We start from the raw sequence: 72,089 nt of genomic DNA on the forward strand, positions 1-72,089 counted from the left end.
GATGCTGCCTGGCATGCTGCATTCACCAGCAACTTTGATGGATATAGCGGAGTGCTAGCTTCTGATACTTAACCTGATGAGGAAAGTCTTCATGGAGACCAAGACAGAATGAAGACCCTAGCTGCCTTCAATGGTTGGCACACCATTGTTGCTGCAGAGCAGCCTTCAATGGGGCTGCCTGAGTTTTCTTCCAATTTTGTTGGCAATATCAGATTAGCTACTTAGCCTCTCACCTCTGATTCCTGCTCAGGAAACTGAGGCCATGGATAACCAAACTGACATTCAAAGGGAGACATACCCATAGAAAAATGGTGCAGAATGTTATGTGTAATCTCTGTCCAGAGCAGATGATCATTTCAAGTGGGTGGGTTATCCAAAACAAGGCTCCTCAACATCTTCTCCAGGTGCTGTTTAGTACCCTCCATCTGCCCATTGGACCTGCAGTGAAATCCTAATGAGAAGCTGGCTGTAGCTCTGATGAGCTGACAGAAGGCTTTACAGAACCAGGAAGTAGGCTGGGGGCCCTTGGTCAGAAACAACGTCCCAGAGAAAGCCTTGCACTCTAAACACATGCTGTAGGATAAGGTTAGCCATCTCCCAAGCTGAGGGAATCTAGAGTAGGACACATAGTGGCAGGCCTTGGAGAACCCGTCTACCACCACCATAATCACGATGTTACCTTGTGATAGTGGCAGACTGGTAATAAAGTCCATGGAGATCTGGCACCAGGGATAGGAATGAATGTGCAGTGGGTGTAGCAGCTCTTGTGGTCATGATCTGGGTTTCTTGTTCTTGGCACAGGTGTAACAGGCTGCCATGTGTGATTTAGCATCCCTATCCATGCACACCCACGAGAACCACCTCTTCATGAACTCCACCATTTGATCAGTCCCTGGATGTTCTATGATGTGAAGTGTGCCTTCACTGTAACACAATTGAATAGACAGAGTTAGGACAAAAAGGTGACCCACTGGGCCCTTCCCCGGGTCTGCCTCCTGCTGTTGCGCTCTCCCAGTGATGGTCTTAACCTCTTCTTGGACCGATACCGCCAGCTTGGACCTCAACAGGATACGTTCTGGGCCAGCTTCTGGGTCTTGTTGTTCAATCTGCCTGGAGATGGCATCTGGCTTCCGATTCTTCAAATCTGTATGGTAGGTGATGATAAAGTTAAAATGGTTTAACAAGATAGATCACTGAGACTGGCACAAATTTAACTGCTCCGCCTCTTGAATATAGGTCAAGCTCTTGTGGTCAGTCCAGACTACAAATGGATGTTTGGCTCCCGCCAGCCAATGTCTCCAATCCTCCAGGGCCATTTTGACTGCCAACAGCTCTCTATTCCCTATGTCACAATTCCTCTCTGTGCGAGAGAACTACCAGGTGAAGAAAGCACAGGGATGGTCAGGTGCAGGGTCTTATCAAAGAACAGCTCCAACCTCAATGTCTGAGGCATCTTCTGCAATGAGGAATGGCAGCTCTTGGTCAGGGACAACAAAGACAGGAACCATTGTGAACCAACACTTCGATGCTAGAAAAGCTAGCTTGACTTCTACTGTCCAGTGAAATAGACCGAATGTTGCCTTAGTCAGGAGCAGTAACCGGTGCTGTGATGGAACTGAAGTCATGGAGGAAATTCCAGTAAAAATCAGTGAATCCCAGAAAATGCTGAAACTACTTGTTCATGGTGGGTTACGGCCAATCCTTAATGGCTTGAGTCTTGCTAAGATCTATCTGAAGATTCCCTTTAGAAGCAGCAAACCCAAGAAAGGAGATTGTGGAAATGTGGGACACACTCTCCTCCAGTTTAATGAAGGGTTGTTTCCGGAGTAAATATTGAAGGATCTGTTGAACATGTTGGATAAATTTGTGGCAGGTGTTTGAGAAAATGAATATATCATCCAGAGCGCTTTAGCATATCTATGAGCACTTCATTAATAAGGGCTAGGAAGACTGACGGGGTGTAGAGTAAACTGAACGGCATCATAAGCTACTTCTATTGGACACTGAGGGTTTTAAAAGTAGTTTTCCAATCACCCCCTCCCAAATGTGGACCAAGTTCTATGTTCTTCAGAGGTCAAGTTTAGTAAAAATGATTACCCCTTGCAGCAACTCGAAAGCTATGGTCATCAGTGACAAAGGGCACCAATTCTTCACGGTGATCTCGAGGCCTCAAGAAGCTATACCCGTTTGAAGCCAACCATTCTTTTTTGTCACGAAGAAGAAGCCTGCACCAGCAAGGGATGTGGAAGGGCAGATGGATGGAAGTGCATGAGAGCTGTGAGATGGCAGACCCTTCCAGGGCCTAGAGGTCTTCCATCCAGAGCTGTGACTGTGACCGGTTGGTTAAGATGGGCAGGGGAACTCAAAGTTGTCTTGCTAACCAGAGGTCCATGAAATTGCATGCTGCACCAAAATCCGCAAAGACTCCGGGAGATGTAGTAGAGGGCATGACTCCGACATAGCAGACCTGGGAGGAACAGTGGAGCTTGTCATGACCTCCCTTCTTGGACTGGTCTGGATGTTTTCCCGACAACTCCGGACAGGCGGAACAAAAATGCCCCAGCTCACCACAGTTGAGGCAGTAATTTCTATTCATTCTCTGGTCCTGCTCAGCTGGAGAAAGTCCGATTCTGGCCCGTCACATCGACTCCTTTGGAGGAAGTTGAGGAGTGTGAACCTCCATGGGTGATGAGGCTGGAGTGGCTCGGAGGCTGGCACCTCTCGAGGACATACTGCGGCACTCTCTTTTTCCTTCCAGCAGATGATTGTCGACAGTTATGGAGGTATCAATGAGAGTCTCTAGATTTTCCACTGGGTCTCAACTTTAATTTCACCCCAAAGTCTATGATGGAACATGGCTCTAATCAAAATCAATATGAAGTTCAATATCACCAGCATACACACACAAAATGCTGGTGGAACACCGCAGGCCAGACAGCATCCATAGGAAGAATCACAGTCGGCGTTTTGGGCCGAGACCCTTCGTCGGGATACCAGCATGCGCTATTTTTTTACTTATCAGTGGCTGATGCTTCCATTGAATCTTCAATTCTAGGAATTCAGTCCAACCCAAACTCCGACATCTCTCTGTTGCAATGTGGAAGACAGATATAAGCTGCATTGATCTGATACCCGACTCATTCTTGAGCTAAACAGCAGACCAGTGATATTTTGAAGGATCATCAAGATGTATTTCACAAGATTGACAAGTGATCCTGGCATTTTTTTTTCCAAAAAGAAGCATCTTGCATGTTTAATTTGAATGTTTTATTCCCAGCTGAATCTGTGTTCAGGGAACCTTTCTTGGTTTATAGTGTTCCAATTATTTATTTTTTTTTAAATATTTTGAACCTTGAGTAAATCATTTAAAAGTCGTCAAATAGAATTGGTAGAGGCAAGAGGTTAGTGGATGAACAACAGATAAATTATGGCATAAATGCTAATCTTCAGGGAATGTTTAATTGCTTTAAATCTACAACACCTCATTTCTCCTGCTCATGTATCCATTTACAGCTTAATAAACCTGCTTTGCAAATTATAAACCATTGTATATACTAGTGAATTATTAATCCTACTCTCTACCTAAAATTGAGGCAATCAGTGTATTTTACAAAATATAACTGGTAAGCTGAAATGATAAATAAAGGCAATCGTTTGATCCCTTAATTACAGAGAGCATGATATTGCACAAATTAAAGATTATTTAGTTCTCTGGTTCATTCTAAGTGATGGTGCTGAACCTGAATTAAACAGACCCCGGAAATGAATTTAAAAATGTGATCCACTCAGCATTAATATTTTGATTTCAATTACTTTGAATGGAATTAAACAAGAGATCTCCTTGAACAAAGACTATAATGTAGTTTATCCAGCCTGTCCCTTGTTAGAGAATGCAACAGTAAAATCATGAATTACAGTATTGCTGCTTTACCTTATATTAATTAAGGTGAAAAGTGAAACTCATCCTATGTTGGTCCATAAATATACCTAGACTCAAGCCCACTCAGCTTCTCATTTTTGATATATGGAACAGTTCTTGTTTTAACTTGATTCATGGTCTCTCTCTCTCAATTACTGTTTTCTATTATATTCATGATTGTATTGATTCTATTGTACAGAACACACTTGCAGCCAATTTTCTCCCTGTTCTCACTTTCATATTCTCCATATATGACTCTTCCTTTCCATTTCATAGCAGTTCTATCTCCATCTAAGGGGATGCGTGAGTCACGATGTTCATTATAAGACATTGACTCCCACAGCTATCTCGCCTACTCATCTCCCCATTTCCCTTACTTGGTGGATATCATTCCATTCTCCCAGATTGTCTGTCTCAGTCATATCTGATTATGAAACTTTCCATAGCAGTGCATTTCTTCCTTGTTTCTTTACATTTGCTTCCCTTCTTACATAATACACGAGGCTTTCAACCTCGTCTCACACATCTCTTCTCTTACCCTCTCTCTTTCCAGCCAGGAAGAATACGATGTTATCTCTTTTACTCTTTGCACAGATGCTGGTTGGCATGATGAGGTTTTCCAGCACTTTCTGGTTTTCTAGTGTGTAGAGTTTTTTTTGATATTCAATGATATTCAACCCTCAATTTCCACTCCATGAACCTTGAATGGATCATTCTCCCATGTGATTCCATCACCAGGCACAACTTCTGCTTCCCTTCCCTTTCAGTATTCCAAAGGTCTATTCTCTCTATAATTCCCTGGTATACCCTTTCATATTAATTATCTGATCCCTTCTCAGATTACTTTCCCTTGTATTTGCAGCAGATATAATGACAATCCTTTGGCCTCTTTGAAATTGTCATCCAAGGAACAAAATGTAATTCCAGATACTAAGTAGCAATTCATTCTCACTATTTTTCCAATGAATCTTACTGCATTTGATCCTCACAATGTGGTCGTTGCTGCATTAGGTTTGGTGACCACTTTGGAGAACCCCTCCATTGCCTGCGTGGGTAACATGCTTGCTTGACGTCCTTGGGACTTAATAATGAATTTAACAATTTGAGGTAAACACCCTATTATTTTCTCCACAGATTTGACTGTTGATCTCTAATTAGGTTGAGTGTGTGGAAAAGTGGCACACTTAGGAGGACTGCTGCTTCACAGCACCAATGACAAGGGCTCAGTCCCATCTGTGTGGAGTTTGCAAGTTCTCCAGTTTATGCTGATTTGATCCAGATCTATATCCTAGGTGGTAAGTTAATTGACCACTGTGAAATGTTCCTAGTACAGTCAAGTGATAGAATGTAAGTGGAGTTGAGGTGACCATGAGGAAAATAAAATGTGATCCACTGAGGATTAGTGTAACTATGTGTTTAATGGTCTTCTACAAATGAGTAGTGGGAAGTGAATTGAATGGCTACATTACGGCCTGGTATGGAAACACCAAAGTCTTTGAATGGAGAATCCTACAAAAGATAATGGATTCAACCAACTAAGATGAAGCGGTTATGTTGTTCGGATGAAAGACGAACGTCTGCCAAAACAAATCTTCTAATCCCAGTTTAAAGAAGGCAAACGTAAAAGAGGCAGACAACAGAAGAGATTCAAAGATGTCTTAAAAGCCAACATGAAGAAATGTAACATCGACATCAACAATTGGGAAACCAATACCAAGGACAGGAAACTCTGGCAAGTCATCATCAGAGAAGAAACAGCAACTTTCAAAGCCAACAGATGTGCAGAATTAGAAGAGAAGTGAAGAAAATGGAAAGAGAGGCAGCAACAACCAAAGCCTGATCTCCCATCTGGAGCTACCTGTCCTGAATGTGCAAGAACTTTCAAAGCCAAGATTGGACTCATAAGCCACTTCAGAGGCCATAAATAGATCAACAGAATGAAGACCATCATCCTCGACCTCGAGGGATAGCCACGGCGATGACAAATGGATTCAGCCCAGTACATCGTGGGTAAAGCCCTCCCAACCATTGAGCACATCTACATGAAAGCAGAATCTATCATCAAAGACCCTCACCATCCAGGCCATGCTCTTTTCTCGCTGCTGCCATCAGGTGGAAGGTACAAGTGCCTCAGGACTCGTATGACCAGGCTGAAGAACATTTACTACCCGTCAGCCATGAGGCTTTTGAACAAAAGAGGATGACTGCACTCATCCATTGAGATGTTCCCACAATCACTTTAAGGGCTCTTTATCTTGTTATTTCATGCTCTTGTTACTTATTGTGATTTATTTATATTTGCATTTGCAGTTTGTTGTCTTCTATGCTCTTGTTCTTTCATTGATTTTGTTTATAGTTACTATTTTGTAGATTTGCTGAGCATACCCACAGGAAAAAGAATCTTAGGGTTGTATGTGGTGACACATATGTACTCCGGTAATAAATTTTACTTTGACATTTGAACTTCAATGGTCCATAAAACGATAAAACATAGGAGCAGATTAGGCCATGCAGATCATTGGTTAATGGCAACTTAGTGGACAGATGTGTCAGTTTCAGTATTGATTGACTGTGACTTTAATTATGATTTCTATACTCAGTGGCCACTTCATTAGGTACATCTGCACACCTGCTTGTTGCAAATATCTGATCAGCCAACCATGTGGCAGCACCTCAGTGCAAAAAAGCATGCAGATATGGTCAACAGGTTCAGTTGTTGGTTAGATCAAACATCAGAATGGGGGAAGAAATGTGATTCAAGTGACGTTGCCAGATGGGGTGGTTTGAATACCTAAAAACTGCTGATTTTTGAGATTTTCATGCACAACAGTCTCTAGTATTTACAGTGAAAGGTAAAAAACAAATCATGTCTATAATTTCACACTATGCGATGACAACATATATTAATTAGACACAAACCAGCTCATTTTGTACCTAAGCAAAAAATAAATGGCGGTCAACTAAATAGTGCACTGACAGTATGCATGCAAGCAGTGAAGAATAACTTGGTAAGTCAGAATCGGAACTGAGTATTCTATATGGACTGAGATGCATTAACCCCTATGGCATCTTAAGGATGAACAACCTAACCACCTAATAACTTTGAATAGCAATAAATTTCTTAGGAGTCAAAAGAAACAAAAATAATAAAAGAGAATGAATAATCTCAATTCTACTCATAACAAGTGGATGAAAGCAAAAGGTAATTTATAGAAACTTGATAGATTATTTGCCAATTCATAAAATTAATATCAGCTAATTCTTTGGTATTTGATAAAAATTTGAAATTACATTCAAAACAAATTTATTCAGAAAATTGTTAACATAAAAAATAAAAGGTAGAATGAAGGATCAGAGAGAAACAAAAATGAGATGAATTTGTGGTCTTTTTCAGCACTGTTCTCAGATATGACTGAGCTAATAGCTATTCCCTTCAGAGGCCTGAATCACTTATGAACTGAAGACTGTGTTATTGACTCTTTACTAAAATGAGTTATCATAGCTCAAGGCAAACAATTACCCTATTTAGCAGTAATCATGCACCTAGAACTTACATGTTATTACTACTATGGCTCTCATCAATTGGAAAATTAACAGTATCAAATAAAAGACCACTTTGCAAAACCCAAATCTACAGATTTAAATTATTTACAGATTTATGATTCACAGAGGGGAAATCATTGGCAGATATCACACAACACTATCGTTAGGTCACGAAACAAAATACAAGGACAATTTCTTAAGTGAGTCTTACTGTCCCATAAAGCTATAAGACATGGGACCAGAATTAGGCCATTTGGCCCTTGGAGTCTGCTGCACCATTCTATCATGGCTGATTTATTATCCCTCTCTGCCCCGTTCTTCTGCATTCACCCTGTAATCTCCAAAGCACTTACTAATTAAGAACCTATCAAACTTCACTTTAAATGTATGCAAATACCTGGTTCATCCCATAAAGTTTGAGAGTTCAGTCTTCTGTTGCAATGAGTCAACACCTATGAGGAGGTACCCTGCACCTTAACACCATATCAACAAATTTAAAAGGCAACCTACACAGCCTTTAACCTACGCAGTTAGGCAGCACAGTGCTGCTGCTATTAGAGGTGCCGCCTCCCAGCTCCTGCAACCTGGGCTCCATCCTGACCTCCAGTAATGTCTGTGGGAACTCCACATGCTCTTCCTCTGTCCTGTATAGGTGTTGTCCAGTTGCTCTATTTGCAACCAGCATCTCAAAGTCATTTGTGTTGGTAGCTTTATTGGTGATATAAGTTACCCCAGGTATGTTAGATGCACGGTAGAATTTTTCTATTTAGCGGGGTGGGCAGAATATATAAGAATGTGGTGAAAATAAAAGTTGAATTAGTGTTAATGTGTGGCTGATGGTCAGTTCAGACGTGAAAAACTAAGGGACCAGTATTTTTCCTACATGCCTTACCTCTATCATCCAGTAGCACTTACATCACTGTGATTAAATGCTTTGAAAGGTTGGTGATGAAACATAACAACTCCTGCCTTAGAAGTGACATGGATCCACTCCAATTTGCCTTCTGGTGGATCAAGTCCACAGCAGATACCATTTCATTGGCTCTTCACTCAACCCTGGAACATTTGGACAGCAAATATGCATATATCAGGATGCTCTTTATCAACTACAGCTCAGTACTCAATACTATCTTCCGCTCAAAATAATCAATCAGCTTCAAGACCTTGGCCTCTATACCTCCCTGTACAATTGGATCTTTGATTTCCTCACTTACTGAGGATTGGCAGTTTGGATAGACAAAAAAAACATGTCTGCCTCAATCTGCATAAGCACAGATGCACCACAAGGCTGTGTGCTTAGCTCCCTGCTCTACTTGCTTTGTACTTGTGATGTTAAGGCTAAGCACAGCTCGAATGCCATATCTAAGTTTGCTGATGATACCACTGTTGTAGGCCGAATCAAAGACAGTGATGACTCAGCATACAGGAGGGAGACTTCAGGAGGAGGAAACCAGAGGTCCATGAGCCAGTCCTCATCAAGGGATCTGAGGTTGTGATGGTCAGCAAATTTAAATTCCTCAGCGTTATCATTTCACAGGATCTGTCCTGGGCCCAGCATGTAAGTGCCATTACTATGAAAGCGTGACAGCACTTCTACCTCCTTAGAAGTTCGCGAAGATTTGGCATGACATCTAAAACTTAGACAAACCTCTTTAGATGTGTGGTGGAAAGTATATTGACTGGTTGCATCATGGCCAGGTATGGAAACACCAATGCCTTTGAATGGAAAATCCTATAAAAAGTAATGGATACAGCCAAATCCATCATGGTTAAAGCCCTCCCCACCATCAAGCAAATCTACATAGAGAGCTGTTGCAGGAAAGAAGCAATTGTCAACAGTGACCCCCAACTCTCAACTCTGCTCTGTTCTCACCACTGCTATGAGGAAGGAGGGCCCACAACACCAGGTTTAGAAATAGTTATTACTCTTCAACGACCAGGCTCTTGAACCAAAGGCATTAACTTCAGTTGCCCCATCACTGAACTGTTCCCACAATCTATGAACTCACTTTCAAGCTTCTTCATTTCAAGTTCTTTATATTTATTGTGTAATGCTCTGGTAAAGATTTTACTGCTAATGTTGTAGAGTATTTCATGTAATGGTTTTGTGCAGAAGCACTGTGTTTTGCTGTAGTGTTTGGGTTACCGTTAAAGATAAGGGTGCTTAAGAATGTTGTGTCATCTGATCAGGATGATGTAACTGGGAAAAGGTTCTAGAGAATGCTGGGAGAAAGGTTTTGTGATGGACACTGAGGTGGATTGAGTTTCTTTTCAGTGGAAGGTGGAGAGGAAAGAAGCTCGAGAGAACCGGCTGTAAGATTCAATCCGGTGGGAATACATGATTCAGTGGAGCCCAAGAAGGCGATTTCTACCAGGGATCAGTGAAAAGGAGTTGGTGCTGTGAGTACATTAGATACAATGGCTTTTGGGAGGTTTGAGCTCCAACCTGTGCACATTTGACTGTTCTATTATGATGGGCCTTTTTGTTTTTTCCTTTTCTTTAATAATTGTTTGGTTAAGCTAACATTCATAAATATCCTTTCTTTATAATTGAATGCATTGTATGATCTATTGTTTCTTGTTTCTTACTGCACAGGAGCGGTAAGTTACACAGTATTCATACAGATCAGGGTTCGAGTGGACGAGACTTCCGAACCTCATGGGTTTGGCAGGACCCAAGTCATATCTATCTTAGATGTATGGAGTCTGTGAATGGTGGTTTTCTCACCGCTGATTCTGGTGACAGTTAATGAGGGGCTAATAAGCCACATTTCCAGAGACGCCTGGTAAAAAGGGGTTTCAATTGCTTATTTATTTATTTATTACTATTATAAAACATTTTTTATCATCTCAAGTTGGTAAAACCTGAGGAACAGGCATAGCCAAGCATGCTCATTTGATTGTTCTTATTATTAATACTATTATTTATTTTGTATTTGCACAATTTGTTGTCTTTTGCACTTTAGTTACTTGTCCATCCTGTTGGGTGTAGTCTTGGGTGTGGAACATACAGTAACATTGTAGGTAAACATTGATAGGGAAACGAACATTCAACAAAACTTAACCAAGAAGTTTCAAGGATGTTAAAAGGCCATAGGTAAGAACTTTTGCTTTTATTTAGCATTATAAAGTCATTTAGAGATACAATATTGAAACCAGCCCTTCAGCCAACAGAATTTGTGGTGACCATCAACATCGATTTACTCAAATCTTGCACTAATCCTGTTTTATTCACATCAATTCCTTCCTGATTCTAGCACTCCACTACACATTAGGGACAATTAACCAACCAACCAGCATGTCTTCCGATTGTGGGCGGAGGAAATCCACATATTCACAGGGAGAACGTGCAAACGCCGCAAAGCAGCAGTAGAGTTTAAAAATTACAGCCAAGATTCTGGTGCAGTAAGACAGTACCACTGCGCTATCTACTTCTTTATGATAGAAGTATTTCTACTTTCATAATTGCTTCCTAAATTACTGGAGGTATGCCCTCCTCTGGCACCTTTGAATTTGTAATTTTAAGGAATAATTTTAAATGGCCAATACTTGATACACAATGGAAAAACTGTCAGCATCTTTGGAGAACAATACAGAATTAGGTTAACAACTTATTGATCCAAAATGCCAAACCTATTTCCCTTTTTACAATGATGCTGCCTAACCCACTGAATGTTTTCTGGTATTTTCTATTTTATTTCAGTTTTCTAGCATTGTCAGGTTTTTTTTTGCTTTGAACCTGTTTACATAGCTTTTGTTCCTCAGTTTTGTTGACTTCAGATTGGACATAAAGGTGAATTGCAGGTGGCTGATCCAATATCACCAAGTCTGCCCCACTTCTCTGTCAAAGGTACTTCAAGTGAGTTTGATTTTCTTTCTTCCCAAGGAGATCACTTTGACAACTGGACTTTTAAAATGGTTGCATTAAAAGCCTGGTAATAACTAACAGAATATAATATTTCAAGACAACTCTGTTCATTTGAGAGTCATATATATTGATCATTCTCAGCTGGTATTACTTTTGCTCCTAGCAGAAAAAAAGGTAGTGGATTCCACTCCAGAAAGCTTAGCACAACAATCCTTCCTGACACTCCAGGACAATATTGCAGTTAGAATGCTGCCTCACAACAGAAAAACTAAACCAAGAGCCTTTGAGCTCTCTCTCTGTGGATATAAAATGTGTTGCAGCATTACTTTGTAGTGCTGGGAAATGATTCTCTGTATCCAGGCCAGTATTCAATCCTCAATCAAAATTTCCAAAGTAAGTTGTCTAATTAGTAACACACTTCTGCTGAGCATATTGCTTTGTACAAGTTGACTACCAAGTTTCCATATTAGTCAAAATTGGTTGTGAAACACATTATATATGCTAAGGAAACATGAAAGCTGCTATACAAAATGCAAGTCTTCTATTTCTCTTTCTTCATGTTCCTTAAACTGCACTTTCATTTTCAAACAAAATCTCACATCCTATCCATTTCAACTACCTCTAATTTTATTAGTTTAAAATTATTCATATCCCTGAAGATTTATGATTTGTTTTGGCCTGAGGGAGGGTAATGTTTAAAAAAATATTAATTAATTATTGCAGCTGACACAGGGAGAGTCATCACTCATTTTTTGATTGTGATCCATCTTGGCAAGCATTTACTACAGACATTACATGAAAATCAGATCAGACTGATCTTAATACCAAAAAAGGTAATGAAATTTCATCAGACCCACTCCCTGTTCATTTGCTTAAGTAATGGTGGGTGTCTGAGAATTGCTTATCTTTTAATCTTGTGACCTTAATTCCCAAATTTATCATTATGTGTGACTTAATTATTAGCTTATATTACTTTATATTTTAATAAACTGGACACCCATACTAAATACCTTAACTATTGAAAATCCCCCTTTTCATTCCACTTTATGTATAAAGTTTCTTTATCTAAGTCAAAATAGTTTCAGCTAAGATTAACAGAGGAAAGGTTTAGGGAACCTGGAATGTAAGGTTTACCAACTGACAGTATTTTTAAGCTCTTGCTGCTTGTTCAGCCATGAACATTCTATCTCTCACAGCACTGGATTATAGTTGTTATCTGGGTCCCAGGAATAGATTCATCCTTTCACACCATACTAATCAACTAGCCTGCTGGGTCAATCATCCATTGTTCTCAGGAGAATTACAGACCTGCTGGCTTTATGCAACAGGCATTGCCTTTACGTGCTGCAGGTCCACTTGGAGTACTGCAGATTTGTCACCCTCATATAAGATTTTAACTTTTCTCATAGGTCATATATTGTCTAAAACATTAAGAAAGGTCTGCATAGTTAGTACTGTTGTTCCACCACACCAGTGACCTGATTTTCATACTAATCTTGGGCATTGTCATTTTACAGTTTGCATGTTCTTTCTGTGACCACACAAAATTCTTCAGGGCACTGTAGTTTCCTCCCCTATCCTGTAAACCATGCAGCTCAGTAAATTAATTGCGTGTTTTGAATTGCTCCTATTGTATAGATGCGTGATGGGTATAATCAAAATGTGGGGAGATTAAAATGGGCTGGAGTAAAATAAATATTTGATGATCAGTACATAGTAAACTGAAGAGTTGTTTCTGTTCTATACAGTTCTATTAAATGGTTAATTGCTTTATTGAAATGCAATAATCACAATGTGACAGCTAATCAGAACAGACATTTAACCAAGGATGTCCAACTTTATTTCCTAATTTCAAATTGGGCAGAAAATTGGCTGTGCTAAACCATTATTCTTTGTGGCTGTCTACAGTTATTTCTCCTCAGTTGCTTTCCAGAGTTGATTAAGAACCAGCTCTAAGGGGCTGGTGAATATCCATCTCTCAAAAGGTGATGATCCTCTGTAAATCTTTGTCCCAATGTGCTGTAGAGAGTCAGTATCTGAGTTGATGCAGAATGGATTCACAGGAGACTGCAGATGCTGGCATCTGCAGCAATAAACCTACTGCTGGAAGAACTCAACTGGTCATCCAGTACCTGCGAAAGGAAAGGAATGAAGAGTAGCCTACAACCTATGGTATAGTCATTGATTTTTCCAGTTCGCAACATTCTCACAGTTCCACTCTTACAAAGATTACAAGGTTCTCTCTCCCTCTGGTCACCTCTTCCCCCGCTCCACCTCATCCTTACCTGGATCTGTTATCCTCTCCCACGTACTTCCAGCTGCATATCACCCACATTCCAATCCATTTGGGTTTTTTCCCCCTTGATCTACCTTCCTATTGACCGCCTGCACTTAGTTTCATCTGCTCAACATCTTCAACTTATCTGGTACCACATCCCATTCCAAAATTTATTTTCCCCTTCCCTTCCCAAGTTGGATCTTTGCTCCTCATTGCTCCCATTGTTTTTCCTTATCTGTTTCCGTTCATCATCAATCAATGTCTCTAAAGTCACTCCCCTTCCTCCACCCTGTCATTTGCTTTTCATCCTCACTCCAGTCCACCTATCACCTACCAAACCCTATCTCACTGCTCCTGTTCACTTCTATTTATTGGCATTTCCACTCTGCATTCTCATTCTTAATGCAGGATCTCGACCCAAAATAAATGGACCATACCTTTGCCTCCACAAATACAGCTTCATCTCCACCCTGCATCCACACACGGGGGCAGAGGTGGACTTCACAGTGGACGATTAACCCATCTACTCCATTTGTTTTTTTTATTTTTGGGATGTGGAAGGAAACTAGAATGCCCAAGGGAAACACACAGGGTCACAGGGAGAACGTGCAAAATTCCGCAGATCCACTGATTTCCTCCAACATTTTGATTTGAGGTCATTTAGAATAAATATTAATAGATTTCCAAACGTTAAATGAATTGGCAGATGTGGGATCCTGATGGAAACTGACACTATGATGAAAGATACTTCATGACCTTGATGAATTTTGGAGTCAACTTGATTGATCTAATTTTAATTTTGTTTCTTATGTAGGTATTCTTATCTTGCTACCTAACTGTCCAATAACGTGTATCTCAGGTTGACATCTTCCAGTCTAGACAGTCAGTCATCATTAGTTTATCATTTGGAAGTGTATTTTGTTGGATTTTTCTGGACAGATCCACAAAAATGTAAACCTTCCTCAACTTATGAGGCTCAGTTTTGACCACAAGAAGCAATGTTACTGGACCCTGTCTTTTACTATCCAACAATCCTTTTTGAAGGACCCTGCCTGCATTCCTGGGTCATAAAGCTAGTCTTCCTATAGTTTTGTGAATTTAAAAAAAGCAGACGAACTGTGAATCGACATGCAGAGCATACATCAGTACACCAATTCCATTCCCCTTCTACAATTTGCAAAAATAGGTTTCAATAGGTACATTTAATGTCAGAGAAATGTATACAATATACATCCTGAAATTCTTTTTCTTCGCAAACATCCACGAAAACAGAGGGTGCCCCACAGGATGAATGAGAGTTAAATGTTAGAACCCCAAAGCTCCCCCCCCATGCATAAGCAGCAGCAAAGCAATGACTCCCCCTCCCCCACCAGCAAAAAAGCATCTGCACCCTCCACCGAGTATTCAAGCGTGCAGCAAAGCATTAATAAAGACACAGACTTGCAGTACCTCAAAGACTACTCATTCACCCAGTGTTCGACATACCACAGGCTCTCTCTCTCTCTCCTTAATAAGAGAAAAAGGGGTGTCCCCATTTTACAGTGAGAGGGGAGACATAACAAAACAACTTGCTGATTTAAGGTGTTAAAAGTCCGTTGCATCAATTTTTGCAATCTCTGTGCCCAAAGAACTTGGGTCTCTGGGCACACAGCCAGCAGCCAGCTCGCTGCTTTCGATCCTCCATGTGCTCCTATGACACATCAGGTGGCGGCACCAGCCTTGAATCAGCCCGTCTCTAGAGCCACATAAATCTGGCACCCTGAAAGTGCCCTAGTCTTCCAGGCCACGTCCTTGGTATATCAAAAAGCGTCCGGTTGTGAGGCCCTGAGAGCAGGTCCCATCTCCGCATAGAACTGAAGTCAGCGTGTAACTCCAGGTCAGGGTCTTAAAAAGAACCCTGAAAAAGACAAAAAAAGAGATATTAAAGATAGAAATAGAGCTGTTTCCGAAGATGCTAGCAAAGGAGTCGCTGCTGGGTGACATCATCCTAAGCTCCGCCCCTCCATTACCTGGAAAATAATTTGTTAAGCTAAATTTCATAAATTAGAAAACTTGGTGAAATGCATTATGGGAATCTTCAAAGTTCAAAATTCAAAGTAAATTTTATTACGAAGTACAAACACATCACCATATACAACCCTGAGATTCATTTTTTGCTGGGCATACTAAATAAATCTATAGAATAATAATGATAACAGAATAAATGAAAGTCCACCCAACTTGGGTATTCATCTGAATGCAGAAGACAACAAACTGTGCAAATAGAAAAAGAAATAAATAAATTCACAATAAGTATTGATAACATGAGATGAAGTGTCCTTGAATGTAAGCCCATTGGTTGTGGGAACACTTCAATGATAGGGCAAATGAAGATGAGTGACATTATCCCCTTTGGTTCAAGAGGCTAATGGTTTCTTTTTGATGGCAGCAGCAAGAAGACAACATATCCTGGGTGGTGGTGGTGGTCCCTGATGATGGATGCAGCTTTCCTGCAATAGCGTTTCATGAGATGTTCTCAATGGTTGGGAGAGCTTCAGTCATGATGGACAGGGCTGCATCCACTACTTTTAGTAGAATTTTCCATTCAAGGATTTTAGTGTTCCTATACTAAGCTGTGATGTACCCAATCAATATAACCTCCACTAAACATCTATAGAAGTTTGTCAAAGTTTTAGCTGTCATGACGAATATCCACAAACTCCCACGAAAGTAGAGGCCCTGCAGTGGTTTCCTCATAATGGCACACTGACGTGTTGGACACAGGATAGATGCTCGGAAATAATAACACCAAGGAACTTGAATTTGCTTACCCTCTCCACTTCCGATCCTCCAATGAGTTCTGGCTCATGAAACTCTGGTTTCCTTCTTATGAAGTCAATAATCAGCTCCTTGGACTTGCTGACATTGAATAAGAGGTTGTTGTTACGACACCACTGAGCCAGATTTTCAAATCCCTCCTATATGCTGATTCATCACCACCTTTGATTCAGCCAACAGCAGTGGTATCATCAACAAATTTGAATATGACACTGGAGCTGTGCTTAGTCACACAGTAGTCTCAAAAAATTTAACCTTCTTAGTTTAATTTATCAAAATTATTTATTTATACCTTCACTAAGTGATCCTACCTTTTTTCTTTGGAGGAATAAAGGAGTCTATTCCTTCATGGATCTGTTCCAAGAAGGCCAATTGATGTCTTTTGAGAAATTAGTAACTAAATACTCTCTCTCGTACTCACATTTCTTGCAATATCTTCAGGTCAGACATTTCTTACAAGAATATTTAAGTAATTTTCCATATATGCAGGATTCTGACCAGTATTTTAAAAACGGGTCCTTTAGTGAAAGGTTTAATTATGAAAATTTATAATTTACGATTACAACAGTACAATTATCCTTCACTTAAGCAAGATTGGGAAAGAGAGCTTAACATGAGCTTGATAACAGAGTAAACACAAGGAATACTGCAGATGCTGGAAATTCAAGCAACACACATCAAAGTTGCTGGTAAACGCAACAGGCCACCAGCAGAACGATGCTGCCTGGCCTGCTGTGTTCACCAGCAACTTTGATGTGTGTTGCTTGATAACAGAGGATTGGTTGCGGATTTTGAAGTTGGTTAAGTCTTCTTCGATTTGTGCCAGTCACTCTTTAATTCAATTTAAAATTGTACATCGTTACTATTTGACAAAGGAGAGACTGTCTAAAATATTTCCTAATGTTGATAGTCAGTGTGGTAGATGTAAAACCAAGATAGGTACACTGACACATATGTTTTGGTCGTGTTCTGTATTGAAACAGTTTTGGAAATCTATTTTCTCTACAATTTCTAAAGCTTTAAAAATTAATTTACAACCTAATAAATTGACAGTTTTGTTCGGTATAATCCCTCAATATATTCATTGTATTTCTATATCAGATCAACATGTAATTGCATTTGTTACATTATTGGCCAGAAGGGCTATTTTATGAAAATGGAAAGATGCCTCTGCTCCCACTTTGATAGGATGGTTCTCTCAGGTGATGTTATGTCTTAGTTTGGAGAAAATCAGAAGTCGAACTTTTGATCCTTGATTTGACTTTGAGAAAAGGTGGGGTTCTTTTGCCTGCTGCTATCATCTGATTTGAGTTAATTAAGATGATTTCCTTCTGATTCTTGTTTAAATGGATTTGAGTTGGCGGATTGATGTTTTCTTTTATGGAAGCTTGTATGGCGTATAGCTCCGGGGTTGTGCTCCCAATGGTTTTTTCCTTTTTTTTGTTAGCAGGGTTTTTTTTTGTTTTAGTTAGTAGAGGTTCTTTTTTCCTTCTTTCTTTTTTCCAAAAGAATAGTTTTAACACTTTATTTTTTCTTATTATTATTGATATATTGTACAGCTTTGTTAATCAGTTATTTGGTAATTTAATTTCTCATTGTACATATTGACATGTTGACTTGATTACTTTAGTGTATTTTTTGTTGATCTTCAATAATGATTAATAAAAAAGATTTTAAAATGAAAAAAAATGAAGTGTAAAGCGGGTAGAACAGGAAGCTAAGCACACAGTCTTGTGGTGCACCTGTGCTGATGGAGATTGTGGAGGACATACTGTTACCAAGCGGAACAGACTGTGGTCTGTAAGTGAGGAAATGAAGGATCTAATTGTACAGGGAGGTATAGAACCTAAGGTCTTGAAGCTTATTAGTTATTTTGAGGGGGAGATAGTATTGAATGGTGAGCTGTAGTTGATAAAGAGCATCCGTATATTTACAGTTTTGCTGTCCAAATGTTCCAAGGTTGAATGGAGAGCCAACAAAACGTCATCTGCTGTGGACTTGTTTCTCCAGTAGGCAAATTGGAGCGGATCCAAGTCACTTCTAAGGCAGGAGTTGAATGAAGAGCCAATGAGATGGTATCTGCTGTAGACTTGTTGCTCCAGCAGGCACGTTGGCACATTGGAGTTGCTTCTCAGACAAAATTTGTTATGCTTCATCACTAATCTCTTAAAACACTTCAATACTGTGGATGTAAGTGCTGCTGGATGATAGTCATTCAAGCAGATTTTCACACTCTTCTGAGTACAACATATTCCTATGCTCAGAGAACAGTGTGCTATTCACTAGTAGAATATATCTTCATAAGTTGAAGCCATGTACCAAAAAGAGGCAATGGCATTACGACAAAAATTGTCAATCAAACAGATTTAAATTGAGGGGTACTTGAATTTCAATTCAAATACTTGATCAACATAAAAGCCAGGAAAGATTTGATTAAATTTTCATCAGGAGTCCTGATGAAGGGTCTTAGCCCTAAATGTCAACTACACTCTTTTCCATAGATGCTATCTGGCCTGCTGAGTTCCTCCAGCATTTGTGTATGTTGCTTGGATTTCCAGCATCAACTAATTTTCTCTTGTTCTTAAATTTGCTTTAAGTACTTTTTGCAGCTCCCCCACATTTTAAAGGAAATATCCTTTACTGACTTTGATGACTAACCCATTCCTAATCTAGCTATCAATAAGGAAGCATGGCCTTGTTTCAACTGTTTTGGATTTCTTTTGTGAAGAAAAATGAGGGCAATACAACAACACTAATGTTTGCAGCTGTCTTTGTAAATATCATCACTCTGATTTTAATTTTGCTTGTACTTACACTTGTTTTTTTAGATTTTGACATTAATGTCAAAGACAGCAGTTGTTACTTAATATAATTTACTCTTGATGGTGAGCTATCGTCCCATTTGTTAAAGTAATCTTCAAATGCCTTTAGGAGTCAGTTGCAGGAGAAAATCTCAGCGATAGTGAATGAACATATTTCCCAGGAAATAAGTTGAGAAGAAGCTTCAGATTGTGGTATTCCTATACCCTTGCTGCCCCTGAAGCTTTTGGAGGAAGAGAGGGTGGTTTTGTTTCCGTAGACCAGTCAAGAATTTGCAATCTTTCACAACATCTTTCACAACTAGATGTGGCAAGACTGGGGGGCTTTGATCTGATCTGTGGATTGCAACATTAGCTCTTCATATTTCATGCTGTTTTTGCTGTTCAACTGTGTAGCAGTTTCTCTTGCTTGGAAGCTCTTTTGTAGCTGAGTGTGATGTTGCTCCCAACATGCCCACCTCTCTTGCAACTGCTGATGATCACCTGCTTGATAGTGATAACAGACTGATTAAAGAACAGCTTTATTTCTCACATGTACAATACCGTGCAAAAGTCATAAATACGCATGTATATAAATATAACTAGGGTGCCTAAGACTTTTGCATAGTACTGTAGTAATGTTATGTATTGCACTGTACTGCTGCTGGAAAATAAATAATTTCATGACATGTGAATGATGATAAACCTGATTCTGATATGGGGCTTTATTCTTTATATAGGACTCAGAATAGAAAGAAGCAGGGATAGGGTGCGGGAAGCACCAAAGAAACATTCAGTAATGATGACAAATACAGTATTGTACGTAAGTCTTAGGCACCCCAGCTATACACTGTATATGTAGCTTAGACTTTTGCAGAGTACTGTACATTGAAACCTACAGTGAAAATGCATCATCTTGCATTGACGGCCAGCAGAGTCTAAGGATGTGCTGGGGAAGCCCGGAAGTGTTGCTATGCTTTCAGCACCAATGTGGCATGCCCACAACTTACTAAACCTAATGGGGGAGGAAATATAGCACCCAGAGGAAACCCACGTCGTCATGGAGAGCATATATAAACTCCTCACAGACAACAGCACAATTGAACACAGTGTTTGTACATTGATATCTGAGATGGTTTACGTTTTTACATCCCTTAATAAAGATGCTTTAGCATTAAAGATACCAAGGAAGCATCTAGTACTTGTTTGTTATGTGTCATTTCAATATGATCATCAATATGGTCAGTTTTCCATGACCATGATTGTTTATTTATTTATTAAGATACCGTGTGAAATAGGCTCCTCTGACCTTTTGAGCAAGACTGCCTAGCAACCCCCAATTTAACCCTAGCCTAATCAAAGGATAACTTGTAATGACCAATTAACATACCAACCGGTATGTCTTTGGACTGTGGGAGGAAACTGAAGCACCTGGAAGAAACCTATGTGGTCACGGGGTGAACACACAAACATCTTACAGGCAGCAGAGCGAATTGAACTTGGGTCACTGGTACTGTAAAATATCGTGCTAACTACTGAGCTATTTTTACTACAAAACTGGTTCTATGCTTCAGCAGAACTGGAAATAGTTACAGACAAAAGTACTGCATTTAATATTTCGGTAATATTTGAGTAAGTTTCTGTTTGTTTACATTATGAATTATGAGTTATACATAAGAAATATGTGAATGGAATATGTCATTAAGCCACCACATTTTAAGTGTGTACCTCACCAAAGTAAGAAGGAAGTAAACACATTACTTCCAGCTCCGTAGTTTTATGTTTTGGAATTACAAAACGTATCATTGGTGACAAGGTAATTTTAAAACGAGGGAGGGAGGGAGAGAGAGGGAGAGAGAGGGAGAGAGAGAGAGAGAGAGAGGGGGGGAGGGGAAGAGGAAATGGTTGGCTACATTTGGAAAGATAGGTGTGTTTGATCTACAACAGATAGCTGGATGATGTATACTGAATGAATTGAGCAGCGTTTTAAAGCAAATGAAATAGCCAATGAAAAGTGTGTGGCAGTGGTACCAAATGCAATAGGTGGAACAGCACAGAGTTTGTATAGAAGTTTAACTGCTCCAACAAACCAGTCAAACTGAGCATTGCTGATATCATAAAAGTAATGCAAGAACAATTGATGATTGCAGAACATTTTAAGTTTCATAAGTGGAGTCAAAAGGCAGGAGAGCTCATTTCAGCTTATGTGGTTGAATTGAGGAGACTATCTGAGCATTGTCAGTTCAGCAATGATACGCTGAGAGATCATTTAGTTTGTGGAAACTTACAAGAAAACATTCAAAAATGACCTTCAACTGAAGCACAACCTACATTTTAAAGAGCAGTTAAAATCACTGTATCAATAGAAATCACAGCCAGAGTAAAATACTATTAAATAAAAATGCCATACCCAAGTGTTACCATATTCATCCAGCTCCTCATACAATCTGTGATAAAGTAGCCAGTGAGCTAGATCACATGGAGGGTGAAGGGATTTTCTCCAAGGTTGAGTGGTGGCCATGGGCAATGCCAGTGGTTTTAGCAGCCAAGAAGGATGGGTCTGTCAGGATCTGTGGTGACTCTAAGGTTAACATTAACCTTGTACTGAAAGTAGATCAATATCCTCTGCCCAGGATAGAGGATATCTTTGCAAACCTTTTGGAGGGAAACAATTCAGCAAGTGGACTTAGCTGAGGCCTACCTGCAGATAGAGATGGAAGACGAGTCCAAAATGTTTCTCACGATAAACACTCACAATGGGCTTTATCTCCACAAAAAGCTTACTTTAGGTGTAGAAGCTGGACTAGGTGCTGCAAGGCTGCCCAGGCACTTAGTGTTACCTGGATGACATCATTGTTACAGGTGAGGATGAGAAGGAACATCTCCAAAATATCAAGCCATTGTTAAAAAGATTAGATTATGTGCCAAGAGCACAATGTAATAAACATGAACTTTTTAAACCAAACATTACTTATTGTAGTCACACCATTGAGACACAAGATTTACACCGTTTGCTGAGAACAGTGGTGCATAACTCCAGGCCAAAGGATGTGTCACAGTTGTGGTTCTCTTTAGGATTTGTAAATTATTATAACGGGTTCTTGCTAAACATGACAACTGTGTTCCGTCCCTTGAATTCATTACTACAGATCGGGAAGAAATGACGATGAACAAAGCAGTGTAAGGCGGCTTTCAAAAAGACAAAGGAATTGGTAACATCAGACGCTGTACTTACACATCGTGATCCACATTGTCCTGTAATCTTTGCCTGTAATACTTCTTCTTATGGTATAGTTGCGGTCATATCACATGTTATGAGTGATGGAAGTGAATGCCCCGTAGCCTTTGCATCAATTGCCTTTATTTCTGCGGAGAAGAGTTACGCACAGATTGACAGATTGATTGGATTTGGTTTGCGGTGAGAAACTTTTCAATCAGTACCTGTATGGGAGATAGTTTACCCTTATTACTAACTATCAATCACTTGTGTCCATTTTCAATCCACAGAAGGATGTTCCGCTAACAGCAACAGCATAAATGCAGGGGAGGGCTCTGTTACTTGGATGACTTAATCATAATATCGAATTCAAAAAGACAACCAATCATGGAAATGCTGATGTATTGTCCCATTTATTCTTGGAAAATAATATATCAGAAGAACTTGCAAGAGTTTACTCTCCTCTTGACGTACTCTCCCTAATGCAAATCAAATCCCCTTTTACATCAAAAATGATGGAAAGGGAAACTAGAAAAGGCCGCATACTGTCTCAGGTCTACATGGTAACCCAAAATAGTTGGAATGTGCAGAAGAAATTCTAGTTCCCTATTTTTTATCAATAGGGGATGAACTTGCCCTTGATGGGGTTTGCCTTATGTAGGGATTCAGCGCTGTTTTACCATCCAAGCTGAGAGCTACTTGATAGTTAGGTAGTCATGGCCAAAATAAAGGCGTTGGCCCAAGGCTTTTTCTGGTGGCTTAGGCTAGGTCAGTAGCTCGAGCAGTTTGCCCTGTTAGAGGACTCGTGGATTTTGCTGGTCCACTCATGGGCATAAGTTTCTTAGTGGTCAAGGATGCAGCTACATAGTGGCCAGAGGTATTCCCAATAATCCCCACTACAGTCTTACATACTGTGGATGTGTTGATAAGCCTCTTCTGAAGGACTGGTGTCCCAGCACACTTAATCAGTGACAGTGGACCACAGGTTGTTGCAGAACAGTTTCAGTCATTCCTGAAAATGAATGGAGTAAGACACATTTCATCCGCACAATTGGTTGGTGGAAAGATTTGTCCAGAGTCAAAAGAAAGCACTGTGAGCAATGACAGCAGAACACAATACCCTGACGCTGATTCAGAAACTCTCCAATTTCCTCCTGCATATTGCAATGTAACATACCCTACAACCAACAACTCAGCAGCTATGCTGTTCCTGGGTTGACCCTTGCACTCACACTTGGATCTGCTCAAACCCAGTCTCAGAAGGAGCACGCAGGGCAAACAGCTGAGACAAATTGACGACTCCTCAGTCAAGAAGGTTTGATGTTTTACTCTTGGCCAAGCAGTCCTGGTGAGGGACTACAGAGGTGATCAAAAGTGGGTACTTGAAAAGATTAAGGGCAGAACTGGACCATTCTCCTATATAGAGGAGATTGCATGTGATGTCATCTGGAGATGACACACTGATCAGTTGAGGAGAGCAGAGTGAATTGTTAGAGAAGAAAGATGTCTAAAGCTGTCAGAATTACTTCCTGCAGTCCCAGAGTCAACTCCTATAACCACCATGGAGGAGGCCCCAGAAACTGAGATTGTTTCAATTCTACAAGACTCTCCTGCCAAGTAGATGTTGAACCCTTGTCAGAAAATACGTTATTCCATAGACTAAGAAATTCTCCACAGTGATTAAGTCTTTAGGCCTGAATGGGACAATGCTGTGGATGCCTATATGACAATATATATATATATATAGATGACTAGAGAGCAATACATTACATATTTGAGTTGAAATGCCTTCTCTATTGTGCGCTGAGAATGGGTTCAGAGGTAGTGGTATGTTCCTTGTGTGAGACATGGGAACTCTGGACACTTCCATTCTCCCTGATAACTACCTCTGCACAAAATGTGTCAAGCTATCGCTCCCTAGAGCCCATGCTCAGGAACTAGAGCTGCACCTCAATGACCTTTGGCTCATACGGGAGAATGAGGAGGTGATAGATAGGAGCTACAGGGAGGTAGTCACTCCTAAGTTTCAGAAGGCAGTTAGCTGGGTGACTGCCAGGAAACGGAAAGGGAATAGGCAGCCAGAGCAGAGTACCCCTATGATTGATGCCCTCAATAATAATTATACTGCTTTGGACACTGTTGTTGGGGGGGGGGGGCGGTGTTAGGAAATTACCCACCAAGGGGATGCCGCTGTGACTGGTTCTCTGGCTCAGGAGGGAAGCAATGAGAAGAGGAGAGCATTAGTGATAGGGAATTCCATAATTAAAGGAGCAGAAAGCAGTGGATGAAAATGAGATATCCAGGTGGTATGTTGCCTCCCAGGTGCAAGAATTAGGAATATCTCAGATCTGGTCCACAGCATTCTAAAAAGGGAGGGTGAATAGCCGGAAGTTGTGGTATGTATTGGTATCAAGGACATAGATACAGAAAGGGAGGAGGTCCTGAAGAGAGAATATAGGGAATGAGGCGGAAATATAGAAACATAGAAAACATACAACACAATACAGGCCCTTCAGCCCACAAAGCTGTGCCGAACATGTCCCTACCTTAGAACTACTTAGGCTTTACCCATAGCTCTCTATTTTTCTAAGCTCCATGTAGCCATCCAGGAATCTCTTAGAGGACCCTATCATTTCCACCTCCACCACCACCACTGGCAGCCCATTCCATGTACTCACCACTGTCTGAGTAAGAAACTTACCCCTGACATCTCCTCTGTACCTGCTTCCAAGCACCTTAAAACTATGCCCTCTCATGCTAGCCAATTCAGCCCTGGGCTGAAAAACAAGACGTCCAGGGTAAATAATCTCCAGATTTGTGCCTGTGCTACATGCTAGTAAGGGTAACAATAGGATGATTTAGCAGATTAATGCATGGCTGAAGAATTGGTGCAGGAGCAGTGTTACAGATTTCTGGATCATTGAGAGCTATTCTGGAGAAAGCATGACCTGTATAGAAAGGACAGGTTACACCTGAACCCAAGAGGGACCAATATCCTTGTGGGGAGGTTTGCAAGAGCTTTTGCGGAGGGTTTAAAGTAATTCGGCATGGGGATAGGAAACGGAGTGATAGGGCTGAGGTTGGAGCAGCTAGTATACAACTAGATGCAATGTGTAGTGAGACTGTGAGGAAGGACAGGCAGATAATAGGGCAAAATGACAGTCAGTAGGATGAGTGTAGCAGGGGGCCAAAATCAAAAAAAGGTGATGAATACAAGACTGATGGTGTTATATTTGAATGCACACAGTATACGGAATAATGTAGATTATCTTGTAGCGCAGTAGGAGATTGGCAGGTACAATGCTGTGGGCATCTCTGAGTCGTGGCTGAGAAAAGATCAGAATTAACATCCATGCATATACATTGTATCAAAAGTACAGGCAAAGGGAGTGTGATGGCTTTGTTGGTAAAAAAAAATTAAGTCCTTTGAAATAAGTGAGATGTGATCAGAAGATGTAGAATCTTAATGGGTGGAGTTAAGAAACTGCAAGGGGAAACAGGCCTCTGAACAGTAGCTAATATGTCGTCTACAAATTACAATGGGAGATAGAAAAAAAACAAGTAAAAAGGGCAATGTTGCAATAATCATAGGGGAATTCAACATGTAGATAGATTGGGAAAATCAGGTTGGCGTTGGATCCCAAGAGAGGGAATTTGTAGCACATCTATCAAATGACATTTTAGAGGAGCTTGTGGTTGAGCTCACTGGGGGAACAACAATTCTGGATTAGGTGACATGTATTGACCCAGATTTGGCAGAAAAGCAATGGCTGGTGTTTCTGAGGGAAATTTGGAAGGTACCAGATAGATACATGAGGAAGTATTCTAAAGTGAGGATAAGGGGATAAGGCAACTGTGGCTGACAAGGGAAGTCAATGACAACATAAAAACTAGAGACAGCAGATAATATTGCAAAAATTAATGGGAAGTTAAAGGATTGAGAAGATCTTAAAAATGACCAGAAGGCAACTAAAAATACCATAAAGAGAAAAAAGATGAAATATGAAGGTAAGCCAGCTCTTAATATAAAAGTGGATACTTTAATATGGCATAAAGAATGGACTATTTTCTAAATGGGAGAAAAATTCCAAAATCAGAGGTGCAAAGAGACTCGTGAGTCTTTATGCAGGATTCTTTAAAGGTTAAGGCAAATGCAATGTTAGCATTCATTTCAAGAGGACTAGAATATAAGTGATGCAAGGCTTTATTAGGCATTGGTCAGACTGCACTTGGATCACTGTGACCAGTTTTGGGCCCATTATCTAAGAAAAGATGTGCTGGCATTGGAGAGGGTTCCAAAGAAATTCACGAGAATGATCCCAGGAATGAAAAGTTTAACATATGAAGAACATCTTATGACTTTGGGTCTGTACTCACAGGATTTTAGAAGAACGGAGGAGGATCTCATTGAAATGTTTTGAATATTGAAAGTCCTAGATAGAATGGATTCATTGCCACAGTTAGTTGTGCACACCAACTCATTGTGTATAGCTAAGATGGAGGTTGATAGGTTCTTGATTAATTAGTGCATCAAAGATTACATAGAGAAGACAGGAGAATGGGGTTGAGAGGGAAAATAAATCAGCCATAAATCAGAATAGAGGAGCAGACTTGATGGCCCAAATGGCCTAATTCTCATCTTATGGTGTTATAACTCTAAGAAATTGAATCTGTAATTCGATTCTATTCATCTCTTTGTATCCAATATCTTTTGGTCTTCCTACCAGACTAAAATTTATTTACATTATTCTTGATCCAGAATTAATAGCAATTTGAAAGACAGAATACTCCAAATTTTATTACTAATTAAGATAATTTCCTCTTGTTTTGCAATAACTACCAAATTAAATAATTCTTCTATATTATTATTTTACAGCTCTTGTTCAGGCTGCATTTAAACAATGCAATATAACATAGGTTTGTGCAATATAATATTGATTCAACTTTTTCCTCTCTACAGGCATGTGCTTTGCATTATCAGAATTCTACTTTTGGTTTCAAGTTCAAATGTTTTACATGTCTCAATGTTTGTTCCCTCTCCATTTCAATGTCCTTATTTGTCTGTTAACTGAGTAACCCCATAACCACCTGGGCAACTGAGCCCTGACACTACACTGGACAGCAATTTTTTTTCTGAAGTGTTGCTTCATCAGAATTTTTTGTTAATGATAGACTGCTTGAAACTGAACATAAATATGATTTCAGATACTTGTATCATGTAGGAATTTGGAGAAACCAGAAACTAACTTTTATTGAATATAATGTGTTTAACCTTAACGTGTTTTGTTAATGATTTTCATTTTCAAAAACAGCCTTGAATGCTTTCCATGCAATCTTCTCTAGTCCCAATAGAAGTTCTTCTAATAGACAGTCATTGGTGACCTGTTTGACTCGTGGACCAACAAAAATGCTTTCCTTAATCTTAGCATCAGTTATTCTGTAAAACATTTGTGTCCATTATTGAAATCCTTCTCAGAAATTCATAGGCTTTCTAAAACCTGTCCTGCCTAAGCATGCCCAGGCATGCATGGACAAGATAGCAAACTTTTCATCTTACATTGTGAGCAACAGTTTAATTGACTTGAATAATGAATTGAAATAATAAATATAGGTGATTACAAACAATGATGTGTGATAGGGAAATTTCATGGTGATTTTCATGGTTAGCAGCCCAAAATCCACAAGATACACCCAAAAGTATTCAGGAAGCAAATTTTTTGCTGTCCAGTGTTAGCAGAGATATCCATTTTATCCTACTCATCATTCTTTCCATCTCTGCAACTATTAAAGTGGACACCAAACCAGATACAGAAAGTGTAAAAGAGTGATGAGAGTAGGTATCGGACTGCTGGAGAGGTGGTAATAGTGGGTAAGGAAAGGGCGGACAAAATGAGTAAGTATTTTGCATCGGTCTTCTCTATGGAAGACACTAAAGTTCAAAACAAAATTTATTATCAGAGTACATACATATCACCACATACAACTCAGATTCATTTTCTGCAGGCATACTTAGCAAATCTATAGAACAATAACTGTAAACAGGATCTGTAACTGTAAACATCAGGAACTGTAAACTGTAACTGAATTGTGCAGATGTAGATAAAAAATAATAGCAATAAATAATGAGCATGAAATAACAAAAAAAAGAGCCCTTAACTGAGTGTAGTTATCCCCTTTTGTTCAAGAGCCTGATCGTTGAGGGGTAGTAACTGTTCTTGAACATAGAAATGCAAGTCCTGAAGCACCTGTAGCTTCTACCTAATGGCAACAGCAAGAAAAGAGCTAGGCCTGGGTGGAGAGGATCTTTGATAATGGATGCTGCTTTTCTACTGGAATACTTCACGTAGCTGTGCTCAATTGCTCATACTAGCAGTATGGTGGAAGTTCCAGGTATCAGGGATCATGAAGTGTGTTAAGTTACCATTACTAGAGAAAAGGATATTGGGAAACTAATAAGTCTGAATGCACATAAATCACCCGGACCAGATGGTGTACACCCCAGAGTTCTGAAAGTGATGGCCAAAAAGGTTGTGGAGGCATTAGAAATTATCTTTCAGGAACCACTAAATTCTGGAATATTTATGGGGGACTGGAAAATTGCATATACCATCCACTCTTAAAGAAGGGAAGGAGGCAGAAGAAAGGAATCTATAGGCCAGTTAGTCTGACCTCTGTGGTTGGGAAGATGTTGGAGTTGATCATTAAGGATGGGTTCTCAGGATACCTGGAGGCACATGATAAAATTGTCATGGGGGGGGCGTAAGGAACTGACTCAAATGCAAGACACAGACACCGAAGTACTAGGAACAGGAATGGACAAAATTAAATGACGGTACAGGACACAGATTTGGAGTAGGGACAGGTACACTGACTAGGCTAGGGAAGCAGGACCAGGACGAGGGACTGGGAACAAGGAGCCTCGGCGTGGACTCCGAGCCAGAGACTGGACAAGGACCCAGAACCTGGGTCTTGACTCGGGATCAGACCCCAAAACCAGGCGAAAACATGGCGAGGCTCGGGCTCCTGGAGGTCAGGCGAAGATGTGGTGAGGCTCGGGCTCCTGGAAGCCAAGCAAAGATGTGGCGAGGCTCGGGCTGCTGGAGGCCAAGCGAAGACGTGGTGAGGCCAGGGTACTTCAAGGCAACTCCTGGGCAGGACACAGGACTCCTGGACCGGACACAGGACTCCACCCCACTGAGGCAAGGATAGGTAGGGACAGACTCAACCGCAGGGTAACAGCAAACAGCCTGGCTTACCCGACAGAGGCAAGGGACAGGAAGGGAGCTAGGTCCGAGGTGGCTCCAAGACTCGAGGCGGCCGGTAACCTCAGCGGGCTACAGAACAGCCAAATCCATATCTCAATGGCTGCACTAGCCTTCCACCAATGAGTTGCTCCAAGGGGAGACTAACAAGACAACCCCACAACCACACTTCTTCTTCTTTGAGTTTTTACGGCAGTTGGTATCCACACTGTTGCATTACTGCCATCTTCAGGATTTATTGTCCTTCATTGTCCATTCACTTTAAAGCCGTCTTTCCAGTCCCGTCGCCCTTAAAAAACTAAACAACCGTTTCCTCCCCTGATCACTCTCCCCACATTCCAATAAACCTTTAACACTGTTCTCTACCAGTCCTATTTTGCATAATTGCTGTAACATTGTTGCCTTTCCTCAGCAAATTTCTGGCATGAAATAAGGATATGCTCTACTGTTTCAGTCTCCTGACATAGATCACAAAAACCTGTTGGATGCTTATTTATAATGGCCAGAGTGCCATTAAGGTTGCTGTGCCCAATTCCCAGTTTACTTATAATTACTTGCTCCTTCCGCTTTACTACCCTACTTCTTCCCATATCTACTCTGTTCTGAATTGAATGTAAATGTCTTCCTTTTATTGCTCTATCCCAATGCTGCTGCCACTGTTGATTTATTTTTCTCCACACTATGCTCTTCCCCTCTGATTTTGATAGTTTAATATTGACCTCTATAGATCCTTTTTTGACTGCTGCTTTTGCCAGCTTATCTGGTGTCTCATTTCCCATAATACCTGAATGTGCTGGAACCCACATGAATGCGATAGTTTTGTCTTGTCTAGCCAGTCTTGAATTTGCAAACAGGATTTCATAAAGCAGATCCTGGTGACCTCTAGCTGTACCCGCCTTAATGCTTGCAAGGGCCGATACAGAATCGCTACATATCACAATATTATTACAATCAACCTGCTCACTCCATTCTAGTGCTAACAATATGGCAAACATTTCAACTGCATATACACTCAAGCAATCAGGTGTTCTCTTGCTAATTTCCACTCGATAACTTGGTACAACGATTGCAGACCCTGCTGCACCTGTGTCTGGACCCTTTGATCCATCCGTAAAAATCTGTATGCCTTTATATTTACATTCCCTATAACTATGATATTCACTGAGTGTATCAGCTATCTTATTACTGTGTTTAATCTTAAGCAATTCCAAACCTACAGAGGGATTTTCTAATACCCAGAAAGGTCTGACAGGCCACACCACATTTGGACAAAACTCTTTATACACCCGTATCTTTTGCTGTTTGCTCTCCTGTCCAGCCAAAACTTTCTTTTTGTGTCCTCTCCTTCTCCCAGCATGTCTGCAACACCATTTTTGTAGGATGGCTATCACCATGCCCCCTTAAATTAATCCAGTAATTGGTCTCCAGCTGTTTACACAGCAGCCCCAATGGCATTTCATTTGCTTCAACTTGGAGTGCACACACTGGGGAAATTCTAACCTCTCCCAAGCACACCCTTAGAGCCCGAGCTTGTACGATACAGTATGCAGTTCTGCTAGCACAGATTTTGCTGCTGACCCGTGTACAGTACAACACTTCCATAGTCTAATCTTGATCTTATTAATGCTACATAAATATACTTCTGTGATGCAAAATCAGCACCCCATTCTAATCCAGCAAGACACCTCATGATATTTATCACGTTTTTACATTTACTAACTACATATCAAACATGTTCTCTCCATGTTAATCTCAAGTCAAAGTGCACTCCCAAAAACCGAAAACTTTCAACTCTCTCCAGGTTACTTCCATACAGATTCAAATTAAGTCCCCTGAACTTTTTCCTTGTAAAGAGCATGGCTTTTGTCTTCTCCACTGAAAATTTAACACCCCACTTTGTCCCCCACTCTTCAACTTGATTAATTCCATCTTGCATTTTTGTAACTATATGTTCAATATTTCTCCCCCTTTTCCACAAAGCCCCGTCATCTGCAAACAATGATCTCCCCACTTCCATTGGAATATTTTCAAATATATCATTTATCAAAATGGAGAATAAAGTTGGACTCACTACACTCCCCTGAGGCATCCCGTTTTCTACAACATACTGGCTTGATAGCTCTGATCCTATCTTCACCTGAATAGTTCTCCTATTTAAAAAGTCCTTAACCCAATTGAACATCGCACCTCCTCCCCGATTCCCCTTAAATGTAGCTTGATTAGGAGCCTCTCTTTCCATAACATATCATAAGTTTTCTCAACATCAAAAAAAAACTGCAACCACTGTCTCTTTATACTTGAGCTTTTCTTATTTCATCCTCTAGACACAACACTGCATCCATAGTATTCCTTCCTTTCCTGAACCCGCACTAACCTCTCATTTATCATACGTTCCATAAGCTTACATACATGTTACGTCAAGGCAATTGGCCTGTAGTTTTCTGGCCTGCTGGCATCTTTCCCAGGTTTCCTTATTGGAATAATTATTGCCTCTTTCCAGCTCCATGGTATTCTCCCTTCATCCCAGACTTTGTTATACAGAAGCAGTAGTTTCTGCAAACTTCCTTCACTCAAGTGTTTTATCATATCATAACATATTTCATCTTTACCTGGCGTAGACTTTCCCGTTTTATCTAGTGCCTTTCTTAATTCTCCCGTGCTGAAAGGGACATCTTGCACACCGTCAAGGTTAGTTTTCCTACATAAAGTCTCCATACTTTCAGCTTTTGTTCTCTCTCTACCTCTTCTTCCCTTCTCAGACAAATTATCAGAACTATGTACCATAACAAAAGTGTTTGCCAACAACTCTGCCTTTTCCTTATTTGTTACTGCAGTCACATTTCCATCAACCAGAACTGGGTACCTCCACTCTCTCCTGTCCCCCCTATCCTTTTTATCATCCCCCGCACCTCTCCTACTTGAGTTGTGTTTCCGATTGAATCACAGTACTTTCTCCAGTGCGTCCTTTTAGCATGTCATATTGCCCTCCTTACTACTGCCTGAGCTTGTTTGTACTAAATCATGTGCTGGAAGTTATGAGTTCTTTTAACCAGTTTAAATGCCTTATTTCTATTTCTCACTGCTTCCTTACAATTATCATCCCACCATGGTATTATCCTCTTCTTTATTCTTCCTTTACTTTTAGGAATGGATTCTAATGCAGCTGATATTATACCTTGTTTTAATATGCTGTCAAGTGTTTCTATGTCCATTCCATCACTGACCTGACTTAGATATCTATCATTTTTTTCCGGAAATTTCTCCCAATTGGCTTTCTCAAGGATCCATTTCCCACCTGTATTCTCTGTGACCAACGAGGCAGAAATATTTATCTTGCACCAGATTGGGTAATGATCACTCCCTACAGTTGCTTCTTGGTACACTAACCAATCACACACTGATGTAATGGAATTCGATACTGTTGTTCGTCCATCACTGGCGTCGATGAGGACCTCGACACCATAATGATGGTGTCGAGACTAGCGCGTGATTTGGATTTAAGTGAGGGAGAGTTGCTCAGCGTCAGCCTCACTCTCTCTTCCCAATTCCCATCTGGATCCAGTGGCAAGACAGAGTCTAGACAGCTGGAGATGGGACCTAGACGCAGTGGATGACCAGGACGTCTTCTGTGTCTTGTCCTGCTCTATACGTTCCACGACGCTTGCAGAGACCGCCTTCTTGACCGTTGGACCTTCCATTGATCTCGTCCGCTCAATCCGCCGGAGTCTGTCTTCACATGCTGGGATAGACAACTCGCTATCTCACTGAGGGTTTGAGACCCATCGGCTACCCTCACCTGGTTTAGTCGGCTTGTCGAAGCCGTTGCCCGGGTGGCTGCTGTCGCATGCAAACAGCTACGGGGAGCCACAGGTGAGAGCTGAGTGCCAGTTGGGGACCAAAGGTGGACTAACCACCCTGAAAAGATTGCGACGTGTTCCCCCACCAGAGGTGCTACCCCTCCCTGACACCCCATACACCCCACACACTAATGTAAGATCAAGCACAGATTCTTTACCTGTATTAACGTCAATTCTAGTACTACTGCCATCATTTAGGCACACTAAATGCTCCTCATCTAGCAACTCCTCTATTACCTGACCATTGATGTCTGTTCTGTCACTCCCCCATGATACATTATGTCCATTAAAATCACCACACCAAACAACGTTACTACTATTCTGCCCTTCTATCTCCTCAAGCTTGTTTAACTCTAGTCTTTTGCATGGATTATAATAATTCACAATCACCAACGCTTTCCTTTCAGCCCATAGTTTTACTACCACATACTCTTGTTCACTTCCTACACCTAGTATTCTATAAGGAGTACCTTGCTTTACAGAAGTTGCACATCCTCCTCCTCCACCCTCTCTCCTGTCTCGCCTTACTGCCTCATAACCATATAAAACAAAATCTAAATTAGGTTTTAACCAGGTCTCCTGGATACACACAACATCTGGCTTTTCTCTCCTACTAGCTATAAACTGCTTGAAATCTTGTCCATTAACAATCAGGTTTCTTGCATTCCATTGAAGAAGTAGCATTATTAGTAATATCAGCCCACACATACTGTCTCTTGACTTGACTGTACCCTGAGTTCATCGTTTACTTCTTCCCATTTTAATCCTATCATATCCAAATGGTGCTCTGCAGCTTTCACAATAATCTGAATCCTTTCAGTTTTAGATTTGATTTCGTAAGTTGTATTTACCACTCCTGCTATAAAGGTCACCAATTTCTTCTTCTCTATCCATGCATTCTTCTTATCTTGCCTTTCTTTAGCTGCCGCTTGCTCTTTGCTACATCCTCCCTCATTCATTTTCTTCTGTCCTGCCAACTTGACTGCCTCAGCATGAGACTTTTTCCTTCACCGTTATCTGCTGCACCTCCACCTCTTTTTTCAACACTTCACATCCCCAGTACACTACACTATGGTTACCTCCACAATTACAGCACTTTGGTCTCACTCCCTCTCCACATTTTCCGTATTCATGTTCCCCACCACACCTTGCACATCTTCTCTTTCCTTTGCACACTTTGGCCACATGCCCAAACTCCTGGCAATTGAAACACCTCATAGGTTTTGGTATATATTCTCTTACATTGTATCTTAGAAATCCAAAATATAACTCCGTTGGAGGCACCTTATCCTCAAATTCTACCAGAACTGTTTCAGTCTCCCTTTTCTCTGCTCCCCTTGTCATTCTTTTCACACTCTTCACTGAACTACTCCTCACCCTCAAGTTCTCCAATAGCTCCTTCATATTAACACTGAGGGGAACCCCGGATATCACCCCCTTGCAACCATTGACCCTTTGTGCTCCAACTCTTACAACCCTGGACACTTTGACTTTCCCAACATTAGTCACCTTCATTGCCTTCTCCATCTGCTCTTCAGTTTTACATCCTATCAGCAGGTTTCCATCTCCTAAAATTCTTGCAGGGCTTACTTCCCTTACTTCTGATGATTTTTGTTAGCTTAAGCAGATCAATTTTCTTTACTCCCCCTTCCCCCTCAAATCTTACCACTACATTTAGCAATTTTGCCCTCGGGCCCTTCTCCTCAACTTCTCCTCCCTCACTTTCCAATCCACCTACACTAGACCCACCTCCTTTCTTTCTCTTCTATCCCATCACCTTCCTGTTCTTAGTCCCTCTCCCACCTCTTCCCACTCAAACTCCATGCTATTGCTGTCACCATCAGTCTCCCTCCCTGCCATCCTATCAGAATTTGCAAGGAACCGTGTACAAATATCATTCCAGACCTATACAGGCCATCAGTCAATATTCCCACAGAGTGAGTGAGTGAGTGAGTGAGTGACAGTGAGAGTGAGAGTGTGTGTGTGTCCCTCCTCCCTCCTCCCTCCTCCCTCCTCCCTCCTCCCTCCTCCCTCCTCCCTCCTCCCTCCTCCCTCCTCCCTCCTCCCCAACAGTTCCACTAGCCAGCCCCCATCCCCACAACCACACTCAATCCCAGGGCCACTTATATTCCCAGCCCCAAAATGGGCATCAGGTGCTTATGGTTAAGTCAACCGAAACTTGGGACAGCCGGAAGACCGGGAGTCCGGAGTCCACGGACCGGATCGTGAACTGGAATGCGGACTTTGGACCGGACCATGACAAAAATAGGCCACAGTCAGCATGGTTTCCTCAAGAGAAAATCATGTCTTACAAATCTGATGGAATTCTTTAAAGAATTAACAAGTAGAATTGACAAAGGAGAATCAGTTAATGTTGAGTACTTGGATTTTCAGAAGGACTTTAACAAGGTGCCACGTATGAGGCTGCTTAACAAGCTATGAGCACATGGCATTGTAGGAAAGATTCTAGAATGGATAAAGCAGTAGCTGAGTAGCACTATAATGAGTGGGAGTATTATGAGTAATTTTGGGGCTCTTAGAAAGGATGTGCTGAAACTGGAGAGGGTTCAAAGGAGGTTCACGAAAATGACTCCAGGATTGAACGGCATGTCACATGAAGGATGTTTGATGGCTCTGGGCCTGTATTCACCAGAATTCAGAAGAATAAGGGGTAACCTCATTGAAACCTATCACATGGTGAAAGGCCTTGATCGTGTGGATGTGGAGAGGATGTTTCCTATGGTGGAAGAGTTTAAGACCAGAGGACACAGCCTCAGAATAGAGGGTTGTCCTTTTAGAATGGAGAGGAGGAAGATCTTTCTTTAGCCAGAGAGTGGTGAATCTGTGGAATTCTTTGCCACTGGCAGCTGTGGAGACCAGATCTTTAAGTATATTTAAGGCAGAGGTTTATAGATTCTTGAATGGTCAGGGCATGTATGGATATGTGGAGAAGGCAGGAGATTGTGGCTGAGAGGAAAATTGGATCAGCCATGCAGAAATGGTGGAGCAGACTTGATGGGGCAAATGGCCTAATTCTGCTCCTATATTGTATGCTGTTATGGTCTTAAAATATCTTCTGTCACTTTCCCTGACCTGACCAAGGAGCTTTGATCTGAAGCATTAATATTGTTTCTCCTTCTCCACAGTTTGATCTGCTTAGTGCTTCCAGCTTATTCTGTTTTTATCTTTGCAATCTGCTTTCATATTTAATATTTTAAGCCTGATATTATTTTGATATTTATGCAAGATAATAGTTGCTTTATAATGAGTTCCATTGAAAAATCGTACTTATGATATGATTCTTAAATCTGAACACAATAATTTGGAAAGTGTTCTACACTATTGAAATGAACCTCCTTTCTTTATATCTACTTCTACTGAATAAATAAATTATTCTATTAGATTTTTGATTTTTATTTTCGCCTGTCCTGACTTTATGGATGGATGTCAAGGTATCACATCTCACAGAAATAATCCTCGATAAGCTGAAGTGCCTATTTCTGTGAGGCATAACCCCATGCAGAGTATCCAGAAGAAACACACACAATCACAGGGAGAACACACAAACTTCCCTTCAAACTTCCTGGACAATCCATATCTTTTGTTTTTATGTAAATCTTCCAATTTGGCTTCCTCAAATAAAAGTTAATAGCCTCGTGTATTCCCACATCCACCTTGACATAGCTCATTGTATGTCTTACTTCCATCCACTTAATCTACTGTCTACCAGTTGTACAACTGTGACATTTCATTCTCTGATTTTTTTATTCAATTCTTTGGGAAATATTGTGACACTAGTGTAGGTTTCTAATGTATTCCACACTTAGCAGATTTGTTTTATCACTGCAAACACGAGGAATTCTGCAGATGCTGGAAATTCAAGCAACACATACAAAATGCTAGTGGAACGCAGCAGGCCAGGCAGCATCTATAGGAAGAGGTACAGTCAATGTTTCGGGCTGGGACCCTTCGTCAGGACTAACTGAAAGAAGAGACAGTAAGAGATTTGAAAGTGGGAGGGGGAGGGGGAGATCAGAAATGATAGGAAAAGACAGGGGGGGAGGGATGAAGCTAAGAGTTAGAAAGTTGATTGGCAAAAGGGGTACAAGGCTGGAGAAGGGAAAGGATCATGGGACGGGAGGCCTAGGGAGAAAGAAAGGGGGAAGAGCGCACTAGAGGAAGATGGAGAGCAGGCAAGGAGTTATTGTGAGAGGGACAGAGGGAAAAAAGAGAGAAAAAAGGAAAAAAATAATAAATACATAAATAAATAAGGGATGGGGTAAGAAGGGGAGGAAGGGCATTAATGGAATATAAGGTGTTGTTCCTCCAACCTGACTGTGGCTTCATCTTGACAGTAGAGGAGGCCATGGAAAGACATATCAGAATGGGAATGGGACGTTTCGCTGAACACCTACGCTCTGTCCGCCAAAGAAAGCATGATCTCCCAGTGGCCACACATTTTAATTCCACGTCCCATTCGTTCAAATGTTCATTTATTATTCTGATGAAGGATATCACTGACCTCCCTGAACTTGATCATGTAAGTTGCTGTTGGACCAAATAAGTGACAAGAGAGAAACGAAAAATAATGAAGCAGATAATATGTAACTGAGGAGGTTGGCTAATTTGGAGAAAGGAAGTATGAAAATCTAGCAAATGTTAACTACAGAAAGAGTGCTCTGCTGTTGATTTTTACCAAATGAGATTCCCTCTGCAGTTTCAATGCACAAGCTTGTGGAAAACTCTGACTTGTTTTAAATTTTGTTGCCATCGGATTTTATACTGATTTGAAACAATTAGACAATAAATAAACTTTTCATTTTCTCATTGATGTTACACCTTAGAAATGAATATTTAGGAAAGGAACATTAACAGTTCATATAGTGTGCTTCATCCATACACTTGTAATATCGGCTATTATTCACATAGTGCTCCTTTGTTATGCCATTATCTAGAGTGAGGTTCACCCACTTCCTGTTTTTCATTCAATCAATGAAGAGACTCAGTTTATTTTATTGTGTGTTTTCCTAAATCACTCTGGACACCATTTTCCTGAGCTAAAGTACTTAATTTATTGTGTTTAACTGTGGTGCTTACATGTTTCATCAATGCCACATCCTAATTAAATATTGAGTTGAATTGTGATAGCTGGAATGGTAGTTCTGATGACTAACTGCACTCTGGACATGGCATGGAGTCCAACAACATGTCATTTGAAACCATTTGACTAAGCGTGACATCAAGGAGGAAGCATCCTTATGTTTGTTAATGCTTACATGATGTCCATTTCTAACAACACGTCACAATAGGAATTGATTAACACCAATGCATCTGGCAACTTGGAACCTTTTAAAAATGAGATGGTAAAAATCATGTCTTGTATGTTTCCATCAGAGTGAAAGGCAAAGTTGGTAAGATTAAAGAATGTTGCTTGATGAGGGATATTGAGGACCTGGTTAGGAAACATAAGGAGATTTATGACAGGCATAGGTAGCTGGGCTCAAGCTGACTTTAAATGATATAGATGTACACTTAAGATATAAACTTGGAGAACAATAAAAGGCCAGATATTTCTATAAGAACATTAGAAGTAAAAGTGTAGCAAGAGAGAGAATAAGGCTCAGTGTATTCATCCATGTCTGGAGCCACAGGAAAAAGTTGAGTTACCAAATGAATATTTCTCATCTGAATTTACTGTGGAGGAGGACATTACTGAATTTGAGAGAGGGAACAGTCATAGCCTGATGCAAATCAACATTAAAAAGGAGAAGGTTAGCAGGATCTCCCAGTGGCCACACATTTTCATTCCACATCCTGTTCCCATTCTGATATGCCTATCCACGGCCTCCTCTACTGTCAAGATGAAGCCACACTCAGGTTGGAGGAACAACACCTTATATTCTGTCTGGGTAGCCTCCAACCTGATGGCATGAACATTGACTTCTCTAACTTCCGTTAATGCCCCACCTCCCTTTTGTACCCCATCTGCTATTTAGTTATCTTTTATTATCATATATATTTTTTCTCTCTGTCCTTTTTCTCCCTCTGTCCCTCTCACTATACTCCTTGCCCATCCTCCGGGCTTTCCCCTCCCCCTTTCTTTCTCCCTCGGCCTCCTGTCCATCCCATGATCCTCTCACATCCCTTTTGCCAATCAACCTTCCAGCTCTTAGCTCCATTCCTTCCCCCTCCTGTCGTCTCCTATCATTTCAGATCTCCCCCTCCCCCTCCCACTTTCAAATCTCTTACTTTCTCTACTTTCATTTAGTCCTGACGAAGGATCTTGGCCCGAAATGTCGACTGTACCTCTTCCTATAGATGCTGCCTGGCCTGCTGCGTTCACCAGCAATTTTTATGAGGTTTTGGAGATCTTGAAATGCATAAAAGCAGAAAAATCACTGTGGCCTCTCCAGCTGTATATTAGAATGCTCTACCAAGCAACAAAGGACCTTGCAAAGATCTTTGTGCCTGCATTAGGTACAGGTGAAGTACCAGAGGGTGGCTGATGTTGTCCCTTTACTTAAGAAGGCCATTAAGGAAAAGCCTGGAAAACACAGGTCAGTGAGCATTGTATCACTGGGTGGAAAGTTAATGGAAAGGATTTTGAGGGACAGGATTAATTAGCATTTGGAAAGACAAGAACTGATTAGAAGTTATTCAGCATGGCCTTATGTGTGAGTTCATGCCTCACAAACTTGATAGATTATTTTGAAGAGTGAATAATAGGATGATAGGCTTGATCAGGGGTGGTGGAGATTGACAAGACCTTTGACAAAGTCCCACAAGGACAGAAGGTTAGAATACATAGGATCCAGTAGAAGGCAGAGGGTGGTAGTGGAAGAGCTAGTTTACAGATTGGAGGTCTGTGACTATTGTTGTGCCACAGGGATTGGTGCAGAGTTCTCTGTTGGTTTTTACCTATAATAATGACCTGGCTAAGAACATAGGTTGCATAGTAAGTAACTCTGCAGTTAACACTATTTGCATTTGGCACATATCCCTCTAAACCTTTCCTGAACATGTACCTGTCCAAGTACCTTTGAAATACTGCTAATATCCCTGCCTCAACCACTTCATCTGGCAGCTCATTCCACACACTGACCATTCCTGGGTGAAAAATTTGTCTTTCAGGTTCCTATTAAATCTTTCCCCTCTCACTGTACATCTATGCTGCATTATTCTTGATTCTCCAACCCTGGGGAAAAGACTGTGTATCCTTTGATGTTGCAGTGTTCACCGAGTTTGGCAATTAGCTTGCAGACGTTTCATCACCAGTCGAGGTGATGCCATGAGGTTCAAGCAGTCCAACTGTCATTTCTGATATATTCTTGATGTCAGGGAAGGTCACGCATTTCAGAACAACGGCTACCCACAGAATTTCATCAGGAGATGCTTACTAAGGAGAGAAATTCATGCAGACCTTATTCAACCTGTAATGAAATACGTGACAAATCAAGACGGACCAATTCCTACCAGTAGTAAATGCTAGTGCTCTTGAGAAGGCTTTAAACTAGAATGGAAGAGGGAGTGGAATTTAAATTGCATAACTAAAGAGAGAAGAACAAGGAAAGAATGAACAGAGAGAACAGTAGAAAGCAAAAACACAAGGAGATTGAGAATGACAGGCAAATTGAGCAACAGTGTAAGTATGAATAAATTTTTAAAAGGGCAAGCCTAAAGGAAAATGAAAACAGACAATAAGTCTGTTTAAATACTGTACAGTATGTTAGTACGTAAGAGAGGACTTTTAGTATTACCCCTAGGTTAATACAGGCTCAGTGGGCCAATGCAGGTCCAGTTTCAACGTCCCAACATTGAAAATCAGCAATTCCTCCCCAACCCCCAACCCTCTCAGATTCTTGTCAACCATCTGAGTTTCTCGACCAGATTGTTTATGCTCCAAGTTCCAGTATTTGCAGTCTGTGTCTCAAGGGACCAGATTCTCTTCTGTTCCAATAAAAGTACGTGGCCTTACTTGGTAATATGATTTGTCAACCTTTATTTTAAAATATCCTCACTCACACTCTAACTAATTGATTTTTCTTCATTTGTCCTGGATGCACATATTATCTACTGTAGTATTTTAATAGCCCACGTAATAAACTGTGGCCAGTCATCTCCTTAATCGGAAGCACAAAAAATCTGCTAACAACCAAGAAACTCAGGATGTTGAGGAACAGGATTAGTCATAATGCAGGCTTTTGACCTGCTGCATGACACACTGAGTACGTCATCAGCAACGCGACATGGGACTTCTGTTGACTGGGATGTATATCCAACAGGCCATTGTGGACTAAGTTTAATGGCTCCGCCAGGGTCAGTGAGGTGTCACAGGCTCCAGAGTTAGAGTTCTATGCAAGCAGCAGGAGTAAGGTCCAATGGCCCCCAGGGTTTATGAATTAGTGAAACTGGAGTTCGAGGCCTAGTATTCACTTGTTCCGACATCGATGGGTCTAGAGTTCAAGGCCTGGTTTTCAGTGATTGGTGGGTCCTGGGTTGATGCCAAGGATCAAGGCCCAAGAGCCGAATTAAGATTCTGGAAATTGAGGCCCATTGGCCAGAGCCTTGGTCTGAGAATCTCTGTGAGTCCGCTGGGGAAGTCGAAGGCCCAGCATCTGCATGTCCACGTTCAAATACAAGTCCAAGTCCAGGTCTGATGTGGGTGGTGGCCAAAGAATACAAACTATCTTGGGGTTAGAGGACTGTGCATGTGGGCTTGTTTTGCTGTTGTTTATTGTGTTGTGTTTTGTGCTGTTCTGCTAAGCATAATAGGCATGTCGGAATGTGTGCCGACACTTGGGGGTCTGCCCCCCCAGTACACCTTTTTGTGAATTGGTTACTAACACACACAACACATTTTACTGTATGCTTCAGTATTCACGTGACAAATAAACATGAATCTTGAACGGTGGTTGGCCTGATCAGAGGGGATGACGAGACGGCCTACAGGGACAAGGTCCAGCACCTGGCCGCGTGGTGTGCCAACAACAACCTGGCCCTTAACTCCCAGAAGACCAAGGAGATCATTGTGGACTTCAGGCATGCCAGGAGCCACACTCACATCCCCATGTACATCGAAGGAGCTGTAGTGGAGTGTGTATCAAGCTTCAAATTCCTTGGTGTCCACATTTTGGAGGCTCTTACCTGGTCCCTGAACTCCTCCATCCTGATCAAAAAAGCGCAACAGCGCCTTTACTTCCTGCGGAGCATCAAGAAAGCTCACCTCTGTCCCAGGATACTGACGGACTTTTACCGCTGTACCATTGAGAGCATACTCACCAACTGCATCTCGGTGCGGTATGGCAATTGTCCCCTATCGGACCGCAAAACACTCCAGCGTGTGGTAAAAACTGCCCAGCGGATTATTGGCACCCAATTGCCCACCATTGAGAACATCTACCATAAACGCTGCCTGGGCAGGGTGAAAAGCATTATCAATGATGCATCTCACCCTAACCATGGACTTTTTACTCTTCCTCCCATCCGGTAGGCGCTACAGGAGCCCTCCCACACCAGCAGGCACAGGAAGAGCTTCTTCCCTGAGGCTGTGACCCTGCTGTACCTCAAATCACAGCACTAAGCAGTATTGCATCCATGTTGTACTGTCTCAGTACTTTTATATTTGTGTGCTGTAGCACTTACTTTTTATTCGCAATTATTTTGTAAATAACACTGTTCTTTGCATTTCTGGTTAGATGCTAACTGCATTTCATTGGCTTTGAATCTGTACTCGGCACAATGACAATAAAGTTGCATCTAATCTAATCTAATCTTAATATTCTAGCGTCCCCTTGTCCCTTGTGTCTCCTCTCCTCAAAAAATTTAAATAAGCACATGAATAAATGAAATATTAAAAAAAAATCTAAGCTAAATTCTGAAAATGCCCAGTAGGTCAGGCCCCATCTGTGGGAAGCTTCTTACAGCATTATTTGATTTTATTTTTACACATAATGGCTGCTTGCAATCTGCTTCCTCAGCCTTTCTGATTTCTTTCTCTGATCAAGCTACGTTCCCAAATAGCTGGTAAATCAAGTTTTTGGAAGGTCTTTCACACATTTACTTGGTCAAGCAATGTCCCTTGTAAGTACTATCCATTTCTTTGGATGACTGCAGCTCTGAATAAACTCAGAAAGTGTGACACCATCCAGGACCTAGTAATCCATTCGATTAGTAACCTACCTTCTATTTTAACATCCATTACTTCCACCAGCATCCAACAGTCACTGTTGTGTGCATCAATGGTTAAATGAACTGCAATTACTCACCAAGCTTACTCTAACAGAACCTCCCCACCCATGGTCTTTACCACCTAAAAGCACAAGTGCAGCAGGCAATACTTGCAAATTCTCTTCCATGGGGAATATATTGCTCTTCCTTTGTTGCCACTGGCTCAAAATCTTGAAACCCTCAGTCCATCACCTTTGTGCATGTTCCTTCACAGGAAACACTGCAACAGTTTAAGAAATTAATTCTCCTTTTCTTTCTTTGGGGTAATGAGGAATAGGCAATAAATGTTGCCTTTTTAGCAATACCCATCTCGAGAAGAACGAATCAGTGACAAAAATTCTATCAGCAGAAGACTACAGTTGAAACCATGGTGCCTGAAAGAAGAATGATAGTGGGATTAGCAACATAAGCTTAAAGCCACACGAGTATAAACTGCAAATGTGAAAACTTTTACAGAGAACATAGAACAATACAGTACAAAAACAGATGCTTTGACCCAAAATATAATGCCAAGCGAATTAAATTATTAATCAAATGCCCAACTCAACTAATCCCTTTTGTCTATACAATGTCCACATCTTTCATTTCAATCAGGTTTATGAACCTCTCCCACAGCCTCTTCAATGCCTCTATCATACTGGCTTCCATGCATGCATGTTTTTAACAGTGTGCCTGAGGGATATGCCTTCAGCGTCTGGAGATTTACAGGTAATTTGCTTGGCAACACTTGGCTGAATTCACCATGGTAAACATTCTGCTGTGTCTCCAAAACTTTCCTTTTAATTTATTGAATCTGTTTTGTTGTCAGTGAGCTCATGCCAATTAAACCGTGATTGCTCATTCGATAATTAGCATAATGATTTCAGTCAACAGTAACAGACTCATTGTATTTAACTGTCATCTAAAACTGAATTTTAAAAACAAACTTAACAGAAGCTTTTACTCTTTATCAGGAATTAAGTGCAATTGACAAAATCAATTTATTCCTATCCCTAGCGACCCCAAGAAGCTATGGGGACTTCAATCTCACACTGTCGCAAATCCCGCCTTTTAGCAATTTAATATAACTGAATAATCTGTTAGACTTTCAGAAAATGCAGTTAACTTCAAGGTCACTTTCACTGATACTAATGCTTTATTTTTAAACTAAATTCAAATTTGCAAACTGCTGCACTGGGATTTAGGGTGAGGTTCATCTGCAGAGCCTGTACTGTATGCATAACGACCGCCGTGCAAATACATGCAAAAATTGTGATTTAATGCGACCGTGAAAGCAGTCTTCTCCCTCTACATTGCCGGCAGCTTTCTTTTATTACTTAGTGCTCTCCACCATTATATTTAAAATGTCTGCACACTCTATAGGTTTTAGGGTCAATGATATCTCCATTGTATTTTCTCATCTTGGCATTATCATTTTTGGAATACAGACCATCAGCCACTTGATGCATTCAACCTTTTTTTATCATAAGGCCAGCATCTTGCCCAAGGCAATTAGGAGCAGCCTTCTTGAAGTGGAAGGCTTCTGAGTCTAACGTCTCACAGAATCATAGAATCATCTTGCCTGTTTGAAAGAGCAATCAAATTAATTTCATTTCCTGGCTCTTTCCCCTTCAGGTGTTTCTTTTTCAAGCATATATTCAATTTTCTTTTGAAAGTTACTATTGAATCTGTATCCACTGCCCTTTTAGGTAATTGTTTCCAAATCATTACCGCACACTGTGTAAAAACAATTCTCTTCCTTTCCTCCTTTGCTTAAGACCATAAGACCATAAGACATAAGAACAGGATTCATACAATTGGAAGGCAAAGGATATTTTGAAGAAGGGTGTGCACAAAGGGTTCCTTTCCAATAATCATCAAGTTTGCTAAGGATGCCTGCATACATGTGTAACATTTGCATGGTCAAACTGATTAAATTTAAATTCCTGCACATATCCCCTCACAGCAGTGTCTTTTGCTGTGCTGCTGTGAACACAGGCATCAATGTTATGCATTAGGGTAGAAAGAAAAATATTCTGCTGGAGGGATTTTTGTTATCAAATTTGATCTCCAGATATGATACATTCCCAAAAAAATAGATTTGTGGCAGTTGTAGTCCACGGCCATCAGAGACATATTCACTATCCTTGGGGTTTGCTTTAGCAGGATGTGGTACTTAAGTACATTAAAACCACAAGCCAAGCTTAGACTCGTTATACAGCAGCTTGCCTAAAAGAAAGATATACAAGAATAACCTAACCTTTGCAGGTAGGAATTCTGAACTATCTCATTATATGTGGAGCACTCTGTGATGTTTTTGAACCATAATACCTTTCTGTAACTTTGCATTTTGGCCATTGCCCTTTCACCTTTGCTTCTGATACATTTTTAAGCAACAATTTCATAGCTGACTTAATAAACATGTGTTGTTTATTTTTCTGTTCAGGATTTCATTTCGTTTAGCATATAGTTCGCTGACTGAGGAAGGTAAAACAGAAATGAATGTATTTTCTAATCAGAGGTTTTCCGTTGACCTTTCATGGACTTAGAGCTTGACAGTAAATATTTCAACTTCTGTCAACAAACTCTTAATGAAATGAGTTTGTTATTGTGGAATTACAAAACCATTGAAGCTGAGAATGTATGATATTAAATTTAATGTAGATAGGTATTCCATTTTGACAATGCAATGCTCTATTTCATTTACCACCAGCGGCAGTGAGAACTGTAAAAGGGGTAGTAGGATAACTACAATGAAATTGCAGATTAAGCACAACAACGCAAATACAATAAATCATTACAGGATTAAATAAATGGCTTGTTGCAGCTGAACGCCACAGGAATAATTTAGACAGTAGAAGAAGCAGGGCTTTCACAATGGGCAAAATAAATTACTGCACTCAGTGTGATGATAGATCAAATGCACTAAGATGAACACACAAATGTGAATCATTTGGATTACATTGAGAGCATGCAGCTAAAGTATATTGCTGATGGTAGAGACAGAAAGACAAAGATTATCATTTGAGAGACACATACCAGTGATTATGCACAGCAGTGATTCGAGAGAAATTTCCAGATGATTAAGGTGGCATTACTTTTTGGTTAATAAGTCAACCTTTCGGGAAGTGAAATTGTAAAGTGAATAATGGTATTTAGGTTCAATCACAGCATTCACATCTGACAGACTTTTTACAGTTTAAACTCTATCTAATGTAAAATGAAAATAAACAAAGATATTTTACCATTATCCCCCCTTCCTTTCCAATCTTGAAGAAGAGTCTCAGCCCAAAATGTTGACTGTGTATTGATTTCCATCGATACTGCCTGACCTGCTGAGTTCCTCCAGCATTTTGTGTGTGTTGCCGGGAATTTCCAGCATTTGCAGAATCTCTTGTGTATTGTCATTATCTGCAATGTTTCAGTAAAAAAACACATTTTTTCAGAAGGTGAAAGTGCATTTTTCACACACTATTATTCCCTTTCACCTCTTTGAAGGCGAGTTGGTCGACAGATTCTCCAAAATGGATGTGCTTCAGCTATTCTGCCTGTCAGATTGCTCACTTATTCAGCTCTCCATCATCTCTGGAAAAGTTTTGACATTCAGAAAACAAGCTAACATTCAAGATGTTTTGCAAATCTCATTAGTTCTTGTGGTCCTTCCATTGGTTGAGGTTCACCATGGATGTTGGACCTAGCTATCTACATTGCTGGTGCAGTGCTGTCTATGGCTGATGAGACCAATGCGAGAGTGGCTGTCTCTGTTTCAAAGGTCACATCTGTAAGTAGTTTCATCTCTGCTGGAGCTGCAGTGTTCCTTTATTGGGCCCATTTGTCTTCTACTGCTTTGAGAAATTTTTCCTTGCCTGACTTAAGGTGTTGTTTCAGGGTGCTTCATCTACTAGTTGTTCTCAGGACTCAATGTTGATGTCCAATGCCTTCATGCCCCGTTTGCTGACTTCAATGTAGTGCAGTTGTGGGTGGCCATTAGTTCTTGTGCCAGAAGCTAGCTCACCATCAAGGATGCGGCCACCCTGCACGCGGCAAACACGGCCCAGCCAGTGCAGCCGATGCTGCCTGAGCGGGGTGTACCCGCTTGGGAGGCTGATGTGAGAGTGAACCTTAGCAATGGATACTCAGTCCCTGCAGGAGATGCCCATCAGTGTGCTGGTGACACAAGCGCTGTACACTGCCATCTTTGCTTTGACTGAGAGCTTGACTCAGATGCATGGGTTGAGGCAGGCAAGAGATGCTGCAGCCTTCCCAACGCACTTGTTGATTTTTGTGTCCAAGGAGAGGCTGTCACCAATGATGGACCACAGGTAAGTGAACTGATAAACAATATCCAGGTTGCAGTTATCTGTGGTACTGACTGGAGATGCCTCCATGTCTTGTCCCAAGATGTTTGTCTTTTTCAGGCTGATAATCAGAACAAATTCCTTGCAGACCTGGGAGAAGCGATCCATCAAGCTCTGGAGGTGTTGCAGACTGAGGGTTGTGACTGCTGCATCGTCACCAAACAGCACGTCCCTGATCTTAGCCTCTTGCACTTTGCTTTCGGCTCTTAGGCAGGCGACATTAAAAAAGCCTGCCATCTAATCCAGTGTGGAGATGCAGCCCCTCTGTTGCAATGCCAAATCCATGCTTCAGGAGAGGGGCAAAGAAAATCCTTTAGAGCACTGGTGCAAGAACAGAAAATTGCTTAACACCGCTATTTGTATCAAAGAACACCAAAGAGCTGCCGTTTACAGCACAGTCTTTTTCAGGCTGTTGTGGAATGACTTAATCAGGTTCTGTAGTCTTGGTGTGCAGCCTACCTTCGAGACCATCTGAAAAAGCCCATCTATGCTGACCAAGTAAAATGTCTTGGTGAGATCACTAAGTGCAATGTAGAGGGGCTTCTTTCATTATCGACTTCTCTTGGAGTTGGCAGAGAGAGAAGATTATGTCCACAATTGACATTCCAGCACAGAAGCCACACAATGACTGCAGGTAGGCACAATCAGACAACTTCTGTGGGTGGACCAAGAATACTCAGGTGAAGACTCTGCCAACAACATTCAAAAGGGAGATGCCCCTGTCATTGTTGCAGGCACTTTTCTCACCTTTCTTTTGTAGAGGATAATGATCTTGGTGTCACTCATATCCTGCAGTACAGGTTCTTTCTGCCAGCATTGACAGAGGACTTGGTGCAGTGGATGCAATAGGGTAGTCATGCTTGATCAGGTCTAGTGGATTCCCATCATTACCTGGTGCCTTCCCTTAGGACGAGCTGCCAATGGCCTTACTGAGCGACTCTAGGGTCAGTTCTGCATCCAGTTCTTCCATTGTCAATAGGTACTCAATGATGTCAGCTGTCAATGATGGTATATGAGTTAATTCTGGAGTAGAGGTCAGAGTAGTGTTCTAACCATCTCTCCATCTGTTTGCCCCTCTTTGTGATTACTTCCCCATTGATGGATTTGAAGGGAGCCATGGGCCAAGGATTTTCATGATGCCATCATACTGCCTATCAGTGCTGCGGTCTGGATGTCTTCACTGAGCTGCTTCCAGTACTCAATGGCACAGTGTTTGAACTTTACTTCTAGCTGCACTGAGTATCTGTAGGTTCCTCTCAGTTGGCGAATGCGTATACTCAGCCAAGACAGCACGATCGGCTTCAATGATGGGGGGTAATCTCATTATATTTCGCTTCAAAGTTCGAAGGTTCAGGGTTCAAAGGTAAATTTATTATCAAAATACATATATGTCACCATTCATTTTCTTGTTTTCTTGGTTGATTCATTTCATTTGTTTTTGAGGTCTTCTTCCCAAAGGTAGCTTTAACTGCACTGTAGATGGTATTCTGCAGAAGTCCCATTTCTCTGTGACAGGTTTCCCAGGCTGCGCGGTGCTCAGTACTTTCTCGAAGGACTTAGCAAACTGCTCCAGCAGGTCAGACTGAAGCATGTTGCTCAGGTCAACGTGAGGGTTCCCTTCTTATTTCGTGCAATGGAATTTCTTTGTCTGCATTATGACCTTGCAACACATCAGTGATAGTGCAATGTTGCAGTCTGCTCAATGGTAGGAATGTGTGAAAAGCACGCTGTCAAGGATGGAGCACTTGACCAGTATAAAGTCCAGTTGGTGCCAGTCTGGATCGATGGTGTCTCCAGCAAACCTTGTGTTGAACATTGGTCTGGAAGGATGAGTTGGTGATGCACAAAAATCCAGCAATCGCTGTCCACTCTCAATCATCTTGTCTACGCCAAAGTAACATGGGCAGGAAGACCATGAATCATGATCTGCATCCACCCTGGCATTGAAGTCAGCCAGGAGAACAAAATGCTCCTTGCTGGGGGTATTCCTCATGGTGTCTGCAACGTTCTCATAAAACTCATCCTTTGCCTCAAATGGGGAACAGTGACAAGAGTATCTGGACTTATGCTGGTGTTGAGGCAGAGAACAAGAGGTCATTCAGATCCAGATCCTGGTCCCACTATCTTCAACGATGTATTCCTCACTGCAAAGCCTACTTTATGCTCTCTGGATTTATCAGGGACCTTCCTTTGCCAGAAAAAGATGTTGTCTTTTTCCTTTAGTGTGTCCGAGTCAGCCAGACGCACCGCCTAGAGGGTGGCTATATCCACGTGAAGTCTCTTGAGCTCCTCATTTCTACTGATGTCTTGGAGGTTATCAAAGAGTCCAATCATCATTGTCCAAACACTTCACCATCCCAGTTTTAGAGCTGATCTCTTTTATTGTGTTGTCTTGCCTGATGCAGCATTTTCAGACTGCAGTTCAGATAATACCGAATGCCCATGCACCAGTTGAAGGAAACACATCAATGCAATAAACAGTTTTTTGACTGAGGACTGCCCAGATTAAGGCAGGTGGTAGCTGTCCACTGAGATCCAAGAATCTCTTCCACCACTGGAAGCAACCCTGGTGCCATTCTCGACATCATTTGAATTTAGTGGCTTATAACTGCTGCTTCTCATGTGTCAATGTCATGAGGTGAAGCAGGCGTGTCGTCTCCTGAATAGTGTCTACACGGCAAGTCAATACTCAGTCCAGGGCAGGATGGTATTGAAGAGCAAGCTGTTGTCCATGGAGTAGGCTCCCTCTCTCTTAGCAAATGAATCCAAAGAAACATCAGAGACTGATACATGTTGGCACCAGCAACATCACAGGAGCTGCAAGTCAGCATTGACCTCAGCATAGCACTGCCTTAGGGACTCCAGTTCTGGATTTTTACTCGGGATGTACTCCCAAAGCCTTCCCTATGAGTGTATTGCTGCAAGACAGTGAAAGTTCGAGATCAGTATTTTCCTTCTCCTAGATAAGCTGCTAACCTCGGTTGATGAGCTCCAAATGATTGGCCTCCAAATGAAGGCACCAGTAATGCTCCTTTGCCCCTTTTCCTGTCATTAGAAATGGTTCTGCCATGCTTGGTAGCTAATCCACATGTGAAGGCCAGGATCTGAACTTGGTTGTCAGAGGCAACTTGAAATGCATGTCATTGGGAGCATTTAATAGACAGATGAAACTTTTGCTACTACCTGACCCCCATCCCCATGGGTAATGACAACCTTAAGGAATCACTGATTAGTTACAATAAAGTAAATACATCTAAATTGTTCTCAAGCGTTTTCTAAACTTTTCTTAAAAATAGAGTTCTTGTGATATTTACCACTTCCAGTTAGTTACAAATGACAACTATATCCTTTGGCTTAACTTTGAAGATTCCCCATTGGTTTCTGTTCCTTCAGTTCAACTGATACCATTATCCTCAGCCATCATTACTAATATCCTTCTTCCTTTAAATGTATCCCAGAATGCGCCAAAAGTTAATTGCATCAATGTTGATTGATGAAATGGCTCCCTTTAACACAATTTCTCAGCATATGATTTTCTACTATTTAATCCTTTTCAAATATTCAATAAAAGCTCTTCTTGTATGGCTCACTCCATTGATTCTGATATCCACTCATCCTGAAGTCCTTCATTGATTGGAATAATCATTTCATTAATCTTATTCATTCAATTTAACTCATCAATAGCAATGTTGTTTTGGTTTTTGAAAGGACTTACTTTGAGTACTAATTTCCTTTAGTGCATTTGAGATATTGCAGCTCCATCTCATCATGCTCAGATGATAATTCAGTTATCTTTTGCTTACTTGACTGACTTGGAACAATTATAAATCCAGCTTGGTGGCTATCTAGTCAAAAGCTCTTGCCGAGAAGGAGTGTGAGTGTTTAAAATTATATAGAGGGTGGACTACATGGAAAATAGTCCATAGTTTCCATTTAGGTTTACCACATCCTTATTCTGCTCAGATCCATTTTAGGGTTCCCATACTTCACAAAGCAGGTCAAAACAAGTAGGAATTGCCGCTGGACGGAAGATTAGAATCAGAATCAGAATCAGGATTATTATCACTGGCATGTATTGTGAAATTTGTTAACTTAACAGCAGCAGCTCAATGCAATATGTAATATAGGAGATAAATAAATTAATAAATTGCAGTATACTTATATTGAATAGATTAAAATCATGCAAAAACAGAAATAATATATATTAAAAAAGTGAGATAGTATTCAAGGGTTCAATGTTCATTTAGGAATTGGTTGGCAGAGGGGAAGGAGGTGTTCCTGAATCACTGAGTGTGTGCCTTCAGGCTTCTGTATCTCCTACCTGATGGTAACAGTGAGAAAAGTGCATGCCCAGGGTGCTGGGGGTCCTTAATAATGGATGCTGGATTGATTCCTGGGATGGCAGGACTTTCATATGATGAAAGACTGGATCGACTAGGCTTATACTCATTGGAATTTAGAAGATTGAGGGGGGATCTGATTGAAACATATAACATTCTAAAGGAATTGGACAGGCTAGATGCAGGAAGATTGTTCCTGATGTTGGGGAAGTCCAGAATGAGGGGAAACAGTTTGAGGATAAAGGGGAAGCCTTTTAGGACTGAGATGAGGAAAAACTTCTTCACACAGAGAGTGGTGAATCTGTGGAATTCTCTGCCACAGAATACAGTTGAGGCCAGTTCATTGGGTATAATTAAGAGGGAGTTATATAATCCCCTTGTGGCTAAAGGGATCAGAGGGTATGGAGAGAAGGCAGGTATAGGGTTCTGAGTTGGATGATCAGCCATGATCGTAATGAATGGCGGTGCAGGCTTGAAGGGCCGAACCTATTTCTATGTTTCTATATTTCTATGCTGCCTTTCTGAGACATCGGTCTTTGAAGATGTCTTGGGTGCTTTGTAAGCTTGTACCTATGATGGAGCAGGGTAAATTTACGACCCTCTGCAGCCTTTCTTCTTTCAAATCTTTTTATTATTATTACATTATTCAAAAATAACATGAGTACATCGACGTAAACAACACTTAGAATGTCTCAAGGAAAACAAAACATTATTTTAAGGATTGAAAATTTTTTGTGATCATAAAAAATCCTACTAAGCAGAAAAAGTGGGAAAAAAACCTATTAGGTGTACATTCGGGAGCCATATGTCATACAAAAAGCTTCTAATGAAAAACATCAAGCCGCCAGCAAGAAAAAAACCCCAAAAATTTACAATTGAATCGTGGAGGAAATCTATCAATTAACTCAAATGATAATAACGAGCAAATGAACCCCATCTTTTCTCAAAATCAAATAAAGTTTCAAAGGTTCGACTTCTAATTTTCTCCAAGCTAAGACATAGCATCGCTTGAGAGAACCATTGAGACAAGTGGGAGCTGATGTATCCTTCCACTTCAACAAAATGGCCCTCCTAGCTATCAATGTAACAAATGCAATAACATGTTGGTCAGACACAGAGATACCATGGATATTTTGAGGAATTATTCCAAAAGGCCTCTGCAGCTTCTTTTGGTCCTGTGCAGTAGCCCCGCCCCCCCCACCCCTTACCAGACGTTGATGAAACTTGTCAGAATGCTCTCCATGGTACATCTATAGAAGTTTTTGAGTTTTTGTTGAAATACCAGATCTCTTAGTTTTATAACCCAGGTGATTGTTTTATTATAATCTTTCTTTGGAATTGCTGTGCTATCCAGGAAGAGCTCAGGCATGTTACCATTAAGATTTGCTGGAAACTTATGTGGTGAACTAGGACATTTATTAGATTGCTATAGTAGGTAAAGTATGCAATTCATTCATAATTATATCTGCAGCACCAATGAATGTCATGGGGCAATATGGACCAGAAACATTTATCATTGAAGGGTCTCGGCCTGAAACGTAGACTGTTCCTCTTCCTAGAGATGCTGCCTGGCCTGCTGTGTTCACCAGCAACTTTGATGTGTGTTGCTTGAATTTCCAGCATCTGCAGAATTCCTGTTGTTATCATGGAAGATTTCTGGGTTCCGGTGACAGCAAATATTTTGGAGTTCAGCTGAACATTCATACAATTAGGATAACCACTTGCAGGCAAGATGGGTCTTTAATGGTTGGGTATTTAAAAGATTAACATTATTTGCAGGACTCTGGGTATTTCTGTAAACACCCTAGATCATTCTGACAGGTTTTAGATACTTTTGTAGTATGGTCACCTATTTATTGTTCTTGAATGATCATTACAAAAGCTCAATTCATAGTCACCCATCATTCTTACACAGGTCAGGGTTACCTTCACAAGACATAACTCTGAGATGAGTATGATTCAGTGTCAATTTGCTCTACTTTACAGCTGCTTTTTTAGCTTCTATATTTGGCTATTGACCTAATTTTTTTTCTGATTTTATTTTGATTTAAAATTTTAGCACACGTAATATATGTAAATCTTTGCTCTATTATCATGATTAGATAAAAAATATATAGCTGGACTCATAGCATTATAACCATGTTCATGGATTGGATTACATAGTCTTTTGTTATAGTCACAGCCAATAGAATAAAAAGACACTAATATAATCTTGTCATATTTTGTTACCACATGGAGCTTCATCTTAGCAGTGACAATCTAAATTCTGAGTCTAAATGTCACAAGTGCATATCCTACTCTTGGCAGTGTGAGAAAAAATCCATATTAATACTTGGACTACGGTGCTGGATATGCATAGTTCTGAAGTGAACTAACCAGTATTTAACCCTGAACAACAGACTATTGATTATAAACAAGATGCTGGAAATTCACGCAACGCACACAAAATGCTAGAGGAATTCTTCTTTCCTCATTCTTCCATTACCAGCATAGAATGCAACCAGGCCAGGCATCTATGGAAAAAAGTACATTCGACATTTTGGGCCAGGATCCTTTGACAGTGATGAACTCTGAAACGGATGGTTGCGAACCTCGCTGCAAAAGGAGGATGGATGGGCATGGGGCTAGCAACTCCATCCCATAAAAAACACAGAGCCACAGAAAGACATCATCCCTGGGAGAGAATCAGAATCAGGTTTATTATCACCGGCATGTAACGTGAAATTTGTTAATTTAGCAGCAGCAGTTCAGTGCAATACATAATCTAGCAGAGACACAAAAAATAACAATAAATAAAATAAAACATAATAATAAATAAGCAAGTAAATCAATTACATATATTAAATAGATTATTAAAAAAATGTGTGAAAACAGAAATACTGTATATTAAGAAAAGTCCATTCAGGAATCAGATGGCAGAGGGGAAGAAGCTGTTCCTGAATCTCTGAGTGTGTGCCTTCAGGGTTCTGTATCTCCTACCTGATGGTAACATTGAGAAAAGGGCATGCCCTGGATGCTGGAGGTCTTTAATAATGGGTGCTGCCTTTCTGAGACACCGCTCCCTAAAGATGTCCTGGTTACTTTGTAGGCTAGTGCCCAAGATGGAACTGATTAGATTTACAACCTTCTACATCTTCTTTTGGTCCTGTGCAGTAGCCCCTCCATACCAGACACTGATGCAGTCTGTCAGAATGCTCTCCACGGTACAACTATAGAAGTTTTTGAGTGTAGTTGTTGACATGTCAAATCGCTTCAAACTCCTAATAAAGTATAGCCGCTGTCTTGCCTTCTTTATGACTACATCATTGTGTTGGGACCAGGTTAGATCCTCAGAGATCTTGATGCCCAGGAACTTGAAGCTGCTTACTCTCTCCACTTCTGATCCCTCTATGAGGATTGGTATGTGTTCCTTCGTCTTACCCTTCCTGAAGTCCACAATAGGCTCTTTGGTCTTACTGATGTTGAGTGCCAGGTTGTTGCTGCGGCACCACTCCACTAGTTGGCATATCTCACTCTTGTACGCCCTCTCGTCACCACCTGAGATTCTGCCAACAATGGTTGTATCATCAGCAAATTTGTGCTAGCAAGCTCGCAAATGCTGTTATTCTTCCAGTACCCGCATAGAATGCACCCAGCTCACTAACCCTAAATGTATGTCTTTGGACTGTGGGAGGCAACCAGAGAACACGGAGGAAACTCACACAGTCATGGGGAGAATGTATAAACTCCTTACAAATGTTCCCTCTGAGGTGTACCCATGCATTTATGTACACATCTTTTGCCACTAGCTCACAATAGTAGAGCTACTAGGACTTGATGTTTCAATCCCTATGGTAAGTTGGCACTCTCGATGTTGGCAGTGGGTTTGGAGTGGTGACAAGGAGGGAGGGTAGGTACGTCATCGGGGTCATCAGGTGGGCACCCTCCTTCTTTGACGTTTCGTTGATAAACACACGACGTCTCCAGAGGGCTCAACGGTGCTACCTGGCGTCCCAGATACACCCCCCTCAGTTCCATACCCTCCTGTCTTCATCTTGCAACCCAGTTGTTGTCTTTCCTTTTAATCCAAATCCAATTGCTGCTTTCTTCTGCTGCATTTGACAAGGACTTGATTGCTTGTTGGAGGGAGTGACCCCTCACCCCCATCTTCTTCAACAGACTGGTCGTAGATGTAGCAACAAATCCGCTGCATCCCACTTCTACAGGGAAAACCTTGGTCTTCCAGCCATTCTGGGCAGCTTCAGTTGCCAGTTCAGAGTATTTGGTCTTTTTCCTCTCATAAGCTTCTTCGACACCATCTTCCCATGGTACTGTCAATTCCACAACATATGCCAGCTTGAAAGAATTTAGATTGCGCACAAAAGGCTGTCACCCTCTACCTCGTTGGCATGTTAAGTATATTTCACGAACATACACAATCACATTTCCTTTTCCGGTTTCTGATGTGGATGGTGTTGACAACGTGGAGTTTGTGATGATTTGTCTGCAGATTCTAGAACTGGCTTATTTATACAGTTTTTGTTGAAGAAATTATTCAGTGTGCACATGTTGTTGTCACTGGCCAGAATATTACACAGCACAAGATTTTTGTGCACACTGGTCCTTGCAAATTAGAGTGAACATTGTCCTTACAGACAGTGGCAGGGATTGACATCCGATCTTCGAGCTGACATTGTGCTAACTGCTATGCTGCTGTGCTGCTCTTCCTTTGTTATCAGACCTCTCTTTATTAAACACTGTTGTGGGCAAGTAGCTTCACTTATGGAACAGGATTTCATTGATTTCCCTCTAGCTTGCATTTCTTAACATTCCGTGCTTTATTCTTTTGAATCTGCTGATGATTAGTCATCTTAATTAGGATCATTATAATTACACAATAATCAGCTGTGTAATTATAATGATCCCTTTTCAGAAAAAAGCCAGCTCTCTGAATCATTGGGTCATTTCTGGCTTCTGCTCCTTCCCTTTTCGGTCCTGATGAAGGGTCTTGGCTTGAAACATCAACTGTTTACTTCCCTCCAAAGACGGTTCCCGACCTGCTGAGTTCCTCCTGCTGTTTTTGTGGGTTGCTCAAGATCTCCAGCATCTGCAGAAATTTTTGTGTCTCTGAATCATTGGGATACCCATTTTCAGAATTCCTCTCAGCAACTCACAGCACTAGAAATAATCCAGGCCAAGAATTACATCAACTGTAATAAAGTCTGCAAACAGTGATCCATCTAAACTTTAGCATTCTTCTCCTTTGGAACACTTCTTTGTGAATCTTGATCATGGATGCCAAGTGTTAGAGTGGGCCAGATCTGTTAGTTAAATCAAATCCTTAGAAAGAAGTAACATAGGATTATAAGAAACTGCAAAAGTAAAAAGACCCAAATGGTAGTTATATATAGGCCTTTGAACAAGATATGGGATATAAATTACAATGGGAGACGGAAAAGGCACTTAAAAAGGGGAAAGTTACAATAGTCATGGGGAATTTCAATATGCAGGTTGATTGGGAAAATCAAGTTGGTGCTGGATCCCAAGGGGAGGAAATTGTAGAATACCTGCAAGGTGGCTTTTCAGAGCACCTTGTGGTCAAGCCCACTATGGTAAGGTAATTCTGGATTGGGTGTTGTGTAATGAACCAGATGTTATTAGGGAGCTTAAAGCAAAGGAACCCTTAGGAGGCAGTGATCATAATATGATAGAATTCACTCTGCAGTTTGAAGGGGAGAAGATAAAGTCAGATTACAGTTGAGTACAGGGAACTACAGAGACACGAGAGAGGAGCTTGCCAAACAGTGAAGTCTGGAGTGCAAAAGCAAGGATGTTATGCTGAGGCTTTGTAAGGCATTTGGAGTATTGTAAGCAGTTTTGCTCATTGAATATTGATAGGCTTATCGAATATTGAAAAGCCTAGATAGAGTGGATGTGGAGAGGATGTTTCCTTCAGTGAGTGAGTCTGGGATCAGAGGGCACATCCTCAGAATAGAGGATGTCCATTTAGAACAGAGATAAGAGGGAGTTTCTTGAGCTAGAGGGTGGTGAATCTGTGGAATTCATTATCACAGATGGTTGTGGATGCCAAGTCATTGAGTATATTTAAAGAATATTTTACTAGGTTCTTGATTAGGCAGTGCAAAACGGCCAGTGAGTGAGTGAGTGGGCCAGTGAAGGAGTGGAGCTCTGAGGCTTTGACTTGAGAGATTCTGGCAGTTTTGGCAGTTGGACTGTGCAATCAAGTCAATCAAGATTTGAATAGCTCAGACTCAGCAGAAAGCAGCTGATTGGGCAATCGAAGTCAGGTGACCAAACATTTTGAAAAGCTCAAACAAATAAATAGAGGAGTAGCTCAAGCGGAACGGCCTGTGGAAAGCGGCCAGTGAGTGAGTGGGCTAGTGAAGGAGTGGAACTTTGAGGCTTTGACTTGAGAGGCTTAGAAGAGGCGGAGGACGAGCTTGTTCCCAGTTAGTCTCTACAATGACTCCTGAGATGGTGATGTGCCTCTCATGTGAGATGTAGCAGTCCTGGGGGAACTCCCCTCTCCCACAGAGTCACACCTGCCAGAAGTGCGTACGGCTGGGTGAACTGGAAGACCGTGTAAGGAATCTGGAGCAGCAGCTGGATGACCTTCGACTCATAAGGGAAAATGAGAGCTACAGGAAGGTAGTCGGAAGCAGGTCGTTAGGTGACAGTCAGAGGGGGGAAAGCGAAGGTGAGCAGACAGGTAGTGCAGAGCACCCCTGTAGCCATTCCCCTGAATAATAAGTTTACCATCCTGGATACTGTTAGCAGGGATGACCGACGAGGTGTGAGCCATGGTGGCAGGGCCTCCGGCACTAAGTCTGACCCTGTGGTGCGGAAGGGTAGGACAGAGAAGAGGAGAGCTGTTGTCATTGGAGACTCTATAGTCGGGAGCAGACAGGAGATTTTGTGGACGTGAGAAGGACACCCGCATGGTTTGTTGCCTCCCGGGTGCCAGGGTCTGGGATGTCTCTGACCGGGTGCACGACATCCTGGTACGAGAGGGAAAGCAACCAGAAGTTGTGATACATGTTGGTACCAATATGTTGGCAGGAAGAGGGATGAGGTCCTGAAGTGTGAGTTTCGGGAATTAGGCAGAAGGCTGAAGAACAGGACCTCAAGGGTGACGTTCTCAGGATTGCTGCCAGTGCTACGTGACAGTGATGGTAAGAATTGGAGGAGATGGCAGTTGAATGTGTGGCTGAGGAGTTGGTGCAGAGGGCCGGGTTTTAGATTTTTGCACCATTGGGATCTCTTCTGGGGAAGGTGGGACCTGTACAGGTTGGATGGGTTGCACCTGAACTCGAGGGGGAGCAATATCCTTGCAGGTAGTTTTGCTAGCATGGTTTAGGAGGGTTTAAACTAATTTGCAAGGGGGATGGGACCCAGAGCGATAGAGCAGTGAAAGAAGTGCATGGGGTAAAGCCAGATCTAACATACAGAGAGGCTTTGAGAAAAGAGAAACAGAATAAAGGGTGTAAAAGTAGTAAGGTAGAAGGGATAAAGTGTGTGTACTGCAAGAAGCATCAGGAACAAAGGTGATGAACTGAAAGCTTGGATACATGCATGGAATTATGATGTAGTGGCCATTACAAAAACTTAGCTGGCACCAGGGCAGGAATGGATTCTCAATATTCCTGGATTTCAGTGCTTTAAAAGGAATGGGGGGGGGGGAGGGGAGGAGGGGTGGCATTACTGGATAGGGATACCATTAGAGCCACAGAAATGGTGGGTAATGTAGCAGAATCCTCTTTTGAGTCAATATGGGTGGAAGTCAGGAACAGGAAGGGAGCAGTTACTCTATTGGGAGTATTCTGTAGGCCCCCAGTAGCAGCAGAGATACAGAGGAGCAGATTGGGAGGCAGATTTTGGAAAGGTGCAAAGATAACAGGGTTGTTATCATGGGTGACTTTAACTTCCCTAATATTGATTGGAACCTGATTAGTTCCAAGGGTTTAGACGTGGCAGAGTTTGTTAAGTGTGTCCAGGACGGATTCCTGTCACAGTATGTTGACAGGCCAACTAGGGGGAATGCCATACTAGATCTAGTACTAGGTAATGAACCGAGTCACGTCACAGATCTCTCAGTGGGTGAGCATCTGGGGGACAGTGACCACTGCTCCCTAGTCTTTAACATTATCATGGAAAAGACAGAATCAGAGAGGATAGGAATATTTTTAATTGGGGAAGGGCAAATTATGAGGCTATAAGGCAAGAACTTGCAGGTGTGAATTGGGATGATGTTTTTGCAAGGAAGTGTACTATGGACATGTGGTCGATGTTTAGGGACCTCTTGCATGGGTGACAAGTGAAGTGGAAAATCTAGTCAGGTGGAAGAAAGCAGCATACATGAGGTTTAGGAAGCAAGGATCAGATAGGTCTATTGAGAAATATAGGGTAGCAAGAAAGGAGCTTAAGAAGGGGCTGAAAAGAGCAAGAATGGGGCATGAGAAGGCTTTGGCGAGTAGGGTAAAGGAATACCCCAAGCATTCTTCAATTATGTGAAGAACAAAAGGATGACAAGAGTGAAGGTAGGACCAATTAGAGATAAAGGTGGGAAGATGTGCCTGGAAGCTGTGGAAGTGAGCGAGATCCTCAATGAATACTTCTCTTCGGTATTCACCAATGAGAGGGAACTTGATGATGAGGACAATATGAGTGAGGTTGATGTTCTGGAGCATGTTGATATTAAGGGAGAGGAGGTGTTGGAGTTGTTAAAATACATTAGGACGGATAAGTCCCCGGGGCCTGACGGAATATTCCCCCGGGTGCTCCTGAGGTGAGGGAAGAGATTGCTGAGCCTCTGGCTAGGATCTTTATGTCCACTTTGTCCACGGGAATGGTACCAGAGGATTGGAGGGAGGTGAATTATGTCCCCTTGTTCAAAAAAGGTAGTAGGAATAGTCTGTGTAATTACAGACCAGTGAGCCTTATGTCTGTGGTGGGAAAGCTGTTGGAAAACATTCTTAAAGATAGAATATATGGGCATTTGGAGAATCATGGTCTGATCAGGGACAGTCAGCATGGCTTTGTGAAGGGCAGATCGTGTCTAGCAAGCCTGATAGAATTCTTTGAGGAGGTGACCAGGCATATAGGTGAGGGTAGTGCAGTGGATGTGATCCATATGGATTTTAGTAAGGCATTTGACAAGGTTCCACATGGTAGGCTTTTTCAGAAAGTCAGAAGGCATGGGATCTAGGGAAGTTTGGCCAGGTGGATTTAGAATTGGCTGGCCTGCAGAAGGCAAAGGGTCGTTGTGGAGGGAGTATATTCGGATTGGAGAGTTGTGACTAGTTGTGTCCCACAAGGATCGGTTCTGGGACCTCTACTTTTCATGATTTTTATTAACGACTTGGATGTGGGGGTAGAAGGGTGGGTTGGAAAGTTTGCAGATGACAAAGGTTGGTGTTGTAGATAGTGTAGAGGATTGTCGAAGATTGCAGAGAGACATTGATAGGATGCAGAAGAGGGCTGAGGAGTGGCAGATGGAGTTCAACCCAGAGAATTGTGAGGTGGTACACTTTGGAAGAACAAACTCCAAGGCAGACTACAAAGTAAATGGCAGGATACTTGATAGTGTGGAGGAGCAGAGAGATCTGGGGGTACAGGTCCTCAGATCCCTGAAAGTTGCCTCACAGGTAGATAGGGTAGTTAAGAAAGCTTATGGGGTGTTAGCTTTCATAAGTCGAGGGATAGAGTTTAAGAGTTATGGGGTAATGATGCAACTCTATAAAACGCTGGTTAGGCCACACTTGGAGTACTGTGTCCAGTGCTGGTCGCCTCACTATAGGAAGGATGTGGAAGCATTGGAATGGGTACAGAGGAGATTTACCAGGATGCTGCCTGGTTTAGAGAGTATGGAATATGACCAAAGATTAAGGGAGCTAGGGCTTTACTCTTTGGAGAAGGAGGATGAGAGGAGACATGATAGTGGTATACAAGATATTAAGAAGAATAGATAGAGTGGATAGCCAGTGCCTCTTCCCCAGGGCACCACTGCTCAGTACAAGAGGACATGGCTTTAAGGTAAGGGGTGGGAAGTTCAAGGGAGATATTAGATGAAGGTTTTTTACTCGGAGTGGTTGGTGCGTGAAATGCACTGCCTGAGTCAGTGGTGGAGGCAGATACACCAGTGAAATTTAAGAGACTACTAGACAGGTATATGGAGGAATTTAAGGTGGGGGGTTATATAGGAGGCAGGGTTTTGGGGTCAACACAACATTGTGGGCCAAAGGGCCTGTACTGTGCTGTACTATTCTATGTTCTATGTTCTATCAAAGGTTATGGAGAGAAGACAGGAAAATGAGGCTGAGAGCATTAATAAATCAGCCATGATAAAATGGCACAGAGAATTTAAAGGCACTGAATGGCCTAATTCTGATCCTGTGTGTTATAGTCTGATGGTCTTATCCTGTTTAACGGCGATTGATTGGCAGAGTAGCTTGAATATGTACAAAAGTTATAAAGAAGTGATAATTTATAAAATTTATAAATGTTTTCCAATTTTTTGCAGTATGATCTTGATATTCTGAAGTACCATAGGCAATCAAATTCTGCTAAAACCATTTCTGTCTAATTATTTACTCATCCTTAATTGCAAACATCACTGGGGTAAAGACACCATAGAAATCACTTTTACATGAAAGTAGAGAGGAAAGGAGTTGAACACATTCAGCATAGATGTGTGATTACCTCGTAATTATGGTATTGTCCAGATGTGACACATGAGTATGATTTCTCAGAAGAAATGGCATTCAATGGCTTGAATTTAAATCTTGGCACAGCACATCATGAAAATAGAATTCAATAAATCTGGGAAATATGGGACAAAACCAATTGCTTCACTAATATTCATCAAATATGTTAGCTGTGATCCCACACAGTTTGAGTTTAAAGTGACTCCAGCCCCAAAATACAAAGATGACCGTTTTTTTCCTCAAAGCAAATGGGAAATGGAAATTAAAAAAATATTTTCCTCTGTTGGAAAGATAGTAAGAATCAATTACAAAAACATGACTGATCAGTTACTCTCAAAAGCTCTCTACCTTACACTTCGAAGAGACTTCTGAGTGTTTAAGTGTCTGATATTCTCAGAAATGTCTACAGTCAAATCTTCTTGTGTATAGTAAAGTTGTACAGGACAAAGCTGTCTGCAGAAGGCGTCAACAAGACAGAGCAAAGCCTCTCTGGATCAATCAGCTCAACAAAAGTGCCCTTTAGGACTTTGCTGAACCTCCTAATGATCACTCTGGTGCATATCGTTACTTGTTACAACAGCCTTTCACTGCTGCTCCTCTGAGAAGCTTTAGCAATTTTCCTTACCATGTACACCAAAATAAAAAGCCTTGAAATTCTAACTTTAGCTGTGTGTCCAATGTGGCTTAAATGTTAATTATAAACAGAGAAGTCAAGTAAAACCATTGCGTGCTGCAGTCATATACTGTTTCAGAAACAATCTGGAGGGAACAGGAACAAAAGAAAATATGTTATACAACACATGCAGAGATGCAGTTTGCAGGCATAATTAGCATATCCTATATTTATTTCCTTATTTACCTTTTTTCTTGCCACTGATTTCTCCATCTTCTGCTTTTGCTGCTGATTTTAAAAGGTGCTTCCTTCTAAATTTTTAAAGAACTCAAGCCACGTATTAATATTTAGTTGATAAAATAGTTTATTAGAAAGAGAAAATGGGTGCGTTCATGAATAATCACAAAAGTGATTTTTTTTTAGAAACACAACTCATTCTTTCAGATAGTGTATTCTATTGGAAGAAACAAGAGTTACCATTTCTGAGCTAAGCAAATTCAGTAAATTAATGTGCATTGAAGCATTCAGGGCCCTATTGAGTTCATATTATAATAAATGATACCATTAATGATTGTACCACTATACTACCATAAAATACTGTCAGGAATATTATTAAAAATGTTCACTAATATAGTGGATGAATTTCATATTACTCATATGAATTTCATATTATGGCATGTTTTTCACCATAGCTTAAGGACTGAAGTGGACTCTGTCAATTATCCAGTGTTAAATTATGCCAAGGAGTGCAGCCCTCAGTTATGTGTCAACCCTATCTCAACCCTAGCCACCCATTTGAATTCTACTTCCTGTTCCCATTCTGACATGTCAGTCCATGGCTTCCTCTACTGCCGAGATGAGGCCACACTCAGGTTGGAGGAGGAACACCTTATATTCCGTCTTATAGCAGGTAGCCTCCAACCTGGCATGAACATCTATTTCTCAAACTTCCAATAATTGCGTGCCCCCCCCCAACTCCTTCACCATTCCTTATTTCCATTTCCTTCTCTCACCTTATCTCCTTACTTGCCCATCACTTCCATCTGGTGCACCTTCCCCTTCTCTTTCTTCCATGGCCTCCTGTCCACTCCTATCAGATTTCCCCTTCTCCAGCCCTTTATCTCTTTCACTAGTTAACTTCACAGCTCCTTACTTCACCACTCTCCCTCTCCTAGTTTCACCTATCACCTTGTACTTCCCCTCCCCACCTTCTTACTCTGACCTCTCATCTCTTTTTCCAGTCCTGATGAAGAGATTTTCTCGGAAATGTTGACTGTTTACTCTTTTCCATAGATACTGCCCGGCTTGCTGAGTTCCTCCAGCATCTTGTGTGTATTACTTTGATTTCCAGCATTTGTAGATTTTCCCTTGTTTGTGTTTCAGCTTTACTGCTGAGTCAGAACTTTGTGGGTTAAAGTTGCACTCGAGAGGTTTGAGGATATCAGTCTAGGCTTCTGCTTTGGCATTGTACTGATAGGAATGAGACAATAAACAAAGATCCTATCCTCTGTCACTGGTGTATTTCAAAGATCCCATGGCACTATTTTGTAAACGAGCAGGGAACTTATCTCTGGACTCCTGGATAAAGACAACAGACAAATTATATATATTTGTCTTCCATTTTACAGGCAACTGTCACCTAGTAACTGCTGACATTTGCTGCTGCACCTTACTGTTCCAAATGCAGTGGTCAGCAGATGGTTGCTGTTTTGCAGATTGCTCTCCAGTGCCGGATAATGCATGTACATAGGGCTTCTCTTCTAAATTTTCACCCATATTCAACTTTTTATCTCTTTGATATTTGTAGGGACACATTATAACAGTAGCAGCACTATAAGCATTCCGTCATTAGCTGCAAAGCACTTCAGAACATCCTGATGTTGTGAAGGTTATTATTACTGTTTTCTCATTTACACATGCTTGTTTAAAACAACTTCCTCAGCCCTCTCGTGGAATTGATTCTATTAATTGCACTCTCTGAATGCTACAATTCTCGGCTTTGTCACTAGCTATTTGAAATAATGTTTCTGAACTTTCACCAAAGCTCTGATCAGCCCTTTATCAATTGATCATCCCGTCATCAAAATATTATTTAACTTCTGCCTTGAGTGTTTGGGGAATGGGTTGGGATTCTCCAAAGACAGTGAGGTACTGAGGCCATACTGTGTGGCTGGAAATGAGTTGCATTGATAAGAAATTAACTGATGCTCCACATGACTTAAAATATCCCATGTCAAAGTGAAGGCAAGGAACTTTCTGGTCATATTTAAACCTTAAACAGCAGCAGCAAATGAATTAATACTCACAACATGATGAAGTGCTTTGGCCCAAAACTTCGACTGTTTATCCCCCTCAATTGATGCAACCTGACTTGCCGAGTTCCTTCAGAATTTTGCGTGAATTTTTCTAGCATTTGCAAAATCTCTTGTGTTTATGATTTGCTGCACCAAATTAATTATCTGGTTGTGAGTATATTGCTGCTAATGGGGCTTGCAGTGCAATAAAATGGTTATCATAATGGTAATACTTTATGAAGAACTTCATTTGCTGTGGGTACTTTGAGATATCCTGAAGTTGTGCAAGTCACAACAGGAAAACCTGAATTTATCTATCTTCTAAAGGCAGGTTGCTGCTACTGAAGTAGCTGCAGAGACACCAGAGTCTTTTTGTGTTGCAAGCATAAAAAATAACATTTATCAGCAGATCACCCTCAAATAAATGTGCTGTCCTCAGCAGAGTATTAAAGCATTTTTTGTGGCTAAAGGGATCAGGGGGTATGGAGGGAAGGCTGGATGATCAGCCATGATCATACTGAATGGCGGTGCAGGTTCAAAGGGCCGAATGGCCTACTCCTGCACCTATTTTCTATGTTTTTGTGTTTTTAATCAAAACTATAGAAGTTTATTTACAACACATAGAAACAAGAGAATCAATACTTACAAGACAGTAATTACACTCAAATTACTCTATGGTTACTACCGTCTATAAAACAGTCTATACCGCAGGGGAATCACAATTCAGGGAAATCCCCCGATGACCTTGTCGCAACTGTGTGCTCCCTCTGTAAGGACAGCTGGGCACACACGTATTCTCGGAAATAGGCAAGCAGTTGAACCGAGCAGCACCCTCCACCTCTCGCCGTCTAGACCCATGGATGGCCCAGGACCAAGCCCACCAGGAGATCCTCCTCATGCCCCATCCCTTTCCGCACTGGGTGCCCGTAGATGAGTAGCGCCGGACTAAAGTGCAGCCAGAATCTCAGTTGCAGCTCTCTGAGAATTCCAAAGAGGGGCTGCAACCTCTCGCATTCCGTGCATGTGTGGTACACTGACTCCTTCCACCCACAGAATCTACTGTTGGATGGGGTATCAGTGAACCAGTTCAGGAATATGTTATACACGACTGCCCGATCAACACCTTCTACCCCAGATCCCCAATGTGCAGGGGAAGCACCCCTCCGTAAAGAGACTTCCACTGGGGACCTCCGCCACTACCAAATAGTAGCATGGAGCACCAAGATGTGTCCAGTTGGCAGAGTAAAGCAATAAGTATGCTTAATTGTCAAAGGTTAACCTCCAGTTAAGTACATCACACTGCCTCTCATAGAACCTAGATTGGTACAATACAACATGGACTATTTGGTCCACGATGTTGTGCCACCCTTTCAGCATACGCTACAACCAACCTAAACTTTCCCTCCAACACAGCCCAGAGTCCTCTACTTCCCTTTTGTCTACGTCCCTATCTAAGGTGTCTTTTAAGTGTCCCTTATTTATCAGCCTCTATCACCATCCTCAGCAGTGCATTCCAGGCACCTACCTCTGACATCTCCGCTAAACTTTCCTCCACTCATTTTAAAAATATCCACTGGTATTAGCCATTGTCACATAGAAACATAGAAAACCTACTGCACAATACAAGCCCTTCGGCCCACAAAGTTGTGCCGAACATGTCCCTACCTTAGAAATTACTAGGGTTTCCCATAGCCCTCTATTTCTCATAGCTCCATGTACCTATCCAAAAGTCTCTTAAATGACCCTATCGTATCTGGCTCCACCAGCCCATTCCACGCACTCACCACTCTCTGAGTAAAAAACTTACCCCTGACATCTCCTCTGTACCTACTCCCCAGCACCTTAAACCTGTGCCCTCTGTGGAAGCCATTTCAGCCCTGGGAAAAAGCCTCTGACTATCCACACGATCAATGCCTCACATCATCTTATACACCTCTATCAGGTCACCTCTCATCCTCCGTCGCTCCATGGAGAAAAGGCCGAGTTCACTCAACCTGTTTTCATAAGCCATGCTCCCCAATCCAGGCAACATCCTTGTAAATCTCCTCTGCACCCTTTTATGGTTGCCACATCCTTCCTGTAGTGAGGTGACCAGAGCTGAGTACAGTACTCCAAGTGGGGTCTGACCAGGGTCCTATAGAGCTGCAACATTACCTCTTGGCTCCTAAAATCAGTTCCATGATTGATGAAGGCCAATACACTGTATGCCTCTTAACCACACAGTCAACCTGCACAGCTGCTTTGAGTGTCCTATGGACCCAGACCCCAAGATCCCTCTGATCCTCCACACTGCCAAGAGTCTTACCATTAATACTATATCCTGCTATCATATTTGACCTACCAAAATGAACCACTTCACACTTATTTGTGTTGAACTCCATCTGCCACTTCTCAGCCCAATTTTGCATCCTATCAAAGTTCTGCTGCAACCTCTGACAGCCCTCTACACTATCCACAACACCCCTAACCTTTGTGTCATCAGCAAACTTACTAGCCCATCCCTCCACTTCCTCATCCAGGTCATTTATAACAATCATGAAAAGTTAGGGTCCCAGAACAGATCCCTGAGGCACACCACTGGTCACCGACCTCCACGCAGAATATGACCTGCCTACCACCACACTTTGCCTTCTGTGGGCAAGCCAGTTCTGGATCCACAAAGCAATGTCCCCTTGGATCCCATACCTCCTTACTTTTCCAATAAACCTGGCATGGGTACCTTATTAAATGCCTTGCTGAAATCCATATACACTACATCTACTGCTCTTCCTTCATCAATGTGTTTAGTCACATCCTCAAAAAATTTGATCAGGCTCACAAGGCACAACACGCTCTTGACAAAGCCATGCTGACTATTCCTAATCATATTACACCTCTCCAAATGTTCATAAATCCTGCCTCTCAGGATCTTCTCCATCAAATTACCAACCACTGAAGAAAGACGCACTGGACTATAATTTCCTGGCTATCTCTACTCCTTTTCTTGAATAAGGGAACAATATCCATAACCCTCCAATCCTCTGGAACCTGTCCCATCCCATTGATGATGCAAAGATCATTGCCAGAGGCTCAGCAATCTCCTCCCTCGCCTCCCACAGTAGCCTGGGGTACACCTCATCCAGTCCCAGCGACTTACCCAACTTCATGCTTTCCAAAAGCTCCAGCACATCCTCTTTCTTAATATCTACATGCTCAAGCTTTTCGGTCCGCTGCAAGTCATCACTACAATCACCAAGATCCTTTTCCATAATGAATACTGAAGTATTCAAAAAGTACCTCTGCTATTTTCTCCCGTTCCCTACACACTTTCCCACTGTCACACTTGATAGCTCCTATTCTTTCACGTCTTATCCTTTTGCTCTTCATATTCTTGTAGAATGCCTTGGGGTTTTCCTTAATTCTGCCCACCAAGGCTTTCTCATGGCCCCTTCTGACTCTTCTAATTTTCTTTTTAAGCTTCCTGTTATAATCTTCTAGATCTCTAATATTACCTAGCTCTCTGAACCTTTCATGAGCTTTTTTTTTCTTCTTGACTATATTTACTACAGACTTTGTACACCACGGTTCCTGTACCCTACCATAACTTCCCTGTCTCATTGGAACGTACCTATGCAGAACTCCACACAAATATCCCCTGAACATTTGCCACATTTCTTCCGTACCTTTCCCTGAGAACATTTGTTCCCAGTTTAAGCTTCCAAGTTCCCACCTGATAGCTTCATAATTCCCCTTACTCCAATTAAACACTTTCTAACTTGTCTGTTCCTATCTCTCACCAATAATACTGTAAAAGAGATAGAATTACGATCACTTTCTTTATTAATCTCTTTATTGATTTAAAAAAGCTTAAATACAATCAAGAGGAGAATTAGTTCAAATGTATATCAGTAACAATATAAACCAAGATTAAGGTAGACATTGTCAAAATCATAGATATTGTTAAACTAGTATAAAATATATAATGAATAAAATGAAAATAACAATTCTCTTAACAGTTTGTGAAGGAAAAAAACATTGGGTTTTAAATGAAAACAAAAAAAAAAAACTACACTATATATAAAAAAAACAAAAAAAGGAACTGGGCAGTCAGAATTATGATCATTATCTCCAAAATGCTCTCCCACTGAGAGATCTGACACTTGACCAGGTTCATTTCCCAATACCAAATCAAATAACAGTCTCTCCTCTTGTGGGCTTATATACATATTGTGTCAAGAAACCTTCCTAAACACACCTAACAAACTCGGCCCCATCTAATCCCTTTGCTCTAGGGAGATGCCAATTGACATTTGGGAAATTAAAGTTTCACCATGGGAAAAAGGCACTGGATGTCCACTAAAAGCATCTTATCATCTTGTGCACCTCTATCAAGTCATCCCTCATCCTTCTTTGCTCCAAAGAGAAAAACCCTAGCTTGTTCAGCCATTCATTGTAGGTCATACTCACTGATCCAGGCAGCATCCTTTGCAACATCTCTAAAGCTTTCAGATCCTTCCTATAATTAGGCAACCGTAACTGAGCCCAATACTCAAAGTGCGGTTTAAACAGAGTTTTCTAGAGCTGCAATATTACCTCTTACAACACACTGGAGGAACTCAGCAGGTCGGGCAGCATCCGTGGAAAAGATCGGTCGATGTTTCGGGCCGGAACCCTTCGTCAGGACTGAAGAGGGAAGGGGCAGAGGCCCTATAAAGAAGGTGGGGGGAGGGCGGGAAGGAGAAGGCTGGTAGGTTCCAGGTGAAAAACCAGTAAGGGGAAAGTTAAAGAGGTGGGGGAGGGGAAGCAGGGAGGTGATAGGCAGGAAAGGTGAAGAAGGAATAGGGGAAAACACAATGGGTAGTAGAAGGAGGCGGAACCATGAGGGAGGTGATAGGCATCTGGGGGAGGGGCAGAGTGAGATAGGGATAGGGGAAGGGAGGGGGAGGGAATTACTGGAAGTTGGAGAATTCTATGTTCATACCAAGGGGCTGGAGACTACCTAGACGGTATATGAGGTGTTGCTCCTCCAACCTGAGTTTAGCCTCATCATGGCAGTAGAGGAGGCCATGTATGGATCCCTATTTCACTCTGCCCCCTTCCCCAGCTGCCTCTCACTTTCCTCATGGTTCCGCCTTCTTCTACTACCCATCGTGTTTTCCCCTATTCCTTCTTCACCTTTCTTGCCTTTCACCTCCCTGCTTCCCCTCCCCTACCCCTTTATCTTTCCCTTTACTGGTTTTTCACCTGGAACCTACCAGCCTTCTCCTTCCCACCCTCCCCCCACCTTCTTTATAGGGCCTCTGCTCCTTCCCTTTACAGTCTTGACGAAGGGTTCTGGCCCAAGCGTTGACTGATCGTTTTCACGGATGCTGCCCGACCTGCTGAGTTCCTCCAGCATGTTGTGAGCGTTGCTTTGACCCCAGCATCTGCAGAGTATTTTGTGTTAACATTACCTCTTTCCTGTTGAACTCAATCCGCTGACTAATGTGTGCCAACACACCAAATACACAACCTTATCACATTCTCTGATAAAGACGTTGACACTGATAATTGAATTACTATTTCCTAAAACACTCTTGGTCTCTTAATGTCTGTTAGGTCTGGACTCCATGTTTTTCCCCAAGCACAACTAATTAGAGGCAACCACATGGGCCCCAGCTATGCCTGCCTTTTCATTGGCTATGTGGAACAGTCCGCGTTCCAAGCCTTCCCCGATAATTCTCCCTAAATATTTCTGTACTACACTGATGACAGCATTGGGGTTGCTTCATGCACCCATACCGAGCTTGTCAATTTCATCGACTTTGTCTCCAACTTCCACGCTGCCCTTAAATTCACTTGGTCCATTTACAATGCCTCTCTTCCCTTTCTCAATTTTTCTGTCTCCATCTTTGGAAACAAAGTATCTACCAACATCTTTTATGAACCTACAGATTCCCACAGCTATATTGACTATACTTTTTCCCACCCTGTCTCCTATAAAAATGCCATCCCCTTTTCTCAGTTCATTTGTCTCTGCTGCATCTGTTACCCGGAT

This window comes from Mobula hypostoma, chromosome 1, assembly GCF_963921235.1.
Source record: "Mobula hypostoma chromosome 1, sMobHyp1.1, whole genome shotgun sequence".
Lineage (NCBI taxonomy): Eukaryota > Metazoa > Chordata > Chondrichthyes > Myliobatiformes > Myliobatidae > Mobula > Mobula hypostoma.